A 72,089-nucleotide genomic window follows, 5' to 3' on the forward strand; every position below is an offset into this window, starting at 1 on the left:
TGTCTCTCCCTAGCATCTAAGATCCTGTCAGGCTGTAGTTCAAGGACTCCTTGACTAGGCATTACAACTTGTTGGTCATCAAGTACATGGTTAGGATTAGGTACATACTTCTTCAATAGGCTGATATGGAATACATTCTGAACCTTTAGGTCTTGGGGAGTTGTAGTTTATAAGGATTAGGTCCTAGGCACTTGAGGATCTTGTATGGTCCACAATACCTTGGACCTAGCTTTTTGCAATCTCCTAAGGATAGAGAACTCTTCTTTGGGCATACGTGAATGAAGACCATGTCTCCTTCCTCAAATGTTCTATCTTGACGCTTCAAATCCGCGTATGCCTTCTGTCTATCCTTGGCGGCTTGGATGTCACGTCTTATTGACTTTACTTGGTCATCCATCTCTTCTAACATATGCCTTGAAGCTTCAACCCTCAAGGTTGGATCTGAGAAGTTTAGGGGACTTCGGCAGTCATGACCATACAATGCTTGAAAAGGGGTCATGTGAATGCTTTGTTGGTAAGAAGCATTGTAGGCAAATTCAACCAAAGGCAAGTATTGAATCTACCTTTTTGGCTCACGACAGCAGTGTGCCCTAAGCATATCCTCGATAACTTGATTGACCCACTCCGTTTGGCCATCAATTTGGAGATGGTAAGCTGTGCTAAAACAGAGTTGAGTCCCAATGGCTTCGAAGATAGCTCTCTAGAAGTGTGATGTGACGAGAGAGTCACGATCACTAATGATTCTTCTGGGTAACCCATGTAGCTTGAATATCTTGTTGATAAACAATCTTGCAATTTCTTAGGCTTTATAGTTTGTCTTTACTGGAATAAGGTGTGCAACATTAGTAAGCATGTCAACCACAACCATGATGGAGTTGTATCCTCCCTGAACTTGGGGTAGGCCAATAACAAAGTCTATACTAATGAATTCCCATTTCATTTGGGGAATGTCAAGTGGTTGTAACTTTCCTAGAATTTTGACATGTTCGGCTTTGATAGGTTGGCAAGACAAGCACTCAGTGACATATTTGAGAACATCACCTTTAAGCCTCTCCCAATAGTAGCTCTTCCTAACTACATTGAGAGTCTTGGCATAGCCAGGATGTCCTGAGAAAGGGGAATCATGAGCTTCCTATAAAATCTTCTGCCTAAGTGACTAGCTTGCCGGTATACATAACCTCGTTCTAAAGTAGAAAAGTCCACTATTGATAGAGAATTCATGATACTTAGCCTACAGCTTTTGGTCTTGGTCCTTGATAGAGATTTCCCTTAACATCTTTTGATAAGCTGTATCATGGCATGCTTCCTCTCTAGCTAGCTTAAGTATTGGATTGTTTGGCATGGACACCTTTGTGGCTAGAGATCTATCTGTTGATGGGTTTTGCAAGATTAGAGAATCAAGGAATGCCTTGAAACTGAGTGCATCGGCAACTACATTATCCTTTCTAGGTCGGTACTTGATTTTGAAAGTCATATGAAAATGGGATTAAATCAAAGAAATGGAAAAATAATATTTATGTGCGTGAATGTTTGGCAAGGTTAAAGCATGAGGTAAAGCCTCAGTTTGGCCTTGTCCTTTGTGTTATTGTACGTGTTTATTGTTTTTTAGATACAAAAATGATACAAAACAACCATTCATACCTATGCACTGCAGTAACACCTAAACGGTGAGGGTGGGACGAAGTTTGTGTGACGATCTAATTGCTAAAAAGATACAAATTCTTATTTTCCTCTTTGTGCATAGCATTTAGGGATCGTTTCATAATTAAATATAGGCGACTAGTAGCACGGAAGTTCCGATGCTAGTCCCTAAAGCAACGAAGCACGTAACGCTTAGTTAAAATTCATGAAAGGGCTATTTTTTGCACCTCACATAGCTGGTTTTTTAATCATAAAATGGTTGTTCACAATCGTCATATACCTTGCATCAAGCATGCCGCCACGTGATATCTCCTGGAATGCATTACAATTGATTGATAAGCTTTGACCAACGTTGAGAGGATAGGAAACCTAAGTCATCGGTTAGATGGATGCTTCCATTGAGGAAAGTTTTGTGAGGCAAATAAAAATCTCATGGAACACTGAATTATGAAAGAGTGGAGTTTGTGCAAATGTTATATCTGTTAGCGATGCATCGAGGGGCCAATCCCTGAGGTGTAGGAGAGTTGTAGTGGAGCCGCGGCAATCAGCCGAGAGGTGCTTCCCTATGTGTGTATTACGAGGCATTATGCCTATATGTTATGGGATCTCCCTCTGAGGAGAAGGGAAGGTGAACTTTGGACTATATATTTGATACAAATGCAAAATCATCATAAGCATTTAGTGTAAAGTGAGTTTTAGACACTCCTGGCCCGCAAGGCCATGTGGTGGGGTTGTCTGTCATATGCATGAGGTCCGGCCAGTGCCATAGCCAATGCCGGCCCATTTTAGATCCCATCACAAAGCATTCCTCAACTCTCTTATTATGGAGAAACCGTCGATGGAAGAATCATTAGCAACCATGGTATCAATGCCCAGCAACCCTATCCTTGAATTAGCCAAGGAGGAAGCTAGTCATGACCCAGAATATCTAAAGATGATGAAGGAAAGTTTGGAAAATGACCAAAACCATAAACTGAAGTTCAAGTATCAAGAATTCTCTGTCGATGGGGGACTTATCTATTTTAGGACAAGGTTATGCATACCCTCAAGCAAGAAACTCAAATAGAGAATACTCTAGGAAGCACATGACTCCCCCTTTTCAAGCCATCCTGGATACATCAAAACCCTCAACACGGTGAGGAAGAGCTACCATTGGGAAAGACTTAAGGGAGATGTACTCAAATATGTCACGGAGTGTGCCTACAAACTCAAACTCCCTGAAACGTAAAGGTTCACAATGTATTCCGTGTTACCCTACTAAAGAAATATGTATCCAATCCAGTAGAAGGACTTTTCAAATGAAGATGCCACGTGGATTGACGAGAGTACTCTCAACCAACAATACCCCCAATTCCTTTCGAGATAAGGACATCTCGATTCCTTAAGGGGAGAAGGATGTAATATTCGGTCGTAAGGATCCCCCCCCTTTTTAAACCAAATTAAAAGGAAAATTTTTATGTCGCCCCGTATTAGCGTGGCCAGCTAGTGGAGGGAGGGGGAGGTGAACTCACAGTCGACGAGGGTGAGGGAGGAGACGTCTGAGCCCACGGAGAGCGAGAGTTGACATCAGTAATGATAAAGAATAATGACAAAAAGATAAACTAGTCATAGACCATAGTGACAATGGGGAGAGGGGCACACATGTGCCACCTTCCCCCCCCCCCCCCCCCCCCCACCATCTCTCTTTCTCCCCCAGGAGTCACAGATTGCATGGTAGGAGGGCCATTATAGCTACTTGGACGAAGGCGAATGGAGGGGCCCCTATGTCAATACCCCCATAATACCCTTCTTTCCTCCCCTCCTTTAGAAAGGATGATAATTCTCTTCTTTTTTCCCCCAACTATTACTATCTTCCCCTTATAAATCCCCCCCCTTGCTGCCAACTTATGAAGGAGAGAAAGAGAGGGAGAGGTAGTGAAGGAGAGAAAGAGAGAGAAAGAGGGAGAGGGAGAGGGAAGGGGAACTGAGAGAGAGAGAGAGAGAGAGAGAGAGAGAGAGAGAGAGAGAGAGAAAGAAGAGGCCGAAGGAAAATTCTTTACTTGGACAAAGCCTTGAGCACCCTCTCTCCCCATCGCCACTTCCTAAGATCTCTCCATCTACCGCCTCTAGTTGACAAAAGGATTGCGAAAGTCAAGGCAAGACATAGGGAACTCTAGTACACGAAGGAGTGAAGGACATATTTCAAGCTCCATAATGGCCCCAAAGTGCAAACTCTTGCAAGTAGCGGGAAAGGCCGTAACTATGGAAGGAGGATCACACAAAGATGCCACCACCAATACGAATGGGTTATCGAGCGTAAACGCTAATTTGACACTACAAAAGCAGGTATTACTACCATTTCTAGTGCTTTGGACCAAACATTTAAGCATGGACATCATTAGGAAGAACTCATACTTCGCATCACATAACTTGCATAGCTCGAAAGGTAGTTGAAAAGGCTTAATAACCATGATTTTCCATGAATAGATTAAGCATGTATGGGTTGTTACAGTATTAAGCCAAGTAATAGGTTTCAACTTTTGCAAATGCATCATAGATTGCCAATGTACATAAATATTCGATGTAGGTCAATTGCAACCTGTAGACCATTAGAGTGAATTAACTCGCATTTATGATGAACTCATGTACACTCACACTTAAATACTTAGGTCACACTTTATGATTTGCATAAATGCACTAGAAAAAAATTTCATGAATGGGAATCCCGCATCGTATCATCAACTTAAGAAAGACTTGCGTCTAGATTTGCATGGCATCATGGACACTTTCAGCTGCATTACATAATAGGGATTTATCTTAAAAGATAGATTTAAGATGCACATGTGAATTGCTAAACTAAATTGCAAGAGGCAGTTTGGTAAATGAAATCCTATATGATAAATAAGGCTAGGGTTTAATTTGACTCAGCTAGATTTAATTGTAAATAGATCAAATTGATATTATGATCATATTTTGATTTAGAGTCAAGTAAACACGCTCTTTGGTCTATATCCCAATAACTAGCCCGATGAGTCCAAAACACTCTTGGAGATATCATTTTCAAAATATGATACATCTCAAAGCTAACACAAGAAAATTCGAATATCGTATCCATAAGGGGAATGACCATTTGCCATGTTACATTCGATGCTTGCAACTATTTAAGGATTGTAAATGGGCTTAGTTTACTCTTGACTTGTGAGAGGAATGAACAAAAGTTCCTACTATCTTGAGGGAAGGAAACCCTAGGGAAAACTTAGAACCCCAGTAAAATTATTAGGTGGAAAAATAGTTACCAACAACTGACCAACAGAAATCCGAGTTTGAATCATTTAAGACATGGACCTTAAGATAAGAACCAAAAGTTAGCAACCTAGGGAAGCTACCATAAAAAAACTATTGGATATAAATCCAATAGCGTAATTTCTCACTCCTATTACATAGGAGTGAGGTGAGGAAGAGGGTATTCTCTATCCCTCGAAAGATAATGGAAATAGACATCAAGGCAAGAAAGACCCAAGAAGGGCAACGCCAAGTGTTCAATGATGGGAACTCCACCTTAGTAGATGTCCTAAGCACTCACCTTTATTGTTGTTTGTGCTTGTAAATCTAGATTCAATGTCTATGAAAGGATTGCATGATCCAAACTCACAAAAGAAATTTGAATAATGAATCATGTTGAATTCATGGAGGGCATGCCAAGCTACCCCCAACTAGCCGCCAACCCTAGACAAGGGGGCTCCAAATAACCGTGATGGGAACGTGGACTGAACCCACCATGATAGGTCTCTCCATGGGTTAGTTTGAACATAGGAGGATGCTTGGATGCCAGGGGGGGCTCTAGCTATAAATTCCCTACCTCTGAGTCCTACTCAAATGATCTACGTGACTCGAGATAAATTCTTGAGGCCCTATTACTAGTGTAAGGGCAGAAACTTGGAGAAAATAAGACACATTCTCATGGATTGCGGGAAATGTCATTTTTGGATAATATTTGTATCTCAGTTAAAATGCTAATATAAAGTTGCTTCCAAGGAACCTGTTTGAACTGTTTTCATGTCAGTGCCGTAAGTTACGTGAATGAACCCTATTTCTAAAAAGGCTTAATTAAGGAAGTTGATTTTAAATGTCACACATAAATGTGGTAGGACCTAGTTAGATAAATAAACATTTCCTATTGAGGGAAGCGGGTGGGCGGAACCCCTGACGGGTTTGTCCTACGAAAGGGTGGTCCCAAAAGAGTGGGAGGTTTCTCACAAGGTTTTATAGTCATACGAGATTTAGGTAATATTAGGTTAGAACCTGATTCATGCCATTTTAGGGGACAGGAATGTGACTATGCCCTATGGGCAAAGAGGTTAAATGACATATCTCTCTCATTTGCCATTCTCTTTGAACTAAGTGTGACATGGATCTGCTTCATCTTAGGTATCTCTGCGTAAAGTAGGATGTCCAGGATCCGACACTAGATTGCTCTTAGGAGACCTTGGCCACTAGGAACCCAGATTTCAGGTTGATCCTAGTAGGTTTGGTAGTGAACCTTCTGTTGCGAGGTGACGCGGGAAACCCTAGGCGAAAAATCCCGAAACATTCCATGGGAGTTCTAGGCACTGACGCTTAGATTCATTTCTCGATAGGCTGCTAAAAACGTGCTTGGATAGGCATTAGGATGTATGTTACAACAAGCTCTCCCTATAGAGCAAGTAATCACACCCCCTTTAGACACCATCTATACAAAACTTGACTCTTTGTTACTGAATATACGCCCTTTCTTCACAACAATAGATCTCGGAACATATGAAATCTTCCCTTGATGTGTTGCAAAATGTTGAGGATCATGTGATGCAAGGATGATCACAACCATTAATTCTTCTTGAAAAATAGGTACAATCTGTAATGCAGTCCATTAAAAGAAGAAGACCCAATTCACACTTAGCAAAGATGGAGAAAGAAGCCCTAATTAAAATTATTTGATCGAATCTAGATATTATCAACAATCCACCTTCTTTACATGGTGTCCTAAATAGACAACACTTCAGATTGGTCCACAACACTATTTGTGTTTTTAATGACATTGACATGATCTCATCTTCTCTATCTTTAAGATGACCCTCTTAATTTTCCTCTACCATATCTTCATGAAAACTCACACAATTTTCTATTATCCCTATGCAACCATCAAAGTTTGTAAAACATGTTTCTAGGTACTTGATGTACCTAGTAGTGAGTTCGCTGGAATCCTTGTAAGGCACAATCATCTCGACAAAGCTTAGATGATAAGCAATTGATCTACAACCTAGGCTACCATTATTGTAGGAAAAACTATGGATCTCTTAACCTTTCCTTAGAGTGAAACTAATCTAAAGATTTCACTTTACCATTCAACAATGTACCCTTGACACAAAAATTGGGTCCTTCTAATCAAATAATATATAGAGGTTTGACATCACTCTTGTCAACTCCCCCACAAATTTTAGTAGTAGTGTTGTTATAAAGAAGATCTATTAGTGAAGTTATCTTACGGTCTTCAAATTACTTTCAGTTATGTACAATATTAAAGGCCTTGCAAGCCTTTGGCTAGGAGCATCCTCCTCCTATACTCATCATAAATAACCATGGTCTTCATAAAACTTCTCTAGCTACCTTATATTCACCAACCCCAACCAAGTTTTCTCATCTGTGTTTCAAAATGAAATGATATTTCTAATGTATGTGCTTTGATACCATGCAATGTATCCTAGTAAAGATATTCTTTTGAAGGTGAACCCTATGCTCAATCACACATGATTTTGAAAAGAAGTGCATAGTCAAAACGTATGCTATGCATTCACAAATTGATCAATACATGAAAAGATGAATGCAATGAAGGATTCGTGCCTAGCATACCTACAAGTGCTCGTGAGTCATGCAAGATGGAAACACAATTCTTTGATTAAATTGTGGTCCTTAACCTTACATTTGGACACTTAGAAAAAAACAAAAAAAAGTTGCACTCCACTTCACCTAGTCAAAACAAACAAACACTCATGAAAAAAATGGTCCTCATGATGTTCACCAAATAAACAACCCATCTCAAGAAACAACTAAAGGTGTCCTCCATGACCTTTAAAGTCACCCAACCACCTTTCCCACTTTTCTAGAAGTTCCTTATTTAATGATGAAAATCCCAACTATTGTTCATTCAGAAAATGGGGCATGCACAATGGAAGGTGTTCTCTCAAGTACACATGCATCTAATTGCATTGGGTATCACACAGTTCTAGTGGTCAACGATAGTGCAATGAGTGCATCAACCCAACCCATGGCATGGAAAAATTTGATAAAATATGGAGATGGCACCCAAGTACAATGTATCTAATAAGTGAAACTTGAAGTTCTCATGGACCCATAATCCCTGTGATGTGCAAAGATACCAACAAAAACATATACATGTTTCAAGTTATTTGGTAGCTACCACCAAATTCCTGCTCCAATTTTTCTAGAAAAACACCAATCTCAACCAACGCTATCAAGTTTCCAAGCTCAATAAATCTAAAGTATTAATACAAAAGATTATTTCTTTAGATAAATACAAAAAATCCACAACTAAAACAAGTAGTTACACAAGCAACTAAGCTACAAAAATCATATCTACCTAATATCTTTCTAGGGTTTTTTAGTTTATGTGAAAGTGGTTGACATATTTAGTCCTCCTCATAGTTTGCAAGCGTTTATGTGTAGTAGTTTATTTCATAAAATGATGAAACATTTACAATCCAATCAAAATTTGAGTCCAATGATCTATTCCTGAGCTCCTCATCAAACTCTAAAATCGAGAAAATGAATGTCAAATCTCTCTCAAGTAACTCCACATTGTGAAAAAACAAACCATCCGTAAAATTCTCTTCAAAATTAGCAAAGTTTCGCAATCCAAAATCCTTGAAATTACCCACACTATTTGCATCATTCACAACAAGCAATATATCCCTCCCATCCTCCCTAAGAGAAACCATGGCAATTCTAAGTTATTGAACAAGATTTTGACTCTTTTTATGTTTCCAAACTCAGTTCCATCTACATGAACATCCAACCAATTAAAAAAACTCATTAGAAAATGCTAGAAAAAGGTCTCCCATCACTACAAAACACCCAATCATACTATCACCTACATCAAATTGAGTCCTTTTCTATTTGTCAATACTACAAGAACCAATTTCATCAAGATATGGTGTCTCTAAAAGACAACCATTCAAACCACTCATCTCTTCAACAAAATAAGACTCCAACTCATCTAATCCACAAACACAATGGTCAACCCTTGTCACAATATCTCCACAAACAATCTCACTAGAATCTTCACAAGAAGATTTAATACTAACCAAAAAAATTAGGGCCATTGACCTCATCCAAATACTCAACTCTAAAGTCCTCTTCAACTTGCACCTCTAGTTACTTTTGATCTCCTTTTCCCTAATTTTAGATCACTATTCCCTCATTATTTCAATTCTTTTCATAGCCTTACTCAAGTTCCTCTCATATTTTCAACATTGTCACTTTCATGATTCTCAAAACCCTAATTAGAATCATCACAATCATTATTAAAAACACTAGAAGAACTTAAAGAAACTATAAAACTATCAGATAAGGTTTTCTCTTCCTCATTGTTTCCCAAATCAACCATACAATCATCCACAAAAATGTCAAGAAGTATGAGGTTAGGTCTACTCAAAGAAACATCAACAAATTCACAAACAGAAGCCTCTCTAAGGCTACTCAAACCATCACCAACAAATTCACAAGACTTACTAGAGTCATAGACAACAACATCATAATAATAAGAATCAAAATCCAAAACCTCAATACTCTCTCAATCAGCCCCTATATCTAGAAGCTCACATCCACACTCAATTACATCAATCTCTTTTGGGAACAAATCTGAATCCTCAACTTTATAATTAAATCTTTCAATTTCTAAGCTCTTCTCCTCATAGTCTTTTAAAAAACTCAACAAATCCTCCTCAATTCTCTCTTGACCTCTCAAACAGTTAGATCTACCATCAAGAAATTCTTGATTCTCTTGTCTCTCCCTATCTCTCTCAAGATTTACTAACTCTAATATAATCGATGACACTTCTCAATCAGAATCACCTTTAGAACTTTCCTCCTCACTATCATCTTCCTCAAAACTATTACTCTCCTCCTCCTCTTCTTCTTCAGGGTCATCCTCATTCACCAATTCTTTTCTCAAAGCCATATCAAGATTTTTTTCTATTCCTCTACAATAATAAATTGTTGTGATTCATTTCTTGCAATCTTGTATTGCACCTGCCTTTCTAAGACATGGTCTACCAAGGATAAGTAGAAAATCCCATAACCTTGCTATCATAACATGAAAATCGATCTTCATAGACACACCATAGACCTTGACCTCTAAATTTCAAATTATGCCTAGGTACCTCACTTTAGCATGATTAGAAAGCATGATCAAAATTTTTATCCCTTTATAATTTGAAATCGAAACTACTGTAAACAAGCCTAAGAAATCACACTAACTTGTGCTTCTCCATCAATATATGTCTCACCTATGCTTTGATTCTTATACTAGGCATCAATCAGGTAAGTCCTCTACACTCAAAACTCTCATTGCTCCTCTCTTTCTTTCCTTGGACTCGGAATCACTAAAATTTTCACTATCCTCCCATCCTAGGGCACAACTCCATCAACTCAGAAAGAGATATATCGGTCTTCTTTTCCATCATATCTCTTTTTAGGTCATAATCACTTTCCCCTTCCCCCAATGGAATATCAAAATCATGATAATTTTTCCTAGGTGCTCTCGATTTATTTTCTTCTCTTGTCTTTCTTCTCTCCTTTCTTTATCTTTCTTCCTCTTTCCAAACCAACCTTCACTACAAGGGTACACACATATAGCGACGCTAAGTAGCGACTTTTTTTTTTGGTGTCGCTATTTACGTTGCTAATCCTTGAAATATTTTAAGTCAAAAAATGCGTTGATATTAGCGTCGCTATCTGCATTGCTAAAAACGTTGCTATTAGCATCGCTATATAGCGACGCAAATAGTGACGTAAATAGCGACGCTAATAGTGACGACTTACTCTGGTAACATTTCGTGAAAACCCAAATGTTTCTTTCAAACGTGCGCGCGAACTGCAGAAGTAAGGTGAAGGCAAAGAGAAAGAGAAAGGGAGGTGAGCAAGGAAGCAAGCCGCGAGCTGCACGTGAGGAGAGAAGTGTCGCCTGCACGAAGAGGTCGTGGAAGAAGAAGAGAGCACGACGGTATGTTTTGGTTTCTTTACAATCTTTGTTTTGCTTTGCAATGTAGGTTAGAAAGTATTCATTTCTCTTTGATCTTTGTGTTGCTTTCTATTGCTTTGCAATATAGGTTAGGAAGTGTTGAAAGAGAGAGAAATGGAAGCGAGTATTTTCAAATTTTTTCTTGTGTTGGTTTTTATTCTTTGCAATGTAGGTTAGAAAGTGTTGGTTTTTCTTCAATCTTTGTATTGCTTTAATTTGCAACGTAGGTTAGGAAGTGTTGACGACTTACTCTGGTAACATTTCGCGGAAACCCAAATGTTTCTTTCAAACGCGTGCGCAAACTGCAAAAGCAAGGTGAAGGCCAAGAGAAAGAGAAAGGGAGGTGAGCAAGAGAGGGAGGTGAGCAAGGGAGGTGAGCAAGGAAGCAAGCCGTGAGCCGCACGCCAGGAGAGGAGTGTTGCTTGCAAGAAGAGGTCGTGAAAGAAGAAGAGAGCACGATGGTATGCCCTGTTTTGGTTTCTTTACAATCTTTGTTTTGCTTTGCAATGTAGGTTAGAAAGTGTTGGTTTCTCTTCCATCTTTGTGTTGCTTTGTGTTGCTTTGCAATGTAGGTTAGGAAGTGTTGAAAGAGAGAGAAATGGAAGCGAGTGTTTTCAAATTTTTTCTTGTGTTGGTTTTTATTCTTTGCAATGTAGGTTAGAAAGTGTTGGTTTTTCTTCAATCTTTGTGTTGCTTTAATTTGAAATGTAGGTTAGGAAGTGTTGAAAGAGAGAAATGGAAGAGAGAGTTTTTATATTTTTTCTTGTGTTGGTTGTCTTCAATCTTTGCAATGTATATAGGGTAGGAAGTGCTGAAAGAAAGAGAAATGGAAAGGAGTGTGAAGGGGGATGCTTATTTTTCTTGATTATAATTTTAGAGAGAGAGTGAGAGAGATAGAGATGTAGAGAAAGAGAAATGAGATGCTTGTTTTGTTTGGATTGTATCTTTTGCAAGATCTTTCTAAACTACATATTCATCCACAATGATATTTCTAGATGTAGAAATACTTCTTTTTCTAGGATCATAAAAGTAAAATGCTTTGGTGATGTTACTATTACTCATGAGAATACATTTGAGAGATTTAGAGTCTAATTTCTTTCTATGAGCATAAGTAATGCTTCCAAAAACTTTCAAACAACTCACTACTAGTGTTTGACCAATAAAAGCTTCAAAAGGAGTTGTGCCTTTCAAGGCATAGTGGAAGATCTATTAACTGTTATAAAAATGTATGTGTGTGAGCATAGTTTAGAGCCGACCTCAAAGATAGATAAGTTTAGAGCCAAAATCAAAGAGATAGGTATGAAATTTTTTTTAAAAAAGACCTGAAATATATATAGTGGAGTGGTCCCAATATACAATATAGAATCATTATTAAATTATCATTCCATTGCATCGCAGTCAAGATGTCTAGCACTCACAACCAACATGGTGGGGATCATGAGGCTTGGCTCAATCAACGTGTCTCCTGTCCATGCACGCAATGCAAATTGGCCATTCGTCGAAAACGTCGTTTGTCCATAGAGCATGTGCAACGGTATGGAGAGTTTCGAGTTGAGATAATCGACCAAGCAATCTTGAATTACAAGATTGCGGTAAGTTCTCTCTCATTACTATATGACATGTAATTGATTTAAGTATAACAGTTTGGGGTTATCTTAGAAGTTAACTCCTTAACGTCGTTTACAGGGTCAGGGCCATGTTGATACATTGCAGCCTACAGATCTCTTGCGTCTAGTAAGACGGGTTCGTTCGTGCTCTATACAAATGCCGTCTGAGATAACTAACTATCTCATAGAGGGTGATAACTCTCAACCCCCTTCTATGGGTGAGAATGTTGGAGACATAGACGGTCCTCCTACTTTTTTGGAGCTCGAATTAGAGGATATGATCGAATCATTGCTTCTGACGGACTCGAAATCCCAAGATCCTTTAATTGCGGAGGCTGCCATTCCATTGTATGATGGGAGTCGGGTATCCCATTTGAAGACACTTCTTGCATTGTTGAGCATACAAACAAAGTATGGATGGAGCGATGCGAGTGTGACTGAGCTATTTAGGTATATTATGATGTGTATGATTCTTTATTGAAAGCCATTAAAATGTGCTATGCAGTACTCTAATAACGTGCTTCATTGCAATTTGTAGAACGTTGAAATCTTACATTTTGCCTACCCAAAACACGATGCTTGAGTCTCGTGATGATGCAAGACAAGTACTGTGAAAGCTAGGCATGGATTATAATTGCATTCATGCTTGCCCCAATGATTGTGTTCTCTTCTGAGGAGAGTTTGAATTGTTGGCCACATGTCCCAAGTGCGGTGCGGACAGGTATCGAAATGACTTGCAAGGACAGACTATTCCGTAGAAGGTTTTGAGGCACTTTCCGCTAATACCGTGTGTTTGTCACATTTTTCGGACCAAGAGTTTTGAAAAGTTGACTACATGGCATGTGGAAAATTGATCCACTGATGGTGTATAGCGTACACCAGCTGACTCAAAATCATGGCATCACATTGATGAGACTTTCCCTAACTTTGCAAAGGAGACGAGGAATCTACGATTTGGTCTTGCCATGGATGCGGTAAATCCTTTTGGTTTACGTTCCACCTCCTATAGTGTATGGCCTGTGGTCCTTGTTAACTACAATATACCGCCATGGCTTTCCACCAAGAAAGGACACCTTTTGCTCAGCTTGCTTGCGCCTGGACAATACAAAGTCAAGAATATGGATGTCTACCTCTCTCCACTGATTGATGAGCTAAAGGAGTTGTGGGAGGGAATTGTAGTGGAGGACATGAGCAAACATATTGGTAGGTGATCCGCTGTCGTGTTGCTGCGCATCCGAGTTGTATACACCTCCATTTCTTTTGTTGTGCATTTGTGTTAATTTCTGCGTGTGATTCATTGTTTGTGTGATGCATTTTGATAATCCGCATCCAGTGTACATATTCCCTTAGTGCATGTGTATGATTTTGTTTGGATGCATGATGTGTGTGTATTAGAAAAATATGAAAAACTGATGCCAAAGGATCTTTGTCCTGCTGCTATTTGTTCTAGCTCTGTGTGTAATGACAGTCTTTAAGATCACCACATGCTATACATCTCGGTATGAAGGTCAAAAACCAGGAACTTCAGGGTTGAGGAAAAAGGTTACTGTTTACAAACAACCCAATGAAGTCACTTTTGTTTCTGCAGTCAAAGTTTGCTCCAACATGACAGCCTTGGTGCAAGTGTTTTGAAGATATGCTACAAGAAGGACATTTAAAGGAGGCAGTAGAGTTGCTGCAAGATATGCCTCTTGCAAATAATCTTGTTGCTTGGATGTCAATGTTAAATTAATGCAAAAGGCATGGTGACATATTGCTAGCACAGCAATGCTTTGACAAAATTGTCTCATTGAACTCACATGATGCCTCAGCTTATATGCTCATGTCAGACCTTTACACAAGGGCCGGAATGAGGGAAAAAGCTAAGAAAAGAGGGACAGTTTTGAAATGCTATCAATGGCGGGCTTGCAGAAAAGCCAGGAAAAAGAAGGACGCTTTCGGAACGGAAAGAGAGGGGGACTGGTCGGACGCTGTTATGATGGGGGGAATTCGATGAACAAGGGGATGTAACGGTCGAAGTTCCGAAAGAACGATGATGCTGGATTTGTGAAGATGATCTTCACCAAGCCTATGACTGTGGAGAGCTTCTCGGAATACCCGATCGTCAGGTTCTTTTCAAGTACGCACGCATCACTTCGTCTTTGCTGATTATCGACTCTCTCCCCATAACGAAGCGAAGTATTGAAGACGACGACTCTGATATTGAGTATCGAAGATAACACACTCGACACGAGAATTCATCGATCACTCTTTATGCTGCAGAATTCTTTCTGACCTGTTGTCGGATTATCGCCACGTCCTGAACCTTGCTTTCCCTTGTGGATAGTGAGGATCTTGAGCTCTTTCCAGGGCTTGTCACAGCAGTACTGCAGCGAGGTGACAACAGTCTGTTAGATGAGTCTTTAAACCCTCGTTTGACAAGCATTGGAATAAGAGTTCCAGACAGTGATTTTATTCGTTAGGTTGCTCAAGATTTTGGTGGGGTTTTGGCTCTTACAAGTGCAAATTCTAGTGGTCAAGCAAGCTCAATCTCCATTCAAGAATTTGAGAAGCTGTGGGAGCATTGCACATTTATTTTCGATGCTGGTCAACTTCCTGCTAGTAGAGCAGGTTCAACAGTTGTTGAATTCACAGTTCCAGGGATGTACAAGATTTTAAGGGAAGGCAGTGCTTTGGTTCCTACAGCTGCAGTCCTTGAAAGATATGGACTTCTGGATGCTTCTCATGATCAACAGCAACACTGTTCACATTTAAGAAACTCCAGTTTTGTAAGCCGACATCTTCCAAAACTGATGGTCAGCCTCCATTTCAATACTCATCGGCAGATGCTTATTCCCAGGCACGCCAAGTAGGAGTTCTCATCCTTCGGAGACGATGCTAACTCACTTTCAAATAGTGTTGAAGAAGGTGCAAAACGGTTGTACAACAGATTACGTGGAAAAATGCAAACATCACCGCCAAAGTTATTGCTAAAGTATGGATTGTCAAAGGGGCTTTTCCCAAGAAATGCAACACATTATGAACTAGACGAGAATACAGGAAAGCTAACTGTGTTTATCCCTATTGTGTGTGAGGTTGGTTATAAAGTTTCCTCCATTTTGAGGTTCACAACACAGAAAACAGGGATCTTTTTATGAAGGGAAAGCTTTATATTCATTTCTCTGTAGATCTTCCTGACTCTCGTTCTCTTACCCCAGAACAATTCCGTGCATTGGAGGGAATCTTACCTTCTAGGCCTGAGCCTGAAATGACAGAGTTGGAACTTGATGAGTGTGAAGACATAATTTTGCAAGATGTCAATATTGAGGAGGAGATAAGGAGGAAGCATCAGGATGCCCACAGAACTTCATTGTATTGGCATTGAAAAGATTTCTGAAAATTTGTTCATAGGGATTACTGCCCAGTCCAGCAGAACTCTTCAAGTCTCCTCAAGCCTACGTACCAAAGTCATAACTGTCTTCAAAACCCTGAATGTGAACAGTTTATGAGAAACTTCAAATTATTCTGAATATGAACTTCTTGTAGCTCATTTGACAAGGAATATAGTGAACTTTGGCATCAAATATTTGAGTTTTTCTTGTTAGCCTCAATTCTTGCTGTATCTTGAACCCCGTGTTATGCAGCCCTTGCGTGAACTCTACGACATTTCTGGTGAACCCGACGTGAAAGTGCTGCGTCATCAGCAAGATGGGAGACTCGCAAGAAGAGATGACAGATGATAATGTTATGAAGAACCTGTTTCAGTCATTTACCATGTATATGCAGCAGCAAGCTCATGCAAAATGAGACAGTGATGCTATGGATGCTTTGAAAGCTGTCCAACAGGAGATGAAGCAGTTTAATGGCCAGCAAGTGTCAACTTACCTGCATTTGTATGAAGAAAAGATGAAGTTTTTTGGGGTTTCTCAAGAAGTTTGGAGCCGCTACTTCTTGCAGATCGTGGTTCGAGCTCTTGAAGGTCGAATTGCAGAAATTCAAGGAGCACATGCAGGTTGGGCTGAATTTAAAAAGGCATTAAAAGATGAATATTTCCTGGAGGATACAGGTCTTATGAATCGCAGGAAATTTTTAGCATGGGTTTCTATGCCTAATAAGGGACTTTCTGTTACCGCTCTTCTGCGAGAGTTTGAAAGCCGTTATGATCAGTTGGATGGGACTGAACAGCAAGCTTTGGAGATGCAGAAAGTGGAGTTATTTTTGCAAGCTGCAGATGCTGATTTACAGGAAAAGTTGGATGATCTTTTGGAAGATCAAGCTACTAATTCAGGTTTAAAGACTGAGTGGAGACATGTCATTGATGCTGTGAATGCTCTTGTTAAGAAGCAGCGCAGGAGAGTAAGATTGCATCGAAATATAGGATCAGTTCCTGAAAAATCCTTGGAGACTTCTTCTTCTACCCCTGCTGCAACTTCTTTGCCTAAGCCTACTCCTCCTGCTGTGAATCCACCAGTTCCTGCTGCTCCAGTGCCCTTATCTGTAGATGATGTTATTAAAGGCTTGGCGGATTTGACGATTGAAGCAGTCAAAGCTGAAGTTGGTAAGTTAAAGGAGCAACTTATGTCAGTACCTGCTATAGCACGTGCTCCAGTGACTGCTTTTCCAGCTGGTCAAAGAAAAGAGTGACGATGTATTTGGTGTGATAGTACAGAGCATCAACACTGCAGAGATTGTGATGCTTTTCAGGAAGCACGTAAGAAGAATGTAGTGTTCTGGGGACAAGATGGGAAGATATGGCTGACAGAGACTGGTGCTCCTCTTGACACGAACTTTGGTAAGGGAGGTATGAAGAAACTTGTTGATGATATGGCTGCACGATCAGCTTATGTGAGTGTTAGAGGAGATGCTTCAGCTTTTGGAGTCCATCTTGAGCAGAAATCTGATGGAGACTCTACTTTATGGTCTTCTGCCTTGGAGATAGCGAGAAGAGGGAAAGTTCAAACCTCTACTATGACTTGTGTGGGCTCTAGCATCCGAGGAGAAACAGGATGGGACTCTCTTGTTGACAGGTATTCTATTTTTGCTTATATGGCTAAAACGCAGGGTTTAGATGCCATGGTTGAGGAAAAGAGAAGAAGAGATGAGGAGGGTCCTAGCTCCTCCAAAAAGACTAGAGGGGGTGACTTTGTTTCACCACCTGTTACAGCTCCACCTATGTCAAATTCTCCAGCTCAAACAAGTTCTGATCAACCAATGGGAGACAAGCAGAAAGAAAAGAGGCAACCAAGAAAAGAGCCAGGATTCAAGCTCTTGTCAGACCTTGATATGCAAACGGATATGAGTAAGATTTTTCATGAAAGAATTTTGAATAGTGAAGTCACTTTTACTGTTGGAGAGGCTCTTGGGATTGCTAGAAGAGAAATACAGGATCAGATGCAGGATCTTTTGCAGAGGAAACGACATGCGATGGAAGGACCTGCTTTACAGGGATTGTGGCATGGAGCTCTTGGGGAAGAGCATGATGATGCAGTGATGGTTGAGAATGCTTCTGTTAATCCGCAATTGGAGAAAATAGTGCAGCCTATGCAGTATGAAGATGATGAGACCCCTATTCTCATTCCTCGCAGCCATTTTTCACGAAGTCATTGGGCTAGAGCAACCACTGAGATAGTGGTAAGGATTGGAGAGAAACAAATTCCCTTGATCGCTTTAGTTGATCATGGTTCTGAGATTAATCTTATTGCTCGAGGTGTTTATGAGAGTGGCAAGTGGCCTATGGATGCAGAGCATGGCTAGCGCATGAGAGCCGTCAATAATACTTCTGGTGATATGTATGCTGCTTGTCCGAGTATCAGAATTTCTATTGGTAATGTTGAAGAGGATTATCATTGCTTTGTTCAGGATTCATGCTCTTATCCGATTATTCTTGGACAGCCTTTCATTACAGAAGCAAGAATGGAAACAAAAGTGATGGATGATGGGTCAGCTTATGCGCGGATACGCAGTAAAGATGGTATGCGAGCTGTTCAGTTTATGACTGTTGGGGTAAATCATCCGAGAAACAGGGACTCCTTGCGTGAGGCACCACTACCTGCGAAGGAGTTGGATTTTCATTAGCTACCGCTGTCTTGCGAGACGCCAGTGGTACGGAGCGGAGAAAAGAGGAGATCTCGCCTCCTGGCATCCAGTCTTTCTCCAATAACTTTTTTGGGTTTACTTCAGATAGTTCAGTGAGTTATCAGAAAATTTCAGATTTGCCTAGAGCTGCCAGGCAGTATATTGGCCGTAAGGAGAAAGAGTTGAAGAATGCAGGTATTTTGCAAGCAGAAGAGCATGTGGATGGATTGTATGAAGGGATGTCTTATGTAGATACATTGTTTGAGATGAGAGCAATGCTGAAAACTGATGTATGCAAGGGTTCAAAGATCATACCTGTGCAAACCTTGGATATGTTTCAAGAAATTTCTGGTTTTATGCTACAAACAGAGTTAGAGGCTGAGAAAACTCAGCAAACTAAATTTATGGCTGATCTCGATCAACTAATAGAATTGCAGAGGGCTGAATCCATTCAGCCAACAGAGTTGAATGCAGAAAAATTTCTACATACAGAGTTTCAGGATGCATCTATGCAGTCCATAGAGCCGAGGGCTGAATCCATTTAGCCAACAGAGTTGAATGCAGAAAAATTTATGCATACAGAGTTTCAGACTACACCCATGCAGCCCATAGAGCTAAAGGCTGAAATTTTTCAGCCAACAGAGTTGAAAGTTGCTGAAAATTTGCAGAAATTGCAGCAAAGAAGAGAGTGCTTGAATGATGCCAAGGTTGACACAAAATATAAAACAGTTGATAAGAAGGTTAAGCCGGTTGCAGGCCCGCTTCCTTCTGATAGTGATGAACAGATTGAAAAAGCTATGAAGTAGACTATGTTGAGGGACCCTGCAAATATTGGACATAAGTTTACTGCTGAAACTCTTGTAGAATTGAAGATTGGAAATGATGATTTTTTGCTTCCAGTGGAAAAATAATGTTTTAGAGAGATGCTTGAACGTCATGGTAAGGCATTTGCTTTCTTTCCACATGAAATTGGCTGCATTAGCCCCGAATTGGTTGCACCTATGGTCATCTTCACTGTTCCTCATGTACCATGGAATATACGTCCTATACCTGTGCCTAAAGAACACTTGCCAAAGCTGATAGAGTTGCTGAATGAGAAGATTAAAATGGGGATTTTGGAACCCTCTTCTGCACCCTATTCTAACAGGTGGTTTACTGTACCAAAGAAGAATGGTACTTTGAGATTTATTCAGGATATGCAGCCCGTGAACAAAGTGACAATCAGGAATGTGGGAACAGGTCCAGTTGTGGATGAATTTGCTGAGGCTTTTGCAGGACGAGCCATCTATTCACTAGGTGACTTGTATTCAGGTTATGATCAGTTTCAGCTTGCCTTGGAAAGCAGGGATATTACTACTATGCGAACACCTATTGGTCTTGTGAGGATGTGTACCTTGCCACAAGGTGCTACAAACTCAAATGCTCATATGATGAATGCTATGCATAGAGTTCTTCGAGACTATATTCCGCAGTATACCATGCCTTTTCTAGATGATGTGCCTATTAAGGGTTGTGCAGAAGAAGAAAAGAATGAAAGTCTTGATTTGTGTGGATGTAGACAGTTTGTGGCTGACCACTTGATTGCTTGTGAGCAAATATTGACACGATTAGAGGAGGTAAATTTGACACTTTCAGGGCTGAAATCTGTCTTTGCTGTTAATGAAGTCATCATAGTTGGGCATATGGTTGGATATTATGGCAGAAAGCCTTCTCCTACAAAGGTGGATGCCATAAACAGGATTGCAGAGTATTGCTCGACTACTTCAGAGGTGCGGAGATTTGTGGGAGCTTGTGTGTTTTACATTATTTGGATTCCTCATTTTGTTCATATTGCAGATGTTCTCTATCAGCTGTTTCGAAAGGGGCAGAAATTTCATTGGGATGAGAAGCATTCAAAAGCCATGCGTAAGCTCAAGAAGCTGTTGCAATCAACTCCTACTCTACGCAAGGCGGATTATCAGTGTGGACGGCCGATCATGTTGACAGTTGATACTAGCCCTATTGGCATAGGTTGGGCAGTGGGACAGGATGATGCTGATGGAAATAGGTATGCTATCCGCTTTGGAGCTAAAGTTCTTAATGAGCGACAAAGGAAATACCTGCAGATCAAAAGAGAGTTGTGGGGAGTAGTCACTGCACTGAAGTGTGACAAAGGGTATTTTATTGGAGCTTCAGTTATTGTGGAAACAGATTGTTTGCCTTTGCTTGGCATGATTACTAGTTGCTCGACTCTAGATATAGCAATGCTTCGGTGGATTGCCTATATCAAATCATTGAATCCAGAATTTCGACACATAGCAGGGAAAGATAATCCAGTTGCTGACATGCTTTCTAGAGCGAGATATGAGGATGAGGAGTCAATGCTTGCAGAAGATGATGAGACAGAGTTTGCTGCTTCTGTCCTTGTTCATGATTGTCATGTATCTACTGTTGAAGCCTTTATTGAAGAACTTTATGTTGATGAATGGCTGCAAATTGGACAGTATCTAAGTTCATTGACTCGAAGAGCTGATTGGACAGATGATGAATTCAAGAAAATCAGAAGGAAGGCTTATGGGTATTTCTTGAAAGATGGTTTTCTTTGGAAGCATCCAAGAAAGAGAGGAGGCTTGCCCTTGAGAGTAGTTTGTGATGTAGCGATGCAGATACAGATTATGCGAGAGTTTCATGAGAGCTCATGGGCTAGACATAGAGGTGTGTGGGCTACCTATGAGAAAATCAAAGAAAGATACTGGTGGAAAGGGATGTATAAAGATGTTTCTCACTTTGTGGAGACTTGCAGGGATTGCCAGCTTTACTCTTTAGTGCGACATCGTGATGAGTTGCATCCGACTTATCCACTATGTATGCATTACAAGTGGGTGGTAGACTTGGTTACTTTGCCAGTGGGACTTTGGCAGATGAGATATCTTGTCTTGGCTAGGGAGGATCTTACAAACTATGTTGAAGGTAGACCGTTGCGGATGAAGACCACTACTACAGTATGTAAATTCTTGTTGGAAGAAATATTTTGCAGGTATGGATGTATAGGAAAGATTACAGTTGATCGTGGAGAGCTAGATGCAGATGAAGCTAGAGAATTCTTCTCACGGCTTGGGATTAAATTGGCTCTTACTACTGCCTATAATCCAGAGGGAAATGGCAAAAGTGAAAGAGGACATCCGCCAATAGTTAAAGCATTGGCAAAAGCTTGTAGAGGTCGGATTGGAGATTGGCCGAGATTACTATCTTTTGCATTGTGGGCTAATCGCTCTACACATAGTGTGACTACTGGATACATGCCTGCGGAGTTGATGTATGGGCAAAAAGCTGTCATGCCTACTGAAATTTGTGCTCTCACTTGGAGTGTTCTTCCGTGGCATGAGAATTTATCAAGGGAAGAGTTGTTAGCCCTTCGGATTCGTCAACTAGAGAGAAGGACAAAAGATGTGCAGCTAGCAGTTGATCGTTTGAAGGCAGCCCGTCTCAGAAATAAGGACAGGTTTGATTTAAGGCATCGCTTGAGGCCTAGAGCCATAAAAGAAGGAGATTGGGTTCTAGTCTATGACAGTAGTCTAGAAAATCAGCATAGTAGTATGAGAAAAATGGTTCAAAGATGGTTTGGACCATATGAAGTAAAGCAGGTTTTTAACAATGGTACCTATGAGCTGGTTGAATTAGATGGAACAGTACTGAGGGTACCTATTGCTGGAAAACGAGTCAAGATTTTCAAGAGAAGAGAAGATGAAGAATATGCACTTGAAGCATTGACAGAAGAAGAGCAGGTAGAAGAAAGACAAGCAAAAGAGATAGAAAACATAGATGATGAAGCCGATGGAGAAACAGGTCTACTAGAATCAAAAGATGGACTCGACCTGTTTGTGGAGTTGAATGATCTTGGATAGTTGGCACATCCGGAGGATGCGTAGGTTTAGAGGGGGTGGATGTCGTGTTGCTGCGCATCCGAGTCGTATACACCTCCATTTCTTTTGTTGTGCATTTGTGTTAATTTCTGCGTGTGATTCATTGTTTGTGTGATGCATTTTGATAATCCGCATCCAGTGTACATATTCCCTTAGTGCATGTGTATGATTTTGTTTGGATGCATGATGTGTGTGTATTAGAAAAATATGAAAAACTGATGCCAAAGGATCTTTGTCCTGCTGCTATTTGTTCTAGCTCTGTGTGTAATGACAGTCTTTAAGATCACCACATGCTATACATCTCGGTATGAAGGTCAAAAACCAGGAACTTCAGGGTTGAGGAAAAAGGTTACTGTTTACAAACAACCCAATGAAGTCACTTTTGTTTCTGCAGTCAAAGTTTGCTCCAACATGACAGCCTTGGTGCAAGTGTTTTGAAGATATGCTACAAGAAGGACATTTAAAGGAGGCAGTAGAGTTGCTGCAAGATATGCCTCTTGCAAATAATCTTGTTGCTTGGATGTCAATGTTAAATTAATGCAAAAGGCATGGTGACATATTGCTAGCACAGCAATGCTTTGACAAAATTGTCTCATTGAACTCACATGATGCCTCAGCTTATATGCTCATGTCAGACCTTTACACAAGGGCCGGAATGAGGGAAAAAGCTAAGAAAAGAGGGACAGTTTTGAAATGCTATCAATGGCGGGCTTGCAGAAAAGCCAGGAAAAAGAAGGACGCTTTCGGAACGGAAAGAGAGGGGGACTGGTCGGACGCTGTTATGATGGGGGGAATTCGATGAACAAGGGGATGTAACGGTCGAAGTTCCGAAAGAACGATGATGCTGGATTTGTGAAGATGATCTTCACCAAGCCTATGACTGTGGAGAGCTTCTCGGAATACCCGATCGTCAGGTTCTTTTCAAGTACGCACGCATCACTTCGTCTTTGCTGATTATCGACTCTCTCCCCATAACGAAGCGAAGTATTGAAGACGACGACTCTGATATTGAGTATCGAAGATAACACACTCGACACGAGAATTCATCGATCACTCTTTATGCTGCAGAATTCTTTCTGACCTGTTGTCGGATTATCGCCACGTCCTGAACCTTGCTTTCCCTTGTGGATAGTGAGGATCTTGAGCTCTTTCCAGGGCTTGTCACAGCAGTACTGCAGCGAGGTGACAACAGTCTGTTAGATGAGTCTTTAAACCCTCGTTTGACAAGCATTGGAATAAGAGTTCCAGACAGTGATTTTATTCGTTAGGTTGCTCAAGATTTTGGTGGGGCTTTGGCTCTTACAAGTGCAAATTCTAGTGGTCAAGCAAGCTCAATCTCCATTCAAGAATTTGAGAAGCTGTGGGAGCATTGCACATTTATTTTCGATGCTGGTCAACTTCCTGCTAGTAGAGCAGGTTCAATAGTTGTTGAACTCACAGTTCCAGGGATGTACAAGATTTTAAGGGAAGGCAGTGCTTTGGTTCCTACAGCTGCAGTCCTTGAAAGATATGGACTTCTGGATGCTTCTCATGATCAACAGCAACACTGTTCACATTTAAGAAACTCCAGTTTTGTAAGCCGACATCTTCCAAAACTGATGGTCAGCCTCCATTTCAATACTCATCGGCAGATGCTTATTCCCAGGCGCGCCAAGTAGGAGTTCTCATCCTTCGGAGACGATGCTAACTCACTTTCAAATAGTGTTGAAGAAGGTGCAAAACGGTTGTACAACAGATTACGTGGAAAAGTGCAGACACCACTGCCAGAGTTATTGCTGAAGTATGGATTGTCAAAGGGGCTTTTCCCAAGAAATGCAACACATTATGAACTAGACGAGAGTACAGGAAAGCTAACTGTGTTTATCCCTACTGTGTGCGAGGTTGGTTATAAAGTTTCCTCCATTTTGAGGTTCACAACACAGAAAATAGGGATCTTTTTATGAAGGGAAAGCTTTATATTCATTTCTCTGTAGATCTTCCTGACTTTGGTTCTCTTACCCCAGAACAATTCCGTGCATTGGAGGGAATCTTACCTTCTAGGCCTGAGCCTGAAATGACAGAGTTGGAACTTGATGAGTGTGAAGACATAATTTTGCAAGATGTCAATATTGAGGAGGAGATAAGGAGGAAGCATCAGGATGCCCACAGAACTTCATTGTATTGGCATTGAAAAGATTTCTGAAAATTTGTTCATAGGGATTACTGCCCAGTCCAGCAGAACTCTTCAAGTCTCCTCAAGCCTACGTACCAAAGTCATAACTATCTTCAAAACCCTGAATGTGAACAGTTTATGAGAAACTTCAAATTATTCTGAATATGAACTTCTTGTAGCTCATTTGACAAGGAATATAGTGAACTTTGGCATCAAATATTTGAGTTTTTCTTGTTAGCCTCAATTCTTGCTGTATCTTGAACCCCGTGTTCTGCAGCCCTTGCGTGAACTCTACGACACCGCAACTATAAGGGTGATTCTTATGTGGACCATGCATGACTTTCAAGGTTATGGAGAATGCTCTAGTAAAGTGTGTTTTCTTATTTTGCTAGTTTTCTTTGAGCGATGTTGGTGTTATGACATGCCTCATTGTACTTGTGGTTCTGTAGGGCTAGTCACGTCAGGTTACCATGCATGTCCTCTGTGTGGACCAAGGTTGGATTCTCGTATGTCAGAATCTATGAAGAAGATTATATTTGAGGGACATCGGGCTTTTCTGCTAGAGGGTCATGTCATGAGAGAAGGATTTCTTGGTTGCCCTCCTGCGAGAATGAACTCACTTACCTGGTTTGATCACAGGATGGTGGACCAAGACTCACTTCCCAGTGGAATGCGACGCTTCTCAATTTTCTATGAGCTGACTTATTGGAAAAAACTAAAAATTAACCACCTTTTAGATCCCATGCACATTTTTAAGAATGTGGGTAGCTTGCTATGGGACCACCCCACTGGGCAGCGAGACACACTAGGAGGGAGGATGGATTTGAAAGCAGTGGGAAAGATGGAACCATATTGGCCTGTAAAAAGTGGTGTCAACGGTCGAGTGCAATTGCCGCGCGCTCCTTGGGTTTTGTCTGGCAATGAAGTGCAATGAGTAAAGGAAAATATCAAGTCCTTTCACACGCCGACTGGCCTAAATGCGTTCTCTCAAGACAGCATTCACAAAGGATGACCAACTGACAGGACTCAAATCCCATGATTGGCATAAGATGTGTCAGATATGTATGGTATGAGGCTGCATATGGCATGATTCTGCATATTAGATTTCAGAATCTCCATTTGTTTATACACAATATTAATTACATGGTTTTCACAGTTCGTATTGCCGATCGCAATCGCGGGGTCTCTGGCATCGGAGGTACAGATAACCATTTACACATTGTCCGAGTTGGTTCAGTTTGTCTCCCAAAAAGAGATTCACACATCATTGATTGAATTCGCGAAATGCATGGTAGTAGAGACTACTTGTCTTTTGGAGAAGTATCTTCCCACTAGCATGCTCATGATACAAACCCATCTTCTAGTGCATATTGTAGATGAATTGCAAGTTGTAGGTCTAGTCGATAGTCGATGGATGTTTTTCCTTGAATGGTTCATGAAGACCTTAAAGGGATTTGTGCGACAATGGGCTTGTCCTGAGGGTAGCATGGCTGAAGGTTGGTTAGTGTCGGAGGCCTTGGTGCACATTTCTGAGTGGTTGTCCACTATGGACCGAGACAAAGGCTTGATATGATCACTTAAGGAGTATGATTGTCTGAATGGAGATGTCCTAGTGGGAAACGGAATAGAGAAGAAGATGGACACATCCATGGAGCCTAAGGTGAACTGATTTTGTATGCTGCATAGCGCTACGATGGAGAAGTGGCTGCAACGGTATGAGGATGCTCAAGCTGAGCGAGAGTCTACAAGATCTGACTTTTGACGGAGTACGCGACAACGGCCCATTCAATATCCAAAGGGCTTAGAGGAGATGCCTCTACTCATGTCCACTAGATGGCTACATGAGGCCCTAACCAAAGCATCTTAGGATGGAGAAAAAGTTACTGAAGAAGAGTGGGACTTCTCACGTGGATGCAATCCCAAGGTATGCAATCCCAATAAATTACAATCTATATTGCAAATTGCAACTAATATACTTGTTCTTCTCCCAGTATAAGGTCCATAGTGCAGCATGGTCACGAGGACGACATTTCAGAGTAGAGTACATCGACAAGTTACGCTCGATAATGGACTGTGGAGTGATGGCAATGTTTGAGCAGGAAAGTCGTCGACATGCCACAAATCCAAACCGTGTAGTTGAAGAGATGGAGTATTTCGGATGTTTACAGGGTATCCTTGTAGTGGACTATCGAAGTTTCTCCGTGACCATATTTGATGTGCAATGGTTCAAGGTTACTCTCAAAGGAGCAGGTACAACTGTTTGGCGAGGGCCAAGTGGCTTTGTTGAGATTGACTCAACGAAGAAGTGGACCGATTTGAGTGATACATTTGTTTTGCCAAATCACTGTGAGCAGGTAAGAGTCCCTAATACTTGACACGCCTTAGCAATCTCAAAGTTGAATTTTATAGTAATCGTAATATGGATCAGGTCATCTTTTTCCCTAATCCGCAACAACCTCAATGGTGGTATGTCATTCCCATGACATCTAGGAGTAACCCCGTGTTTGCCAAAACCCCCGTACCAATCGTAGAAGAGACACCTTTAATAGCGGCAATGACAGAAGGCATAGAAGAAACTAGGATGAACCACCTGGAGGACCAAGACATCTCACTTATGGAGATAGAGGAGATAGAGGATGGGTTTTTTGAAAATGAAGCAGAGTCCTTATTTTGTGGAGAATTTTGTATAGATCTCCCGGTGTATACTAAGCTATGTCAAGATGAGATTGTGGAACCCTAAACAAAAGTGACTGAATCAAAATGCTCCTCCCACTACAGCAATGCCACTTTTTGCAAATTGGTTAGGACAGTTTGTATGGTTTTGGAGAATGGTGTTTTGTATTATCTAATTTTTATTATTATTTTAAAATGAAGTCTTGCAAATTAAGTCTTAGTTTTATTATGTCTTGCAATTCATTATCTGATATTATTAATTTTCCTTGTATGTGCAGGTTTAGGATTTGGGCACGGACGACAAGATGAATCGCGATTTTACAGATGATGACATTGACGCAATGCTAGCACGTTTCTCACCGGAGCAACTAGCGTGGGTCAGAGATAGAGCCGATGCACAACTTTCCCATTCCACCTCAGCACGATCCGCAGACTCTGGATGGTCCGATGCTTCGGTCTCCAGTAGATACAGTCCCAGGTCTCGCTTTGCTTCAGAGTCACGTAGTCGAGGAGGAGGCAACTCCTGTTGTGGGGATACAGATGCACTCTCTCCCACTCACATTGCCACCAGGGAGTGGACACCATCTTTCGCTGGCGGTGGCGGGCAAATGTCTATTGCTCCCACTCCTTCACGCACCCCACCGATCACTCTTAGGGCCGACAAGAAGTACACCAAACCCACTCCTCCAGGTATGTATTTTCACATCCTTATTCACAATAGCAATTATCAATTCAAGTTGTGTTTGAGACCTTTGTATTAATATCATGAAAGTACTCATTTGCAAAATCTTGTAAGTTACTCGTATCTCATAGATAAGGCCACTGGCCATTTATACATGAATGATGAGGGAAAAGCTGTCATCTCTAGAATGCATGAGTTGTGCCAACAAGTATTTTGGCACAACATTACAGACAAGTGGAAGCAGATCCCAGATGCTAGCAAGGAGTACATAATCGATACATTATATCGAGAGTTCCCTCAGCCCTCTTGCAATGATAGATTTTCGAGAGGGTGGATGATGATGTGTGTGCATGATTATCAGTCGCATAGGCGGTCTAATGCACGCGAAGCAGTCAAGTAGGGAAAATCAAAGCCGGAGTGGCTGGATACAGAGGACTGGAGTAATCTCCAAGATGAGGAGACATCCACTCCAGACAAGTGGAAGTAGCAGAAGGACACAGCAAAGGCGCGCTTGGACGCAGGATCGGTGCATCACCTTGGTAGCGATAGCTACACAACATTCTTGGCAGATTTCGTAAGTATTAATAGGGTAGAGTACTCTAATTTAATGACATCCATGTTGATGTATGTATTTCGAACATGAATCTCAAGTACGTTGTTTTTCAATGTTTGTGTGCCACAGTAAGGTTTTACGAGAATCATGACCCGATTGCACTAGAGGTGACATACAGGGAGAAGCATGGCTTGAGTGCCCTGATCGAGAAGCTCTATGCTCACGGAGGACCGGTAAGTAGTAATAAATATCATTCCTAATTTGAGAAATCTGTCATTATATGTCAGTTTGTATTTGGTACTCACAATCATATATGTATTTGCTATTGCAGGCTCCCTTCGATATGCCACTACAGTGAGAGGAGTTGTCTGATGTGGATGAGTCGTAGAGAGCAGATTAGGCTACATAGGATTACTCCCCATCTTGTATTATGTAAGGCCTTATGGCCTGTATCCTCCATATTTAATAGCTAAGTGTATATGATTCGGACTTCTATGTTGTAGCATGACTCCATATACACATCTCCATGTTATTCACCACATATTGATGTACAGGTGTATACATATTTGCTTTGTTGCAGTAGCACTTCTCAATTTAAGTTCTGTTATTTTCTTTATCAATGCAGTGCACATTTGTGTTAATTAATGTCATGAAAGTGCTTGCTTGCAAAGTCTTGTCATTATTTGGGATCGATTGTCTAACTTCTTTGATAGCAGAAATTGTCTCTTAGCCCTGTGTGGCTCTAACTATGGCAGGGCTGCATCTGCAGCTCTACCACAAATTTTTTTTCCTGCAACCATCAGTATTAGCGTCAAAAAATAACTCTACAATCGTTGGTATTAGCATTAGAAATTCCTCTGTAACCGTCGCTAATTTCGTTGGTATTAGTGTCACTAAATAGCGACGCTAATATCGACGAAAATAGCAACGAAAATACCGAGGCAAATAGCGACAGTTTTGTAGCGATGCTAATAGCAATGACGGGGATATTTTTCATATATAAAGAAAACATCATTATAAACGTCATTATAGCATATATATGTTGTAGTGCTTACGAGTCTTAGGTTCATCTCTCACTCCATCTCTCCTCCTTTTGATAGCAAGCTCTCCACAAAACCTAGCTCATTGTATCATTGAATATGTGCCCCTTTCTTCATGGAAATAGATCCTCGAACATATGGATCTTTCCCCGATGTGTTGCAAAACATTGAGGAACTTGTGGTGCAAGGATTATTGTAGCCATTAATTCTTCTTGAAAAACATGTGCAATCTATATTGCAATCCATTTAAAGAAGAAAACCCAAATCATACTTACTTAGCAATGGCAGAGAAAGAATCCCTAATAGAAAACATCTAATAGAATCCATATAATATCAACGATCCACCTTCTTTACCTAGTACCCTAAATAGATGGCATGCCCAATAACTATGCATGGGCTTCCTAGTTAATTAATTGCAATTCTATGGTTTACATAAGACACAAAAAGATTAATTTCTATTATAGAAGCTAGGGTATCTTAGGTCCTTGAGTTTGGGATGAATATCAATGTACGATGAGGAACCTCCACAACACTATTTTTATTTTTATTGACACTAATATGATCTCTTCTCTACCTTTAAGATGACCTTCTTAATTTTCCTCCACTGGCCCTTCATGCAAACTTACACAATTTTCCATTGTCCCTATGCAACCAATAAAGCTTGTAAAATAGGTTTCTAGGTACTTGATGTACCTAGTCATGGGTTCATTGGAATTCTTGTATGGCGCAACCATCTCAACAAAGCTTAGGTGATAAGCAATTGATTTGCAACCCACACTACCATTATTGTAGGCAACACTATGGATCCATTAACCTTTCCTCAAAGTGAAATTGATCTAAGAATTCAACTTTACCTTTAAACAATGTATCCTTGACACAAAAAGTGAGTTCTTCTAGTCAAATAATATACAGATGTTTGATATCACTCTTGTCAACTCCCCCACAAGTTTCAATAGTAGTGTTGTTCCAAAGAAGATCCATTGATGAATTCATCTTATGATCTTCAAATTACTGTGAGTTTTGTACAATATCAAAGGCTGTGCAAGCCTTTGGCTAGGAGCATCCTCCTCCTATATTCATCATAAATAACCATGGTCTTCCTTGGCTACCTCATATTTACCAACCCCAAGTAAGATTTCTCATATGTCAATAAAAAAGAAATGATATTTCGCATGTATCTACTTTGATACCATGCAATGTATCCTAGTAAAGATATGCTTTTAAAGATAAACTCTGTGCTCAATCACACAAGATTTGAACACAAGTGCATAATTGGAACTCATGTCATGCATTCACAATCGATGAAATACATGAAAAGATGAAGGCACTGAAGGATTAGTGCCTAGCCTATCTACAAGTTCCCCTACATCATGCAAGATGAAAACATGATTCCTTGATTAAATTACAATCCATAACCTCACCTCTCAACATTTAGCAATAATAATAATTGTTGCACTCCGCTCCACCCACCAAAACTTGCAAAGACTCATAAAAAAACAATCATCATGATGTTTACCAAATAAATAATCCATATCACAATTGAAGGCATCCTGCATGAACCTCAAACTCACCCAACCACCTCTCCCACTCATCGAGTGGTTCCTAATTTGATTGTGAAAATCCCAACTCTCATGCATGAAAAAAATGGTGCATGCAGAATGAAAGGTATTCTCTCAAGTACGCATGCATCTAAATTTTACTACATATAGATACAGTGGGCATGCTCTGTTAGTGCTCAATGATGGTGCAATGAGTGCATCAATCCAACCCATGTCATGAAAGTAATTCATAAAATCAGGGAATGACCGTGGAGTATAGTATATCCAACAAGTGCAACATGAAGTGCTTGCGAACCCATAATCCCCATGATATGCAAAGATATCAGCAAAAAAAGTATACCTATTTTAAGATGTCTAGTAGCTATCATCAAAGTCTTGCTTTGATTTATTAAAAGAAACTCAATGTCAACCAATTTTATCAAGTTTCCAAGCTCAAAAAATAAAAAATAATTACATAAACAATTCCTACTCTAGACAAACACAAGAAATTTAGCAACAAAGCAAACAACTACAAGCTACAAATCCTACCAACCTAGTGTTTTTCTAGGGGTTTTTAGTTTGCGCAAAAGCACTTGACAATTCATTTGAAGGTGGCAAAAGTAGGCAATGTATCATTTTCAATTTATTAGGGAGAAAGAAATACTAGAGGAGGCAACTAGTGGAGGTACTGGAAGCGAGCCTCTTGAGGCAGAGACAGCCCTAATCAAAAGATAGAGGTAGATGAAATGATAGATGACCTTCATGACAATAATGACCCTTATGTATATCTTGAAAATAGAGAAAAATATGCCACTATAAAAGGGATAAAAAATATTCAAGCTAAAAGCATATTTCTCATTGCTAAACTTACAAAGTCTTTATGGATGCAGAGATGCAAGTGTGACAACCTTGTTTAGGTACTCAAGTTAAAGTTTATATCATACCTCCTCAAATTGTAAGGATCATGGCCATAAAGTTTTAAATTGACTTTATTTTAGGTCATTAAAAATCTACTAGTAACAAATATAATGCCTTTAAACACTCATGACGAGACAAAAAATATCTTACAATCATTGAGTGTTGACTAGAATAGCACATCCATACTTGCACTAATGATTGCACTCTCCTTAGAAATGAATATATAGAGTTGATTGCATGCCCGAAATGTGGTATAGAATAGTATTGCACCAACTCATAGGGTGACATAGTATCTTTTTCATTTTTCTTTTTGGCTATAAATCCAACACATACTTGGGTTGAAGAATCTGGTGATCCTTATAACTTTGCACTTAAGAATTTGACCCACCATGTGTGTTGTGTTTCCTTGTGGATTGCAAACTTAGAAGCATGTCAAGGAGGAACAACATGACTTTTAGAAGGAGCCATAGCAATGAGACCAAGCCTTGTGATGGATGGAGTCAATTCTATTGGTGAATAGATGACCACGTACAATATTGGCATGTGGTTTTGGTCAATTTTAATATCCCTCCATGGCTTGTAGCCAAGAAGGGCCATCTCTTTCTTAGTTTGTTAGTTCCCAACCATTGATACTAGGTAAAGAGTATGGACATCTATCTTGAACCTACAGTTGAGGAGATTTAACTACTACAAATAGGTGTCTTAGAAGTATTATTAGCAAGCATGTTGATTGAAGAGAAATATATTAATTTGAGGGATCTTAATTTGAACCATGTATGATTTTCATGGATATAGAGAATACCTAGGTATATACCACATGCCTTATGGATGCTTGATCAATATTTCATGTTAGTTATTCATAGTATTGTAATCATTTGTAAAATGACATGCTAAGCTTTTGAACTATGTAATTCTTGCAGCAAGTGGTTTTCATGCCCTATGTGTGGACCAATGTGAAATGCACAAAGGTCATGTCATGCTTTAAAGAATATTAATTATGAAACACATCTAGTGTTTCTTATAGAGAAGCATGAGATTTGCTTTGCATTTCTTAGAAGACCACCAAAACACATGTTAGCTATGGATTGGAAGACCCTATGGATGTAAGTAGTGAAACATTGCCAAATGGAATGAGAAGGTTTTCTATTTTCTACATGTTACCATACTAGGATCCATTATTAATCAATCACCTTATTGATCCAATGCACATATTCAAGAACATTGGAGGCCTCTTATGGGAGTATCTCATAGGGTCCAAGGACTTGGTGTGTGACTACTCATGATGATCTATGAGAGGCAAATACCATGAAGGCATATTAGCTATCGCTCGCTCGTTCATGGTAATGGACAAATTTGTCTCTCGAAGGTCCCATGGATAATGTTAACACAACATGAACATTATGATAACTATGAGATCTATATGTTTCTACATACAACTCTCAAAATCTAAGAGTGGGTTCTTCTCCGAAATACACGAAAATCCTTTTAATTCTTTTTGGTGAGCCCCATGTTAAAAATCTAAGGTGAGATCATTGCATCACTGGAAACAATTCATATGTAGATTGATGGGCATATCTAAAGTAATTTATATAGATGTATGGAATGTGTAAATATGAGAAAGCAATGACAAATGCAATCCAGTTAATTGTAAATGAGGTTAAGTGATTTCAAGGGCAAGATGTGTCTGGATACTTGAGAATTTATACAAGAAATTTGGAATTGATTGGAGTGCTTATAGATTAGGGGCTTTATGGTTTGTATATATTGTAGTTTGAAAGATCAAGTCACTAAGCAATATTTTGGCAAATCATGACTCGACCTAATATGCTTTTCAAAAAGAAATCAAGGATCCATATTTCACAAAATATGTAAAAGTAGTAACAAAAAGAACCCTATTAAAATAAGGGGTTATCAATTGAACTCTAGTGGAAAAAAAATGATTGGAATTTGATCATAGACATGTGGAGTTAAAAAGAATAGAGAAATTGATAATGCTCTTGCATGGCACCCCAAGGCACATCATAATGTGCATCCTCGCTCTCGACCATTATATCTTTGGATGGCTACCTCACTGGTCTCTTATGACATCCAATGAATGTTCTTTCTATCTCTTTTGGCTCATGCACGTGAGTGCTCATGGGCCAAGTAGTTTGCGTTTTCAAAGGTCATCCCCATTGACGTGGTGCCTTCCTCACGTGGATTTTATGGAACTTCTTTAGTTGCTAGGGTTTGGCCCTTAGTTACATTAATCAATAGGGAAAAATCTCTCGACCCCAAATTTGGGATTTCTAGCAAAGATTGTGGACTCTCTCATGACACTCATAGTGGCAAGTCCAAGGGTAGTACTGGCTATATATCAAACCATATCATACATGTAAGTAATCATATTCTCTTTTTCCATCTCTCATTTTCTCAAGCTCCACCCTAAAATTAAATGGCATCATGTCTCCCAACTAAGCTATGGCCAATCATCAAGTACACTTTGAAGATTTTTTCCCTGCAAGAAATGGAGAAAAATGTGTGTACAAGTCATAATTTATTCTCTGCACCAGTTTTTCCTACCACAATTATTGCATGCATTAGACTTGGCTTGGGGAGTTTGTTGCACTCATACATTTGTAATTGCACCATTTTTCTCTACCTCAATTTCTATCATGCATGCATTATATAAGACATGCGGTATGAAACACCTAAACTCTATTGGGGTTTTCAATCAATTTACTCTCTTCAAGGCTTATAACTGCAACAAGTTATAGCATGAATCTAAATACATTTGGAGTTATAAATTGGATGATTCCAAGAATTGGACCATGCAAAAACATTATATGAGCATGCAAGTTCGATATAGTCCAAATTTTTTTCTACATGCAATTGAATTGGGTGTAGGGATCTGAAATGCTTGTATGCATAATTTGGATTGTGGATTCTTGGAATAAATGAAATGCGGCATGATTTTTATTTGTTCATGGGTTCTTGGTTTTGGTAATGAATTGCATGATTTTGAATTGCATAGTCTTTGATTTGGAATGCTACATTCAATTCACATACATGCTCTCCAAATATAAGTTGAAATTTTCAGTTATGCTCTTTTCTTTATGTGTTGTCCATTCATTGTCATTGGTCTAATCTACTTGCTAAAATGGATGTGTGTTTTCCTTTTCTCATATGCAAATTGTGTCTCAATCTTTCGGTGTTTCGATTTTCTTATTCACTCTATTTGCATATGCTTGTCACTTGAGATCATGTATGGTATATCTATTTACTACATGGCTTCTATAACTAGTATGATGATATTCATGGATTTATTTGTTGCTTGCTATGGTCCTTCAATGATTTCATCATGATGTTGAACACTTCATTAATCCCATGAGTGAAACTAATTGCATGCATTCTACATAGTATTTTGTGAATTGAAATTATAAGATGAAATTGAATTGATTGTGTGAATTGTGATCATATGATGAAATTGATTGCTTTGTTTCTTGCAAGAATTTTTCATGATTTCAAACATTTGCATTGGTTTCTAATTTTGATTGCAATCATGGATTCATTAGTCACATGCATTTTTTCATGCTATTGATTTGGTACCATCCATTAGGGTTTGCTATGGTCCTTTGGGGAATTTTCGCTTCATCAAAATGCTTGCATTTGTTTTTGTTCTTGATTGGAAACATAATTGCATCAATGACTTGCACTTTATTATACTTTTTGTTTGTGTGGGCATAACATGTTTAGCCATGAAGTTAGCATGCTTTGATTTCTAATAATAATATCTTGCACTTTGTTGCACTGTATGCCAATGTCTTTTGTTGTTTTCCATGATCTCATTTACCAAGTGCTTTGAGTGGAAGTCTTTATATCCTTTGATATGGTGTGAATTGTGATGATATGATGAAACAGATTGTTATGGTCCTTTGAGAAATTTAACATGATGTCATATGCATCCATTGGTTTCTAATTTTGATTTATATCATGGATTCATTGATCGCATGCATTGTGTCATACTATTGATTTAGTATTACACATCAGAGATTTCTACGGTCCTTTGGAGAATTGATGCCTCCTCAAACAATTACATTTTATCATACCCTAAACATGCTTGTATTCTTGATTGGAAACATAATTATATCACTCACTAATGCTTTATCATACTCTTTTTTTTTCTTTGGCATTTCATGTTTAGGCATCAAGCTAGAATGCTTTGCTTTGGAATAGTAGTTGCATTAATCACTTGCACTTTGTTGCATTCCATGCTAATGTTCTTTGATGTTTTTCATTCTTGCATTTTTCAAGTGCTTTTAATGTAAGTACTTATGTCCTTTGATGTTTTTCAAGAAAGACCTTTCAGTTTTATGATAAGTATGCTTTGTTAAATATATAAAGAGCTATTGGTATCACTACTACATAGTGCATCACTACTCACTACATGGGAGATGTATAAGAGTTTACTTAACTACACACTTTTCCTTAGTTATAATTGAGTAAACCTTGCCAAAATGAGTGTTATGGATCACATCAAGCCTCCACCATCTTGGAAAAATGATTATAAATATACCAAGGATGATGTAATCAAGTTTGTGCCGCAACTTGCATGTTCTATCTCCCAACATGTCTTTCACCTCCATGTTGCATGGTTTGTGGGGTGTCCCATCCACATATCACTCACCACATATTGCACACCATATTCACAAAAGACCATCGCCATTGCCTTCACCACCAACATGTATGCCTCCATCCACAATCCCTCCCCTCGTAACAATTTCATCCACACCACCACTTGAGCCAATAACATGGCCATCACCACATGCTTCACAATCTCTCTAGAAAAGTCTGTCAGCACTATAGTATACGGAGAAGATACTAGGTCCACAAGTGATTGAGAAGCGGGACAAGTATCAACCTCACTCCCTTGCACCATCCCAAAATTCTTATATACATTCTTCATTGACTTATGATGATAAATATGTCACCAAGAAAAATAGCCAGCTATAGGGGCATATGTAGATAGTCATACTATTGAAACGCTACAAGGAGCATTGGACGCACGTATACAAAGGGAACTTTCAACCTAAGGATTGGAATGTGGTCAAAAAGATAGTGAATGAGTAATTAGGGGCTACTTTAATGATTGACTAGGTGAGAAATAGAATAGATACCCTTGGGAAGAAGTACAACACAAAAACCTAATACCTATGTCTTGTCTCTACTTTTGAGCTCCTTGCTCTCGATTGTAGGCGACCATGCCTTGCAATGCTTTCCTTCACAAAATATGCCTTTTACACTATCTATACTACCTACATTATATTATAATGTGTAAAATTTATTATAATTGATTGATTTCACAAACCTAAAGCCAATACTATATGGTATGCATACATATATACTATTCTATACTCTATTATATTTGACAAATTTCACAAACCTAGAACCAATCCTATATGGCATTCAATAAATGCTCTCCAAAACTTCTCTTTTTTATTTTAAAAATCGTAATTTATTAACATAAAATTTTATATATTTATAAGAAATGTGTTAAATCCTTTCACTCTAGACTTATATTAAAGCGAGAATTGTATGGTGCAATTGTAGGCTCTCTCTCTCTCTCTCTCTCTCTCTCTCTCTCTCTCTCTCTCTCTCTCTCTCTCTCTCTCTCTCTCTCTCTCTCTCTCTCTCTCTCTCTTGTCACGACATGAATGACCCACCCACGCTAGGGTGGTTGATGAGTATGACTCCGTGCATTGCAAATTAAGTGTTGTAGCACTTTACTTAAAATTTTGATTAAACCAAAATAATATTGATAAAATAGAACTCATCAAGCCTTGAAATGGTTTAACCTCAAGCATGCAAGGATTTTAATCCTACACAATAGTGTGTACATGCTACTATCTACCAAGAAGCTCCCCTCTCTCTCCCCGTCTCACCCTAGTTTCCACATCATTGAATATACCAATGCATCACATGAATAGAATGAGTATGCTCTCCCCTTCCTCCCCCTTTTCCACTCTACCCTCCTCCTCCCAAAACCCAAGAATACCACCTTTGCCAATGCAAAGTGTTGACCATACAACTATTTATAGATGCACAATGTAAGAAAAAGCAATGCCAAGCACACAATACAACTACTAATAAACCAAAAACAATTCAAAATAGTGTCATATCTAATTCTCATTGCAATGCATTAATCATTTTGAAACCCAAAAGATAAAAGAAAGAAAAAAACTTGCATCAATCTCCATGTGCATTACAAATTTTGCAAAATCAAAATACATTTTGTATTACATGCTATGCAAATCTACATGCCAAGAGCAAAGTTCGCTTAATGAATTTTTGAATAAAGTCCTCGTACAATGCCATTGTCATCCACAATCTCATGGCCCTCTACTTGCTTATAGTTCTCATCGAAGTGTCATGTCTCCATTAGTGTGTGGATCCTTTTTCTTCGTGGACTATACCTCCCATCTAATTTGTATGTAATTATTTAAAATGCAACACACGATAATTTTTTTGGAAAAAATGGTAATGATACATTCAAGTAAAAATTTCCATTTTTTTCAAAAAAATCTTAAAAGCATTTTCTACCTTTACTCGGCCTCTAGCAATTTTCTTGTCAAACATGTTTTTCTCTCTAAGGTCATATCCTCCTTTTGACTTGAACACCTTTACTAAGAAACTTGTGGGATTATATATTGAGTCTTCTACAAGATATGGCTTGAGATGTCCAGCTCTACATCGGTTGGCATCCACTATGTGCCTTGGTGATATAGCAAGATATTATTCACTAGTGTGTCAGGTAACCGACATGAGGATATGTCACTTACTTTATAGCTAGACTACATCCACTTAGTCCATCCTTGGTTATGGCACACTCATTGTGCCACCTCTTCTTTTCTTAGCAAGTTCACACTTAGTGATGACATGTATATACATTATGATACTTTCATATTAGTATTTTATCATATTGTAGACTTAGTTATTTTGTGTGGAAGAAGAAGAAGGTTTCAACCTTATCTCTCTATGTTCTCAAGTATCCATTGCTTTTGTGTGTGTCTACTCTTGAGTGTTTCATCTCTCTCCTCTCTTGTCTATTTTCATGGTATCAAAGCTATCCCACAACTGTGAACAGCTCAATTGAAGGCTAAGGTGAAGGCATTGGAGCATGAAAGTAAGCAAGCAAGCAAAGGGTAAGAAGCTCTTCCACCTTACTTGATTTGCCTTAGGTTATAGCTACAGGAGGCTCTTGAGACTAGCAAAGCTAGAGTCTTTGATTGCAATGAAACTTGTTGAGAAGAAAGAATATTGTATATAATACAAACAAGCCATTAAGGCCCCCTATGATTTTTGGCATCTAAGGCCATTTCAACCTCCATTTTTAACCTACAAGTAGTATCAACAACAATTTTTGGATTTATGAAAGCTTCAAATACGCCTGCCATTAATAGGTACACAAGTTATAGATTTTGAATCTATAAGATTTGTGGTGTTTAGTGGATTATAAACACAAAATTTATCTATAAACAAATTGCAAATTATAATTATTATTGTATAGTTAGAGAAAAAGGTTGCATGTTTAATTGTGGTGCACATAGTATCAATTTGCTTACAAATTGTATGTTTTTGCAAGGTTTTCTCTTTTGTCAAAATTTTGAGAACTTCAACCAAATTGTCAATGAGAAGCTTGATTAAAAAAATTATCTTCCATGAAATTTCAAGATGACAAATTTTTAAAAAAGTAAATGTGTTTGGAATTACATTGAAGGAGACATATCACCTAAAGTTCCTGCATGATATGCTACTATAAAATAGGTAAAGGCTAAGAAAGATTAGGGGCAAACATAGAGTAACGTCATATGCTGGGTATGATGGGCTAGTTTCCATGAATTTTAAACCCCCACTATTGCATGGAAGAATTTGATAATGTTGTTTGTATAGTAAATACAAAGGCTAGAAAGCTATAACTTAAGTGAGAGCTAAACCAAGTGAAAAAAAGAAGGTTTTCATTAATGATTATTCATTGAGGATCAAGAGTATTATGGAAGCTCTTGGATCTATTAGTATGATAATTGTTTCCATGTTGAGGGAGAGAATGAGAAATTGTGGCCTCTACACAAATGGAATTAGTCTTTGTATATTAATAAATGCAAAAGTGGCACTATCTAACCAAATTGGAACTCGAGTAGGACACTTTTTGTAATGTGTCCACTAAAATCATCTAGGACACGTCTTAGCAGTCCATCGGAAAGGATGTCTAGAAAGCTGCATCCGACACTCCCATGGAATGTTACGGGATTTGCGATCTAGGTCTTCCCGCATCTGCCATGTAGCGGAAGTATCCTGGCCGTTCCCACTTAGGATTGACCGGAATTAGGGTTTTCCTGATTGGTCATTACCTAACAGCAACTAGCGTCGGACCCAAGTGAACTACTTTACGCAGAAATGCCATATGCGAAGAGGATTCACGCTGCACTTGGTTCAAGGAGAATGGGAAACGAGAGGGATACAAAGCTCAACCTCTTTGCCATAAGGCATAGTCCCATTCTGTTCCCCTAAAATAGTGTAAATTGGGTAAGACATAACTCTAGGTCATCGCTTTCGTTGTTCGTGTCCTTTAACGATCATCCCGCTGTTCTTCGAGATTTGAGAAAAGTTCACGGCTAACCGGGACCACCCAATCGTAGGACGGTGTCGTACTGCTGCGCATCCGAGGTGTGGAATCCACCAAAATGTTGTGTGTGTGACATTTGTTACTTTGTACATACTTAGTCGTTGTGTTTATATTTATTTTCTGCATGCGAGTATAGTGGAGAGATGTTTGGAAGCATAGTAATGGATATGTTTAGGAAGTTTGGATCTGTTTCAGAAGCACTAGAAGATCAATTACTATCTACCTTGGATTTTGCAATGGAGGTTTCTGCAGTTGAAAAGTTAAGGGTCTGGCAGCAGTGCAGTTTTTAGGACTCCTATTTTAAGACACATATGGACTTGGTTGGGACTAGTGTCTGCTTCAAGAAAGGTTCTTTGCGATTTATTAAAAGATGGTTGTAGTTGTGTTCTGATTCCTGGAGGTGTTAGAGAGATGCTCTTTATGGAACATGACCGTGAGGTAGCTTATCTGAAGCAGAGAGTTGGTTTCATACGTGTAGCAATTGAGACAGGAGCTCCTTTAGTGCCTTGTTTTATATTTGGGCATACCCATGTTTACAAGTGGTGGAAACCCAAGGGCAGGGTATACAATCAGATCTGTCGACTGCTTCGCTTTGTGCCACTTATGTTTTGGGGAATGTTTGGGTCCCCTATACCTTTTTGTCGTCCGATGCACATTATTGTTGGGAAGGCTATTTTGAAAGGGATGGCTATTTTCAAATGAGGGCTTTTTAGGGGGAAAGAAGAAAGCGGCTACAGAATAGGGGAGTTCAAGACGAAGAAAAGAGGAGAGTTGGAGAAAAGGTGCAGTCGAAAGGTGGTGAATAGATGAAGAGCAGAGCAGAAAGCATATGAATTGCAAGCAGAAAGCATATGAATCACAAGAGGAAAGCATACGAATCAAAAATGATTTTTTTTTATAAGGAGATCCTTCATATTTCAGATGTGGAGCTAGAGGAGACAAATTTTCTCAGTCAAATGGAGAGCTTACGACCTGTGCTTTTGGTCTACATGAAGGGGAACGTGCTTTATTTCCTGTTGAAGGAAGACGATCTCAGGGACCGGGGAGAGAAGGGGCAATTGCTGCATACTGAGGATGATCTACTACCACGGCATCTGGATATTCATCCCCTTCCTATCGGCACCATCATCCTTTGCTACTTGCTGTTCTAGCGCAGGTGCACCGTAGCATACTATGGCAACCCCACTATAAATTGCAATCGGAGAGAAAAGCATCCGAGGGATATTTTGTCACAGAACAGAGAACAGGGAAAACACAGACAGACTCTTGACGTAAGACAACATCATGCATTCTCTCTCTGTGTCTGTGTCTGTGTAGCGAACATGGCATTTGGGTGATTGCCAAAAGACTTAGGAGAAAGAGAACCCAAAAGGAAATTATACCTCTAGGCTTTTAGTGTGGACCCCTTGATGCAACTCCATCAAGCTTTACATCTCACATGGACAAGATCAGCACTTGCTGAAGCCCTCCACTCCATGCAGTTCTTCTTCCACCATCTTCTGCACAAGGTGGCCTTGCATGCATGTAGCTTTGGCTTTGGGGTGGCATCTTGATGCAGGTCTTTGGAATGGCCTAACTCGCAGTATGATAGAAGTGTTAAGCCTGCTTAATGTATGGCTGGAAACTGCACGGAGGTGCTTGCGACAGATTGCTAATTGCTTCCGGAGACAGGCTTCTGGCCCTGCTAACGAGACAATCAAAGCATCATGGACATCCCTGAAGTAGATTGCTATTTGCAATTCATGTTATCTATGCTAGAGGGCTCAGGAGGTTTAAGATCTGTTTGCAACTGCACTAAGATGGGACTGCATTCTAATGGACTTTGAAAGTTGTCTCAGGCTGTCATGACTCTGACAATGCCTGCCCTTGCCACTCAAACTCACCCCCTATCGCCACTACAAATAGTATCAACCAGGCTCATATCAATTGTTACCTGGCTGCTTCTATTCTAATTAAAATCTCATATATGCTGTTCTAGATGACCAATTCAATTTTCAACACTTGTTGATACATCCAACCACCAGCAGTAACAGAATCTATCCATTCAAAGTCTTGTTCAAGGCACTGATAATCAAACAATTCCTACGAAACTTGATGCAAAACATTTGGGAAGTCCGAAGACTGTACTCAACTTTGGAGACACACAACTGGAGATATTCAATTATGTCTAAGGGTTGTTGCTGTTACATCTAATTGCCACTGCCAAGCTTATACCTTCCCTTATTGTATGGGGTCAAAGGCTGGGGATGGACAGGACTTTACCATGGCTCCTTGATGCATCTCTTTAAACTAGATTTGAAGAGCTATTCTCAGTTTTCATACTGCTCATGAGAGGGTGGCATAGATTTGTCAACTATTGCAATCGCATATAGATGATGCAAAGCAGGCAGAAACTGTTGTCAATTGTGTGCATTTTAAACCTTGCTTTTCATAAGCTTGGACTCTAATAAGAGCTTGTATACATGGCATGGATTAATTACATAGATCACATGTGGTTTTGTTATGATGTTTCTCTATGCTCACAATGATAACTTGGCAGTAATACAATTGTTACTTGGCATCATATTTGTCTTGATTATTTTCTTTGCTTGATCTTCTGTCTTGGAATTTCTTAAGAACCTCTGTGGTTGTGACTTTGCTTTCAAAAATCCTTCGACAACGGACCCATGGCCCATCCTCCGCACTTTCCTCGGTTTGTTTTAGTTATGTAATTATCTAACACATTAATTTGACATGTAACAATCAGCTTCTTTAATTAAACCATTAAGCACTGGTTCCTTCACGTAATCTTATCACGTGACATAGAAAAACAATATCAAAAAAATTCTTTATTAACATATCATCATATTTATCTTTGAAATACAAGGAGTTCCACTCGTAGGCTTGTCCATAATCTGCCTGAAAGGCTATCCAGTAATCCACATGGATCACTATTCCAAGCTTCCATCCTAAACTAGTATGCGGGCCTCGAGATTCAATCCCGAGTCACGCTAGCCTCTTGTGCAGGACCCAAAAAGCTCAACGGAGAGACCTCTCGCGGGGGGTTCGGTCCACGTTCCTGGTGCGGTCAACAACCCCCTTGCTTAGGGTCAGGCAGGCAGTCAGCGGTAACTGAAGCTGCCTCTCCCTTCAGGCCTTCAACTTGAAGTATAGATATTCATTTAATTTGTAATTCATAAATTAAACAGTGCTCTAAATTCTCTAGCAAGCACAAACACTTTCATTAACCGATCTTGTTGTTGGCAAATTGTTAAGGAATGATTCTTTCCTTTCGAATGCATCAGCACTCGTTCTAGGGTCTTGCATCTTGGCAAGATCTCTTATATTCTGGGTTAGGGCATACCCTATTAATCCAACTTGGTCAATCCCTAAAGTTTATTAGATACTTTAGTTTCTAGTTTTTAACCTTCCTTCTTGTGAATCAATTACAAGATCGTATGACTTCGTACTTGCTGCACAAGTCCTGCATCGTAATATACGATGAAACAATCTGTTTTAGTCTCTTTAAGCTGACGCTTGTCAAACCTAGGATCTCTTTTTAAGAACCTCAGGAACAAACCCTAGTTCTTTTACATTTACGAATTTATTGACTCCACAATCAGGAAAGGTAGTCAAGTGTTTAAGGTATAAACGTTTCTTGGTCTTTAAATCATTCCCAAGGGATATTTCGCACCATAGGTATTTCTAAGTTTACATTAATTCGATTATCTTTTAGAAGGTAATATTGAGATCACCTCGGCATGATTTGTTATCCTTATGACAATTGATTTTCAATTCTAAACTTTTCCAATTAACTTCCTTTTTCCTTGCAAACGAAACTCATGCCAAATAACAATCTTTTCCTTGCTAAGATATGCAGTTAGCAATGATAACTTCCTAGAGTTCAAGCAACGTTAGAAACCTTTCATGAATTTCATCTTCTATGATGATTCATTGCAAAAAGGAATAGGGGCTAATGGTGCAAGATGCAGTTTTTATACCTTCAAGATTTAACCGAAATATACTACTATAGTAGGTAGATAACCTTGCTCGTAATTCGTTTCAATGCATGATGCTATTCGAAGGAACTATGTTTTATACATTATCATTTTTGCATGTTCAATTAAACTAAACTCCTGCATCGTAAATAACTGGGAAAAAATATATATCTTGTCCCTAACAATTCATCTTTGCGTGATTGACTTAGAACCGATATAAAACCAAGAAGGAAAAACTTGGTTTTGGGGTGAGATATCCACATGGATACCGGGAGATGACCCTCCCGCAGCTACTCCTTGGACTTTCTTAGGCAGCATCGCAGTTCGAAAGTGAAGGCAGCTTTTACTCTTTCTTTCGGATTTCCACTGTCTTTCTTTCGAGGCAAGGAGCCATTTAAATGATTGACCATGAGAAGGAATAATAAGACCTTTAGGTTCTTAGCTTCTTCGGAGAGGGAAAGGTTTATAAATCCTAAGAAGGCCCTATAGGGTATATACACGGCAAAAAGGTTATGGGTGAGTGTGGCTTTGCAACCACATGAACCTTTGGAGAACTTTGGGCTTGGGGTAAAAGGTATAGAAAGGGAATTTTTAGAGTAGTAAAGGTTTTTGGGATTTTAACCCAGAGTGAGAGGGAAAGGTGAAGGGTGAAGGCTTATAGTGGGGGAAGAGAGAAAATGGTGTGTAAGGAAAAGGGAACACGGGGTTAGAAAGGTCTTAGGGGAGGTGTGTTAAAAGGAATATGAGGGGGATGCAACACGGTTTAAAGGAAACACAAGAAGGGACTTTACAAATTTAGGCACAGGGAAGGGATTTATGGGTTAATGAGGCCAAGGGTTGTGGGGGTTTAACGGTCCTCGGGAAGGGGTTAAGGCCTTACGACTGGGGCAGCGTAAAAGGATTCCAAATGGGGTAAAAGTGGGAGGGGGTGAAAGGGTTTTAAGAAAACCGGGGAGGGGGTGAAAAGGGTAAAGTATAGAGAGGGCTTGAGGGTTTTAAAAACCCGGGGGTGAAATGAAAGAGTAGAAGGGATATGGGTATAGGAAGGGGGGCTTAGAGGAGCCCCCCTTAGAAGCTTCAAGAAGCTTCTTGAAGCTTCTGTGGGGGGGTTAGGAGCCACGTGGGGGGGAAATTTTGACGCGACAACTGGGGGTAATTTGCACGTGGCGATGATGGCGCATGGCGACAGGCAGCAGGCGGCAGCTCCGCAGCAATCAGGCGGCGACCTCCTTCCACAGATTGTTTTTTGCAGGGCGACAGCAACACAAATGATGACTTCGTTCCCCCACCTCCTCTCTCGTCCAACTCCCTAGTACCTGCGGCCCTCCCTCTTTATATGGGCGAGGGGGGAATCCTCCCCCCTTGACGTGTCCGCCTACATGGCAATGGGGCTGAGCAAGTGATGAGTTCCTACACTTGTTGGCATTTTCCCCCCTACATGTGGACATGGACCAAGAGACTAGCTCTTTGACAGCCTTAGTCAGTAGTTCAAGCTTGAAACTTTACATTTTTTGTAGGGTTTTTTACATCCACTATGGGAAGTAGATCCATTAAGGGAATACGAGATCCACTATGGGAAAGATCCACTTTGGGAAAACATGATCCACTAAGGGAATATTCTTTGTTGTCATCAGCACTGGAGATTTCTTTATCTTCTTCATGCTTCTTTGGCATCCTTTGCTTTTCTCGATCTATTGGGTGTCTTTGATCTTCTTGGACTCCTTCTTGATCCTCATGCTTTTCATCTTGACTTGTTCTTCATTATCTTGTGCTCTAGTATTCTTTATGAGGCCCTTTTGGTCTTCTTTCTCAATGATTTTTGAGATGGGTATATTGCTATGACTTAACATGACTTGTTGAGCTATTTCATAAGTCTTGGGATACATAGCTTTTGGGATTTCATATGGCTTTGACTCATGGCTTCACATTACATTGGATTTTCTTTAGAGATCATATAGCATCTTGTCCTTCATTTTTCTTGCTTTGTCACTCTTTACTTTGTTTGTAGCTTCTTTAACTTTGACTTTGCTCTTCTTTCCTCCTCAAGAAAAGGTATCATCATTTTTTAGACAGCAGAAATGTCTTCAAGGTCTCCAAATAAAATCATTGATTGCTCTTTAGAACAAGTAAATATATCCATGCTTGCAAGTGAAACAACTAGTTCTTCCATGTAGTATAGATGAGCAAAATGAGTCATGTTACTCCTCATGAGAAACATATGTTTAAAATTCTTCACGCTTGACATTCTGTGATAGGAAATCAACTTTAAATTATCAACAACCTAGATGATCTTGGCTGTGCTAAAAAAGCACAAGTGCCGAGAAGCACTAAATTAGTATCAAGAGATACTAGTTTGATGTTAGGCTTGATGATGAGCTTGAATCCTCCAAATATTCATAGATCTTCCCCTCCTTTACTGGTTTGATGTGCAAATCTTACTGGAAGCTTACTAAATCAAGTGATTATAGTAGAAAGAACTTGGTTCAAGTGGTAGGAGTGAGAAAATGTAGTGTTTTATGAGCTTCAACCCAAATGGCTATGGCTTCCTATTTAGGGTTTCAAGACAAGGGCCTGATTTTTCACTTATTGTACCTCACAGAGATGACCATTTTGAAAACCCTTTGAGTGGGAGAGAGCTTAGTTATGGAGCTTCACTTGCTCTATGAACTTAGCAAGAATCCCACTATTTGTAGGGAGAGCAGGCCGTACGAATAGGCACAAGTGCAAAACAGGTAGCAATGATGAATTTCTGCAATGCTGGAGTAGGGAGCAGCCAATGTAAGGCTTTGATGCGCCAGCTAGTTGCCTAGAGTCAGGGATCAAATCTGTAGAAGGAAGCTCATGAAGATATGCCTTGTACAGAGAGATCTAAGAGCTCAAAGGAGGCAGGCTGTAGGCTGGCTATGGCAGACACAAGGTGGAAGATGAAGATGAAGTTGAAGATGGAGTCATGAATTGGATGTAAGATTGAAAGAGATGACCAGAGGTGAAAAAAAAACTAGAGAAGCAGTGAAAGGAGTTATGCAGATCTAGAGCATGGCAGGAACTATGGAGGATGGAAGATGAATGTACAACTCATGATGACATAGACCGAAATAGACTAACTGTTACACAAGTGAATTAGGTTCCAAGATAGATTAGCTTGGACTCATAAACACAATCTTGGGTAAGATGGACAATGATATTGATAGTAACTCAAATTGATAGTCTCATTACCTTGTTATGAGTGTCAACCAAGTACTTGCCTTTATAGATTTTTGGACAATACCACTCCCCTCACTGTGCATATGGGATTCTGAACATCTCTTCCTAGAGCATACATCATTTTTCTATTTTCTAGCCTCTTCAAGACATAGATTCCACTTCTATGGGCATACATCTGGCCTCTATGGCCAAGTATCATTTGTTATTCTCAATATTGCCTTGGTCTGTATCTGCTATGTTTCGTCTGCATGGTGACATGTCGTATAAGAGCACCCCCCTCCTAGACGGGTGCTAGTTCCATGACACTTGCAGTTTGGAGCTGATGAAGATTTGTTGATTTAAAAGGGAAGTTGTGTGAGTTGATGATGATGGGTTCTCGGGGCTATTGGTCTTGGGAAGAAGATGATAAATCGGTTAAGGTGGTGGAGGCCGGGAGCACATTGCATGGATGACGGGGCATTCGACATTTGGTGGTTGGAGCCTTGTTTGTACTTGAAAATAAAAAAGGTGCACTACCTGGGGGTGTGTCTACTTTATCATGTGGTGCATTGTACTTATCCTAGTGGAACTAGGAGGTGGGTCAAATCACAGGTAAGCCTAGGTGTTGTCCCCCACCTCCCGGTGCATGTAGCTTGGGGTGACAAGTCTAACTATAGGTGAGTGTCACCTCCCTAAGTATGTCCTGCAGTTGATGTGCCCTAAGCATGAAGTGGGAAATTAAAATGAGGCCAGGGGGTTAGGGACAGAGCTGGCCAACAGAAGCCACCACCGGATGTACCCAACTTGAGAACCCCTAGGTGCAGTGACTGTGGCCTATGTGGTGCAAATTTCTATTCATTGTGATTTCTTCGCTTCTCATCTTTGCTTTCTTTTTCTTTCTTTTTTTCTTTCTCTTTCTGCATTCTTTTTTTTTTGGATAACATAGCTAGGACGAGAGCTAAACTTCATCACTCGAGTGGGGTGGAGAAGGGGACCTCAGAGACTTATTTAGGAATTGCTGACTCGCCAAGTACCCTTTGAGGTTCAGATGGACTTGTAGAGTGGTGGTAGAGAGAAATGGATGATTGCAACACATAAAGCAACTATCATTCATATCCTCTAGAAGGGATAAACAAAAGGAAGGGAGAAGAGTTGTGCACATCATCAGTCGAGCCATGGCGTAGCTGTTTATGGTGTTGGGATCAAAGTAGAGGGGTGAAAGGTTGCATTCTTGTGGAGTGGGATTTTGCCTAAGTAGTATTCTAAAAGAAATGCAGTGAACATGGATAGATAACTCAAAAGTGTTTGACAAACACCGTGAAACATTAGAACTCAAGATAAAGAAAACTCAAAGCAATGAACAAATGAATCAATCAAATAGTATGCTTCCATGATACAATGGTCTCAAACCTTCATGTCTTTAGTGATTAGGGGATGAGGTGAGATGGAAGAGCAATTGGAGACATTGATGACAACTTTGAGAGTGAAGCACAATTTAGCTCGATCTCTTGAAACACAATAGGAAATATTGGATGATGTATGAGTGAAGAGGGTAGCTTTGTGTCAACCTAGATTGTTGAAAATGCAAGTTTGGTTGAGACGAAGGTGACATCAATAGACTAGAGTAGTAGATGATGGATGTAGCAAGGCAGCTTGTCAAACTTGAAAACATAGAAGAAAGTATGCCACATGAGTGGGAGTTGCTTGCTGACTATAGGCAATTATACAAAGGATGTCTGATAATGAAGATGTGAACCAAGCTCCCAAAGTTAGAGCTTCTAGCTTTTGGATAAGTGTATGCGTAGTTGAGATGGCACTCCACAAAGCACCATGAACTCAAGTATCTACATGTAGAAGGCAATAAGCATGAAGAGGGCTGATGATTAGCTGGCTAAAATAATGGAATGAGGGATAAGATGCACTCATATAGGCTCCTATTTATAGAGGAATTCGGGTGCACTTGCCTACATTAAAAAATAATCCATTTAATTGTAATAATTATGCACTAATGTGTCTTTGGGGCTAGTTCAAAGAGAGTCAATGTTGAGTTAGTGAAAACCTAATTAGTTCTCCTTGGATGAATTTCAATCAAAAGATCTTCTTCATTGCATGGTCTTTCATCTAAATAGGCATCATTGGAACTCTTTGCGGTTTTTAATGTCTCAACTTTCCCTATTATAGGGTAGCATGCATTTGTAATGCAATACACTAACATGCAATAGCAGAGGCTAAAAAGTCATATGCATAGAACTAAGTAGGATATGTCATGAAAATGGGAAGTGTTGCAATCTTTCTTGAAGATTCTAGTGTGGAGGATAAAATTGGTCATTATCTAAAGCACCTAACATAGTCACATCTACCATTACACCTTGGCTTGGTGTTGTGCATTTCCATCATTGTTTGATCATTTTTGCATGTAAACACTAACCCAAACTAGCAATTCCAAGGAGTGGAAACACAATGGTGATGTGTAGATAAATAATGCATCTTGTCTTCTCAAGTAGCACATTGCACACAATATCATCACATTGAGTGCACATCGATTCCCCAAATTTTGAACACCTTTGACCAAAAGAAGGAGATTCCCACCCACCACACAAACACGTTGCAATTAACTTGCATTGTGGTTAGATATTTAGACTTAGGCCAGTTAACAAAGTAGTGAAGTGCTATACTGTAGAGTGGACCAATATGTATGATAAAATTTGTATGAATCTTTATTATTTTGATATCCTTTGACTCAAAAAATTTAAGAAACCTAAGAATTGATTTGCGTTAACCTCTTATTAAGAACTAAACTAGCCCATTTACTCAATTGAAATATTTTCTTTGATACAAAAAATGAATCAATTTTTGGTAAGTAATAGATAATTTGCAACTAACCATATTCAAAATTTGACTATCCCCTCCTATTAATAGTCAAATTATCATTTTTGCTAGTTTCTATATAGTCAAATTTGATTGTACCCTTCTATTAATAGTCAAACTATCATTTTTTTCTGGTTTCTATATATATTGAGCTAGGTCAAATGGTGGTTAACATTTAGGCTTTAATCAATTGTATGTTATCTTCATAGGGATTGGGGCACCATTGAAATAAGAGAAGAAATTTGCAAAAGATTAGAGGAAGAAGATTAAATATTGCTTCAAATAGGCATGAAATGAATAAAGCACGCCCATGTTATTAGCATGGGATCAAGTGACTACTTAGTTTTAGACCTCCCATTTGTACAATATCATAGAGCCATTCTCCAAATCTAGTGCTAGCAAAGACAAGTCCATAACTATCTCAAGATATGGCCCTTTCAATAAGAATGGAGGGGGCATATGCATGCATGTGCATATGTGTGTGTTGGGGGTGGCTAGGTTCTTAGAAAATTTGAGTTTACCTCCATATGGTTTATTCCAACTTTACCAAATATGAGATTATGTTCACAACTTAGATCTTAAATAGATAGTTCAAAGCTTGAATTTCTTAATCTCGTATATGGAGAATTTTGAGAAAATGTAGGCAATAATCTCTATGTACTTACAAATCTATAGGAATTCTATATAGTGACCTTTAATTCCCTACTATTAGAAGTAGGAAATTGCATTCTTCTATTCTCTTGTATTGAGAATTTCAAAAGAATGTAGGAAATTCTCTAGAGTGCCTTATAAACACTTACTATTAGATGTGGGGAATGTGATTCCCTAGTTATATACAAAACATATTCTATACATATGTACATAGGACATATTAGAGAATTTCCTAAATTTCAAAAATTTTCCTATGAAGGGTTTGATTAAAAGTTTGTTCTATATGTAGAAAAAAGAGAGGATCAATTTTCTTCCATCTTCAAGTAAAGAAGGGTTGCATGCATTGACAACAAAGAGGAGAAGGTTATGCTTCATATCCAAAACCATGTATGTATTTTTCCCTTATATTATTGTTGTTGTTCTTCTTGTCCTTCTTCATCTTATTATTTCTCTACTTCTTATTTCAAAACTTCCTTCAACAAGTGGATGTTTTCTCTTCTTTCTCCTCTTTCTCTTCATAGATATATTAAGCCATAGGAAATAGTACAAGAAAATGTGAAAATAATAGCTCACTTGAACATGTTGATTATGGTATAAGTAATGGCACAAATAAACATGTAAGTAATGGTATAGGTAAACATCTGGCTAATGGTATAGTGAAACGTGTGGGTAAACATGTAAAAAATATGCATGTGAATATGCAAGTAATGGTACATGTAAATGTGCAAATAATGGTGTAGGTGAATGAACAAGTCATAACATAGATAAACACCCAAGTAATTAAAAAATTAAATGTCAAATAATAGTGCAAGTAATTGCATGGATAATGCTACACATAATACTGTAGATAAGTACTAAAATAAGATACTCTTTTTCTATTTTACTTTGTTACAACCTACATGGGCATGAAAATTGTCATTTATAATAATGTGTAATCATTAAAAAAATAAGAGAGGAGGCATTTTCTTCTATCTAAAAGTAAATGAAGGTTGCATGCATCACAAGAGAGTGGAGTAGCTTCTTCAATTGAGCATGCAAAAAGAGGCAAAAAAAATGAGAGAGCTATTGCAAAATTGTCACTGCACAATTCTGCATATATATGTTTGTGTATGCAAAAAAGTATAGTCATAGCATGTATAAATTCACTTTTAAAGTATCATAAGAATTGTAGTTGAATTGTAGATGAAATGTATAAAATTATATTTGTCCTTTGTGAAATACATGCAACATTGGATTTGAGTCTCATGATAGGTTCTTAAGCATAACATCACATGTGCTTGAAATATTTTCTTTAATTTAGAAAATGTGTCAATATGGCTACCTATGGACCTAATCCCTTGTTATGTTCAATCTTCGACTACTAAGATTGTGAGGCTCTCTCCTTCAACATTTGATCTTCTTTCTACACTAAAACCTCTCTCTCTCTCTCTCTCTCTCTCTCTCTCTCTCTCTCTCTCTCTCTCTCTCTCTCTCTCATAATCAAATGCAATATCTAGTGGTGGCCAAGATTGTGAGGACCTCTCCTTCAACGTCTACTCTTTCGATACTTTAAGGGCCTCTCTTTCAATGCTTCTAGCTCCTCCTTGACTCATCTACTTCTCTATCTCTCTCTCCCTCTCTCTCTTTGTGGATCTATTAAGTGATCATATGCTCAAAAAGGTAGTATTGTCATTGTTTCTCATTGCCCCTTCCTTTCTTCTAGATTTTACACATCTGTGTGTGTGTGTGTCTCCCCCCCCCCCCCCCCCCAAAATATTATTGCCTCAGCATATCTTATGTGTACAAGCATATGGGACGTGTGTAGAATGTGAGAGGTTTTCACATATTCTATACCCAATCTACTCCTATCCATTGCAATCGCTTCTCTCCTATTGGCATTGCTATGATGGTGATGCCTTCTAAATTGAAGAGTCTCGTTGAATAACTATAGCATGATGAGTGGGAAAATGATAGTTCATATATTGCTCCACTTCATCGATACCGTTGGCACTATCAATGTACAACTAATTGGTGTGGTGCAATCATGTAGTTTTGACAGTTGACATGATGCACGAAGTACTTTGGTCATAGTTCTATCTAGGACCCTTTTAGAACTTATTCCTTCAGAGATTCAAAGCACCAAAAGAAGGTCACCCATATGATTGCATGCTAATGTGAGTTTTACCCATTTCTTTGTCACCAATAGTAAAGATCCCATATTTCCCACATAGTTGGTTAACCATACAAAGACCTTGCCCATAGAATACATGACTAGTCACAAAAGTGTCTTCCTCCTTTCATAGATTTACTTACACATGCAAATGTAATGTTCAACTTGGAGATTTCTAACCACATAAAACATTAAGTTATGATTGGAAGACAGAATTATCACATCACCGAGAGAGAGATGAGCTCAACTCATGAGGAAGGAAGGAAAAGGGTAGGAAGACTTAAGGTTTGTGGACGTTTGGTCAATAAGAAACGGAAGAATAGAAGGAAATACAAGGAATGCGTGTTCTTTCGTAACACGTGCACCGGATGGTTAATGCCACTCCAACACTGACGGCTCGATTTTATGTATCGAGGCTTGATAATTCTCAATGCAAGATTCATCATTCTCGCATCCGGCCACTTTTGTAAGATAATCCTGGAGGTTGGAATTCGAGGTTTGATCAACAAGAAACCTCAAGGAAGAATACAAGGAATGACTATTTGACGCCACTGACAAGCTCCGAAACAAGCCTGGTCTAAATTCTACATGACCTTATTGACTCCACAGGCCACGATGAGCCGTACAATTGACAATAGATGACAACGCTCAGATTAGTGATGATTGGTGGTGGGTGGGTGGTCAGGAGTGTTCGGGAAAAAAAAATTGTGAACATAAGGCAGTTCCATCAAATTTGAACCATTCAAAATCTTTACATTCTCAATTGAATCGGGCTAATTCCCTTGTCCTACGAATTGAATTGGCCAAATTCTTTTTTAAATCTTTAATGAAAGGATAATCTTCTTTGTTTCTATTATTTGAAAGGGTCTATATTTCAAAGTTTTCCTTGGAATTTATTCAATTACTTCTCTTGTACTTTAGAAATGAAAATTTTTATTATCGTTAATAACTTGATCTACATTACTTATCTAAATTTTAAATAGATAAAAACAAATATATACAAGTGGTTTCTATCTCTTAGTGGGTCTATGGCCTCAGAGAAGTATATACATCATAAGCGCAAAGATAAAAACAACATATAAAATAGAAACCCAAAAGAAAACAAGTTAAAAGCATAGAATAAACAAAAGGAAAAAAAACAAAACTAGCATAAAAGATAACATAATGAACTGTAAACAAAACAAAAACAAAAACGAAAAAGTTTAGAAAAAGTCAAACACGTTTTATTAAAAGCAACCATGATATAAAAAGAAAAAACAAAACTAACATGAAAGAGAACATAATGAAATACAACCAAAATTATTTTTAAAAAATTTAAAACAATTCAAGTACTTTTTATTAAAACCAAGCATGATCTAAAAACAAATGTGAAAGATTTTTATTCAAAAGATAGAATCAACCAAGGGAAAAATAAGTCTAACATAGGAAAATTGTTAAGAATCAAAGAATCAAGACAACAAAAGTGCAAGTAATGCATAGTGACTTCAAGATCATCATAGGCCATAAAAAATCAATTGCTCTTATGATTATGAAAATTTACTGCAAAATCAATGAGCAAATTCCTTGTGTTGTGTATAAACGTCGATGTGTTTTTTCAGCCCATAAGTCCATATTCTCAATGAAGTCCATATCAACGAACTTACTCTTTTCAATAAATATTTTCATTAATGCATCTAAACTCTTAATCTCCAAACGATTATGAAGCTTACTCTTTATCATAGTTCGAGCACTAAAACCTCTCTACAAATAGCAATACTCGAACATTGGACAAGAGCTACTTGACAAAGAGTAAGAATATTTGAATAAGCATCCCTCCACATACTATTACAAGCAAGTGTTGAAGCTATCTCTAGCAATGTGAATCGTATCCAATCTCTAGAAGCTTGATGCTTAAAACTTCCAAATTCTTTCTTAAACTCATCAACTTCTATCATTGTAGGGAATTCTTCTATATTTAGCTTTTTAGGGGAACCATAATATGAAGTTAATTGATGTATCTCTTGGGTTTCATAGTTCTTAATTAAGGCATTCTCATGTATTGGATGTTGTGTAGGCACAAGTATTTTTAAATAGTTAAGTATGGAATTATCTTGAAATCGAGAATTCAAGTTACTTACCATTAAATTAGCAAAAGCAACTTGAAATTCAAAGGCCCTGTTTAAGTTTTCTCCATTAATTTTATGTTTTAAATCATGCTCATAAAATTTCGTCCCATGCAAAGCACCTCTTAATGTATATAAATATCCTTTTTTAGGACCATAGTTTAGAAGGATATCATATCCATATACTCTAGCAGTTAATGTATTCACATCAAGAGGAGGATGTAATATGGTGTTATGGACCCAGGTATTTCACTATATGTATACCCTCTATATCACATGAGTTCAAGACCTATCTATAAATATCCTTACTTATGAAATTTTCCCTAATAAAACATAATCCTTTTCTATTCAATCTGTAACTAAAACCTTTATATGGAACCCACATATAAAAATGGTATTTTAAAGGTCTCTTATGTTGAATCCATGTGATACATACATATATTTATGACTGACCTCCCCGGGGTTATGGATACAATTTCATTCTTCACAAGACTATTTATAGTTGTGACATCTACAAAGTCCTTTTGAAACATTTGTCTTAGTGTTGTTAAACCTCTAAAAATGTCAGCTAAGAACTCTAAGCAATAAATGCACTCAAACTCAATAAATTCTTCATAAACATACAATGCCTCTCTTTCTGTGATCTCAAGTATTGTATCTAAAGACTTGCACACTCTACTAATAGCTCTATATCTACTTAACCATCTCACATCAAAAGTATACTCAAGTCAAAGAATGAGACATGCCAAATCTTGTTGCATAGCTTGCAACCCTTCTAATCTCTTCGTGCTAACATTAAAATGGGAAGCTATAGCATTCATAAGTTTTTCTACATTTTTGCAATAAGGCTTCTCTTTTGTTACACTAGATATTGCAAGGGCACTACAATGGGTAACACAATGAATTGATGTTAAAAATGGATTAATGTGTTTTGTTAATAAGCCATGGATACCATTCTACTTTCCCACCATTGTGGAACATCCCTCATACCCAAATGCAAGGAATCTAGATAAATCTAGCTTACCTTTCTTTAGGTTGCTAATAATAGCCTCAAACAAAGATCTTGCAATGCCATCATGCACACATATGATACCATAAAAGCTTATTTTAGGAACACAATCAGCCTCAAGATATATATGATAAATAAATAACCATATGTCCATGTGTGGAGATATTGTTTGACTCATCGATTAAAACACTAAAACCATGGACTAGCTGAAACCTTTTCTATTGTACTTTTCATAACAGACGATGCCATTCAAAAAAACATTTCAGCACATGCATTGCCATCATTATAAGGACTAGTAGTATATGGTGCATGGCAATCTTGTAATAAGCTTATCACTCTTTTCAATGGAGTCCTTTCCTTCAAGTAAAATAGCTTGCATAGCAAACTTATGACATGATGTGAGAACATGGGATTTTAAGTTGCTAATTTTAAACTTTATAGATCCCCCTTTTGAATATGTACTTTGTGAATAAGGATATTTCAAACAAAATTTACAATACATTTTTACTTATCTATATCATAAACAAGCCATTTAAATTGGTCTAGCCAATCCTCCTGAAAAAGTAAGCGTCTTTCTTTTTTCCTTTCAAATTCAGCCCTTTTTTCAAGTGATATGTTATCGAATGATTCTGTTGAAGATAACATATTAACTAAAGTTGAGCCCACAACATTATCTGTATTTTCTTTTACCTTTTTAGAAGGATGCTTAGCTATGTTTTTAATCCTAACCCATGTAATAAGGTTTCCTAATCTCGTATCTTTCAATTTAGGTGCCATTTCTCAAAGTTAAAAAGAGTGGTTGTGATCTTAGCATGTTTTTTATAATTGTTGAAATTTTCTACCTTTTGTTATGCATTTGTTACCTTTGAAAATCCAAGCTTCTCCAATAGCCAGTCTCTATCTTCAAACTACTACAATGTCTTACAAACCTTTAACCTATTGATAACCACATAGCAGAAAAAAAACGAATATTTTGCCTTTAAGCTTTTACTAATACACACACACACACACACTCTCTCTCTCTCTCTCTCTCTCTCTCTCTCTCTCTCTCATGGCCCTGTGAGGAGCTAGGGCATCTATCGTCTCGACATTCGATGTTCGCCTATGATTGCTACAGAGTTGTAGACACCAAGGGAGGGGTGATATCATGGCGGCATTCAAAACTTGAGGACGATGGTATTTTAAGAAAGCGGACATTTTAAAATGTTAAGTTTAATAGCTTTTAAGCTATTAAAGCCTTAAAGCTTTTAACTTTGGCTTTAACGTTAAAGCTTTCAGCTTTTAAGGCATAAAAGCTTTATTCCTTGGAAAGCAAAACTCGAGGTATGAGTATTTTGAAAACTATATAAGGAGAGATGAGTGGAGTCTTAAGGCTATCCTATTCCTTGTAAAAAGCTTTTTGAATCTTGATAAGAAGCTTCTTGTGAAAGTGGAGGTACGTCTTGTGTGATCCTACTCTTTGTAGAGGCTTCTTGTATCTTCAGAGAGGCTTCTTGATGCGAGGAGGCATATTTCACAGTGGATTCCGTGCCACGGTGGATTCCGTGAGGTTTTACGGTGGATTCCGTAAACTTTGATGACCGGGGCTCATACACAAAGTGGATTGTTTGTGCGAGAAGTTGATGGGAACTCCTGTCCTTTTCGGGCATTTCATTAATTTAGTGTGTACATGGGTAATTCCATAGCGGGTGATTCCGCAAAATGCATATTAAATTAATAAAAATTTATGAGTTTAGAGTGCGCACTCGTAATAAATTAAGGTTAGGATTTATTTCTAACCAGTTGATTTATTTATGTAGCTAAAGACTGCTAGGTATTCAGCTTTGTCGGTTTAATTGTATTATTTTACTAACGATTGTGAATGCTTTAGTTTATGTGTAGAGATAGCAGCAGTGGCGGAGGAAAGCATTGGAGGATAGCGAGTATTCGATTTATGGATTATATCTTGATAGGCGCCACACCTATATTTTGTCACGCCTATTTATTGAGGCATCGGAATTTTATTATTATTTTGTATACGCATGGGCGCACGATTATGTTATTTCTATTTGGACATTGTATTGGGCATGCCAGACTCTTTGGGCACCGTCCATTAGCTTTATTCCTATTTTGTGTTAAAGCAAACTCAAAAGCTAAAAGCTTGCTATTTTGTAATTTGGGCTATTATTTGAGCTTGAAGATGAATAATACATAAAATACATGCTTTGTGGAGCGCACACACAAGGCATGGGGGGAGATTGCACCCAATTGGTGTCTTGCTCTTGTCGTTCATGCTTTTTACCTTGTAATTTGTGCAAAAAGTAGAGTTCTATTGTTCTTGGGGACCTTTCGGCATTCACTACGCGAGCGTACAACATTCGATCTGTGCACTAGTGGTATCAGAGCAAAGTTGAGGTCAAGAGCTTCCAATTGCTATCCATCTCGTGCGAAGGTGGAGCTCCTGGAACGATCGGGCTCTACGGTCAATCTCGTCGCGAACCGTCGATACAGGCAGATTTCAGGCGATCAAGAACCGCTGTTTCCATCATCGGATCGCGAAGGACCGGTTTACAGAGGCGGAGGACCACTCATACATCTTCTTCATCAAGTCGTCAAAAAACAGTGAGATAAGCTCCATAGCTCACAAGCTTAAAAGCTTTTATTTTTAGTAAGCTTAGTATTAAAGCTTGCTAAGCTTTAAGAAGCTTAAAGCTTCGAAAAATTCAACGCAAGCTCTTAGAGTGTGTCCGAATTTTTCGCCGCATTCAGAAAAACACCCCTCCCCCCCCCAATGATTTCACGATTTTAATCAACTAAGCTTAAAAGCTTAGTTACTAAAGCCACAAGTCATTTAAGCTTCTCAGATTCAGCAAGTACTACAAGTCTGCAAAGTTCAGATTCAGCAAGTCTATCAAGTCAAAGTTCTCCAAGTTCGATAAGTCGACTAAGTTTTGCAAGTCAACAAACTCTGCAAGTCACATTAGTCTGGTATTCTGCAAGTCAGACAAGTTCACAGGAGTCAAAATTGACTTCTGTCTAAAACTCATAGAATGGCTCTTCCTGTGCAGAAACTCCAAACTGCAAAGTTGTTCATTGGAAGGTACTCTACCCATACGCAGGTTTGCTGAAGTATTTTTAGCATATGAAGAAGGATAAAACACAGATTTTCCAAAGATTGTGAAAGCTACACCCAAAAATACATAAGCCTTATATTCCCGAACTTGAGCTATGCTCATCCCGCTAACTCGCTATTTAGTGAGAAAGGTTTTTTGAGTTTTGCAGGATAACGGAACCACATATGGATGATCTTATGGCTGAAGGCGACCTACCTGAGCCTACGATGGATCAAAAGCTGGATCTAATTATGATGCAATTGGAAGAAGAACGAAGGGCTAGGCAAGCATTGCAAGTTCAACTGGCAAATTTACAGAGATCGTCTACTGACAAAGAAGAATCTCAATCCGAAGATCTTATCCGATGTACCATTGACGCAACTCTCGAAGCTCAAACCACCCGCAAGGAATCAAAGATAAGTAAAAGAAGTTTCAAATTCCGTACTTTCAATGGCATACGAGAAGGAAAAACTGTTCTAGCATTCATTAGTCAGTTTGACGACTATTTCCATGAGGAAACCTATGCAGAAAAAGATAAAATCAAGTGTGTCACTAATCATTTAGTGGATAGAGCATCTCTTTGGTGGACTGCTGTACGCAAGAGTATAGATTGTCCCGCTACTTGGGAGAATTTCAAGAAGAAGTTCATGCAAATTTTCCTTCCTCCACAATTTCATGAGAAAGCTATAAAGAAATGGGATCTTCTTCAGCAACGGGATCGTGAGCCTATTCCTCAGTACACATAGCATTTTTGGAATGCATTACTCCAGCTACGTATGCTTGAAGATGTACCTGAAGCGACACACAAGCGCAAGCATATGTCTGGACTCCTTGGGCATTACTACGTTGAAGTTAACATGTTCAAGCCTGCTACTCTTGAAGACGCAATTTCACTAGCTCACGACACTGAAGAGAAGTTGCAAGGTAGAGATAGACGTCCACAGCAATTCCAAGCCAATGGTAACTATGGATCTAAACAATTCAATTCTAACTTTAGAAGATTTAATCCAGGTCGTTTCTCTTCATCCTCTTTCCGTAAAAATTGGGCAAAACCACCTGCATTACCATCCAATGTTAATCAAAACCCTAAGCCTATTCCACAGCCAAACCCTAATGTCCCTAGACTTCCTACCATTGCAAACAATGTAACCAAAGCCAAGCCAATAGTATGCTATAAATGCCACCAACCTGGACATTTAGCAGCAAATTGCCATTCAAAGAAGCCACCTACCCATATCAACTACCTTGGAGCAATGGACGAAGACGAACATGAAGATATGCCTGATTTCACAGAAGATGAGGATGACACTACTACACCTTCGGATACTTTACCAAGTATGCCAACTCCACATTCTTTATTGACTATGAAATGTTTGGTGCATGGAAAGGAAAAGATTATTTTGCATGATGACAGTAGCACTCATGATTTTATTTCAGCAAAGCTAGTAAAAGAATTGAAGTTACAGACTGTACGTATGCATTATCATATTAAAGCAACATTCTTAGGCACTAGGTATAATGGCACACAGGAAGTGCATGACTTAGAGATTCAAATTGGACAATACACTGAAAGAAGAAAATTTCTAGTTGTTCCATTACAGTCGAGTAACATTATTTTAGGTATGCCTTGGCGTCACCAGCATAACCCAGATATAGACTATTCCACACATTCAATGAATATTACTTTTCAAGGAAAACCTATTACATTGTATGGTATGCATGCATCTAATGTTTTTCCACTGCTTTCGCATACTCAAGCTAAACATGCATTACGCAAGACTAGTAAATCTTATCTCATTTGGATGAATGAATTGCAAGTAAAAGAAAATCATATGCATCCTAGGCATAAATAATTTCTTACACATTTTAAAGACTGTTTTACCGAAGACCTACCACCTGGTTTACCTACTTCATGTCCAGAAGACCATAAGATAGATTTGATTCCTGGCACACAATCACCTTGCAAAGCACCATATAGGCATAACCACATAGAGCAAAAAGAAATTCAGAGTCAAGTTGAGGAATTACTAAATAGAGGATTGATTAGACCTAGTAGTTCTCCATTCGATGCACCTGTTCTGTTAGTCAAGAAAAAGAATAATACCTATCGTATGTGCATTGACTATCGAGCTTTAAATAAGATCACTGTAAAGAATAGGTATCCCATTCCTAGAGTTGATGACCTTATGGACAAACTGCAAGGATCTGCTATATTTAGTAAAATAGACCTTAAGTCTGGTTATCATCAGGTGAGACTAGATAAGTCTGACATATTCAAGACTGCATTTAGGACACAATTTGGTCATTATGAATTTTTAGTGATGCCATTTGGATTGACTAATGCACCTTCTACATTTAGTAGAATGATGAACCGTATATTTCTGAAATATCAGTATTGTGTAATTGTCTTCTTTGATGATATTTTGGTGTTTAGTCAAAATAAGAAAGAACATTATGAGCATTTGTCATTGGTTTTTCAGTTACTAAAAGATAATCAACTGTATGCAAATCCTGAAAAGAGTGAATTCTTTAAAACGGAAATTGAGTATTTAGGTCATATTGTATCATCTGATGGAATTAAAGTTGATCCTAAGAAAATAGATGCAATATTGAATTGGCCTGTACCTAAAAACGTGCATGAGTTACGCTCATTCCTTGGTCTTGCTAGTTTCTATAGGAAGTTTGTGCGTAATTTTTCCTTACTTGCTTTACCACTGACTAAACTTCTGAAGAAAGGTATTATATATCACTGGTCTGAAAATCAACAGAAATCCTTTGACTTATTGAAACATGCATTAACCCATGCCCTTGTTTTACAGTTGCCTGATTTTAATAGACCATTCTTTCTAGTAGTGACCGATGCTAGTGGATCAGGAATAGGAGCCGTACTTATGCAAGACAATCATCCCATAGCCTATTCTAGTTGTAAGTTGAAACCCTCTGAACTGAAATATTCCACATATGACAAAGAACTATTAGCAGTTGTACGAGCATTAAGACAGTGGAAACACTACTTAATGGGTTCAGAATTTATGATTAAGACCGATCAACTAAGTATTAGACATTTACTTAGCCAACCCCAAATCTCTTACCGACATATCAAATGGGCATCCTTTATTCAAAGTTTTCATCCTATCATTCAATACCAACCCAGAAAAGAAAATGTAGTGGCTGATGCATTAAGTAGTAGACCTGCCATTCATAATATTTATGTTATATCTTTTGATTCTTTGATTGTTATGAAAGATACTTATCATCAGGATATTACTTTTCATGCTGATTGGAATAAATTAGTTCAAAATAACTTGATTCCTATTGATTCATTGTCATATAATGATGGATTTATGTTTTATGAAAAGAGATTGTGTGTTACAATTTCATTCCGATCTTTTGTTTTGAATGAGATTCATTGTCCCCCATATCAAGGTCATAGAGGTATCATATCTACTTTACGAACATTAACTGAAGATTTTTATTGGCCGCATATGGACTTTGATGTATCTAACTTTGTTTCTGAATGTTTGATTTGTCAAAGAGTTAAGAGACATCATGGTAAACAGTATGGATTACTTATGCCTTTGTCTATTCCATCTAGACCTTGGGAACAAATTTCTATGGATTTTATTACTGGTTTACCTAATACTAAATCTAACCATGATATGATTTGGACAGTAGTAGATAGATTTATTAAACAAGCATATTTCATTCCATGTAAGAAAACTTTAACATTATCACAAGCAACACAATTGTTTTTGAAAACTGTTTTCACTAACCATGGATTGCCAAAAGTTATTATTTCAGATCGTGATTCTAGATTTTGTAACAACTTTTGGATTACTCTGTTTGCTAACCTAGGCACAAAGATTGATTTCTCATCTGCATTTCATCCAGAAACTAATGGACAAATAGAAGCCACTAATAGCACTATTTTAGATCTCTTACGTGCATATACTATTTCCAAACCACAGACATGGGGCACACATTTGCATTTATTACAGCTTGCATATAACAATACACCACACACATCTACAAAGAAAGCACCATTTGAAGTGATTTATGTATATAGATTATCTACACCTGTTGCATCTTTGTCAAATAGAATTCAAAGTGCTGATGATATTGCTAGTATGCATAATACTATTTTTGATGAGGTTAAAGATATGATTGCCAAAGCCCAGCAATCATATACTAAACAAGCCAATAAGAAAAGACAAGCAATGAATTTCAAAGTTGATGACTATGTTTGGTTAAGAATAGAAAAACGTAGACTACAAAGTGTAGATAGACACCCAGTTGTGAAATTAGCCCCTAGATTCTAAGGACCATTTAGGATCATTCATAAAATTAATGACAAAAAGAACCATCCTGTAGAAGAAGCACAATGGATGCACGCTAGAGACTTAAATGCTTTTCCCACTCTGTTAGCTCCACATTGAGCTAATAGCAATTGAGGTCAATTGCTATCCCACCCCGGGGGTATGATGCCAGGAGGCATATTTCACGGTGGATTCTGTGCCACGGTGGATTCCCTGAGGTTTTACGATGGATTCTGTAAACTTTAATGACCGGGGCTCATACACAAAGTGGATTCTTTGTGTGAGAAGTTGATGGGGACGCGTGTCCTTTTCGGGCGTTTCATTAATTTAGTGTGTACGTGGGTGATTCCATAGCGGGTGATTCCGTAAAATGCATATTAAATTAATAAACGTTTATGAGTTTAGAGTGCACACTCGTAATAAATTAAGGTTAGGATTTATTTCTAACCAGTTGATTTATTTATGTAGCTGAAGAGTGCTAGGTATTCACTTTTGTCGGTTTAATTGTATTATTTTACTAACGATTGTGAATGCTTCAGTTGATGTGTAGAGATAGCAGCAGTGGCGAAGGAAAGCATTGAAGGATAGCGAGTATTCGATTTATGGATTATATTTTGATAGGAGCTACGCCTATATTTTGTCACGCCTATTTATTGAGGCATCGGATATTTATTATTATTTTGTATGCACATGGGCGCACAATTATGTTATTTCTATTTGGACATTGTATTGGGCATGCCAGACTCTTTGGGCTCCATCCATTAGCTTTATTCCTATTTTGTGTTAAAGCAAACTCAAAAGCTAAAAGCTTGCTATTTTGTAATTTGGACTATTATTTGAGCTTGAAGATGAATATTACATAAAATACATGCTTTGTGGAGCGCACACACAAGGCATGGGGGGAGATTGCACCCAATTGGTCTCTTGCTCTTGTCGTTCATGCTTTTTACCTTGTAATTTGTGCAAAAAATAGAGTTCTATTGTTCTTGGGGACCTTCCGACATTCACTACGCGAGTGTATAGCATCCGATCTACGCACCAGTTCTTGATTCTCTTAAGATACTTCTTGAATCTTAATATGAGTTCCTTATTTAAATCTTCTTAAACTTGTTAAATTTCTTGTATTTTGAAAGGAGAGTGGAGGGCTTTTTTCATAGCGTCCTTACAATAAGTGATTTTTGTGAGAGAGGTCTTCCATCTTGCAAAATGTCCTTACGACGAGTGACTTTCACGAACTCCTCCATGTATTCCGTGCGACATCTTGGGGCTTCTTGCATAGCATGCTTATGACAATAGATTTTTGTGAAGGAGGGCTTCCATCTCGCAAAGCGTCCCTGTAACAAGCAACTTTCATGAACTCCTGTGTGTATTACATGGTACATCATCTAGTGAACCCAACGTGAAAGCATTGCTTCTCATCATCGAGAGATGGGAGATCCACCCTCAACATCGACTGCTTGTTCATTTTCGACCAATGAGATGAAGAATTTATTATAAACTTTTTCTTCAGCCATTATAATGCAAAACCAGTAAATGCAATTATCTATGCAGCTAAAGTAGCACTTACATCAGCAGTAGTTGGATCAACAACAACTATTTCATCAAGAAAAGGAGCATGTGCATTGTGCAACCAAGGCAATCGAGACTGCGATTAGTGAGCAAAAATTATTTGATGGCCGAAATGTTTTATCCTACATTAAAGCCTTTGAAAGCCAGATTACGACCTGTTATGCCTACTTTGCGGGTTAGAGTGATAGATCTATTTGTATAGGACTCTAATTAGGATGTTCTTAAGAAAGCACTTAAAGATGAATATTTTCTAGAGGATTATGGTATTGCTATTCTAAAGACATTCAAAGAGTGGGTTTATCAGTCCAACAAAGACTTGTTGCTTCTGAATTGTTTTTTGCAGGAGTTTGAAGAGCAATACAACCAGTTAGATACACTCAAGCAAAGAGCCCTGAACTCAAAGAAAGTGGAATTATTCTTACAGGCAACTAATGCTACACTTCAGGATGAGTTGGGAGAGCTACTAGAGGACTGTACACAGCCTATGGGATTGAAGACGGATCGACAGGATGCTATCGATGCAGTTTCTACACTAACAAAGAGGCGGAGATGGAAGGCTCGCTTGCAGAACGAGATGCAATCACCACTTGTGATGTCTTCTCCTACCATGACTTCTCCTACTTCTCATGTTGCACCATCCACTACTTCTCCTATTTCTCAGCATGTGTCTATGCCTATGCCTATTCCTACTGGGGTTGTCAGACCAACTGCAAAAGTGATTGTCGAAGATATGATGGAGGAGATATTAAAGAACTTAAAAGACTTACAAATAAAGATGCTTAGAAGGGAGCAGGGGCCACTTAGTCTAGATCCAATTACAGCCCCAATTTCTTCTACTCCTGCAAATTCTTCTAGGATGGAAAAATCTCAGGGAGTGGAAGCACTTGTTGAGGAGAAGCAGAAAAGAGATGATGATCAGCCTAAAGGTTTGAAGAGGGCAACTAGGAGGATTGATCAAGTTTCTTAGCCTTCTTCTTCAGGACTAGTATGGCTAATGTTCAGAAGTCGAAAGTATAGGAAAATCATAAAGCCCCAAAGAGAAAGGATCCCAAGGCCAAAAAAGCAACATGGATTCAAGCTACTTTCCGACATTGAGATGACTACGAACTTGAAGAAGATTGATTCTGATAAAGAGGTTAGTGATGGTCTCTATGATGGGCTATCATGCTCAGATACTATGGAGGATCTTTCAGTATTGCTGAAAACTAAAAATCAAGAGTTGTCATATGTCTTACAGGTCCATTCTCTAGCGATGAATTGCAAAATTGTTGATTTCATGTTGCAAGGAAATTTGGGTGCTAAGAATTCTCAGCAAAAAGTATTTTTTGCTGAGATATTTTAGCAAAAATATTTACAAGGTGCTATTTATACATAGCAAAATTTATGTTTACTGGAATATTTATAATAAAGGCTGAAATTTGCAGGTTGTAGCAAAGAAACTAGAGTACAAAAAAATTTTAAAATTGTTGACAAGAAGGTCAGATTACCTTTGGAAAGTGATGAGGATTTGCCAATGTCTATGCCATTTATGAAGGATAGTTGAGCTCATCTTTCAGTCTCTTTTGATCGAAGCCATAACCTAGGGATAACTGTCTTTTGCTAGTTCATCTTATCATGTATGATGCACAAGTTTTTCCTTGGATTTAATGTTGAGACCCAGTGCCAACTGTAGTATATGTTCTAAAAACTTTGTTGTTGTAGCATGTGATATTGACACTTTTTTAGAAGAACATTTTGCTCTTGAAAACACTTTGTTGCCTACAAGTTACTCTTTGATCTTTGAGCAAATACCTGGGGTAAGTTACTCATGAATATATGTGTGTATCACGTGGGTTCAAAATAAGGTATTTTTAAAATACCATTTTCATACACTTTTCACATACAGAAGGGTGTAATATATAGTTATGTTTTATTTAGGAAAAGTTCACAAATAAGGATATTTATAAATAGGCCTTGAATACACGTGACGTAGAGGATATACATATAGTAACTTTCCCGAGGCAAATACTACATTTGGAGAACTCACTTGTCTTTGCTAAGGTTACATGCTTGAACTCTGTGTTCAAAATATGACTAAAGGTGGACAATGACATTTTCTTACATATGGATATAAACGTCAATATGGTCAAGGCATAAACAAGAATTGTTCCATTGAAGGAGGAAAGAGAGTTTGGAGACATGGGATTGCAACCAGCCAAAGAAGAGCAGGATGCTATGGAGAATAATTTTCCAGGAGAGAAGACCAAACTATTGGATGCTATGATGATCTACGAAAACTTACCTACTTTGAATCGTCCATATGATCTTGGAGGATGTTGTTACAATCTATGTCAATTTACCTACTTGTTACATTACCGAGATGATAACCTATATGATCTTGGTGGGAACAATGCTGCAAGTGGTAAACAATTTGGAACATGGCGGCAGAGAATATGCAGGTTTGGAGGTGGCAGATATCGTGACGGTGCACATCCACCACTACGAAGTCACTTTGGAGTGTTCTGATGACTTTTATCAAGTCCTTGCATGTAAATGATTCAAGCACACAAAATCTCTCTCTGAACATGTCAAAGTTGGATCTCTTGGGCATGATAAGGCCGTTTAGGAGCTTGGAGGAGGTTATCTTCAATAGCATGTTTCTACTAGGTTACATTGCATAGTAGGAGGATAAATGGATATTATTATCAAGAGAGCATTGCTTGGTGCTATAAAGGAGAAAAGTTGAAGGAAGTATCAATGACAAGGTAATGGAGGTGATCCCAGTATGTACATTGTTGGTTTTAACTATACTCATGTCAAGAGGAGCAAAAGATGTGCCCATATCACAAAAGGCACTTGTTGGAATTAGTATTACCAATCAAGAGGGAAGGCAAGTACTTATGCATTCAGATCTAGATTTTGGAGAAAGCTCTTGTTAGTGCATGGATAATAGAATTGTTGATGAAGGTGAACTACTCATAGGCAATTAATTTTTGGGGAAGAAAGGCACAGTTGGGAAAGATAAATCACTTGTGTGCTCCCATGAAGATTGGAGGTATGCTTGGAGAGGCTAACCTGAATAGGAAGGGATCGTGTATTGGAAGGGTGGTGAGGTGTGAGTGCCCCATCATGATTGGTGATTCTGTGTTTTGTGGGGAAGCAACTACTACTAATATGAAGAAGAAGCAGAGGAAAAGTTGAAGGTTATTGGAGATTACTTTCCTTTCAACATGTACAATATGTGCCTAAAATTTTGCTGCTTTGGGTGATGAAGGCACAGGAACAACCATGTATATATGTAATCTTGACCACTGGGGTTTAGATTATAGCTTGCAGAGGGATTCCAAAGTGAAAAGAGAAGGCGGACATAAGTCTAGGTCTGACATCACAATGCGCTTTTGTTGTGTGCACTCACAGCTACCACAATTGGCGAGAGAGGTTTCTTTAGATTACTTGCTCCATACTTATTTAGAAGTTATGTTTTTAGAGTAAAAAACGAGGATCTATGTCCAGGGTACATTGGTCGAAACATGGCGGGCAACAACAATGTGATCATCTGATTGTGCCGATATGAGGATAAGCAATCATTATTGTAGCAAATTATAATTTCTATTACATACGATGTCATACTCGGACGAATGTTACAGTTGCCCAATTTTTGGTTCAGGCATACATGATTTCAGGAGTTATTCAAGACGTCTAGCTTGGCTATCAAATTGATGATAATGGCGAGAGCTGATATGATATATTTTTTGGCTTGTGGATTGATTTCCGGGGTGGCAACGTTAAACGGGGGGGAGATTGAGACTGCGAGAAGGCAACATTGGACGTCGTTGGGGGAGAACAAAGGATTGAAGCTATTGAAGCTGCAGGGAAAAGTTGAGGAACAAATCGAATTGTCAATTTCATTGTTTCTTCACTGAAGAAGCTTTAAGTACACGTACTTCAAACATCTAATGCTTGAGTTAATTTGAGGGGTGGCATATATCAAATTACAGAGATGCTAGTGGATCTTGAGAGGTGTACTAAAGCTGGTCGAGGGCATTGTCTTTGACTTTTCTGTGAACGAGAATGATCGATATTAGATGCAAATAGAATGGAAGGCCAGGGGGTGCTAGATGCAAACAATGAGTTAAGGAAGAGCTGTAGGATGAACGATATAGTCCATGCCTTTGCCCTTTATTACTTCCGTCGAGATACTGAGTGCACTCTTATTGCATCTAGCAGCAATCATATGTTTTCTAAGGTGGCACCTGCTATTCGAGTGCAAGGTTTCAGAAAACACTTCCCCGTGAACAAGATGGATTAGTTTGATGAAGCAAACGTAGGGTGATATCCTGGTGGCATTCAAAACACGAGGAAAATGGTATTTTAAGAAAGCGGGCATTTTACAATGTTAAGTTTAATAGCTTTTGAGCTATTAAAGCCTTAAAGCTTTTAACTTTGGCCTTAACGTTAAAGCTTTTAGCTTTTAAGGAAAGTTAAAGGCATAAGAGATTTATGCCTTGGAAAGCAAAACTCAACGTATGAGTATTTAGAAAACTATATAAGGAGAGATGGGTGGAGTCTTAAGGCTATCCTATTTCTTGTAAAAAGCTCCTCAAATCTTGATGAGAAGCTTCTTTCGAAAGTGGAGGTCTTGTGTGATCCTATTTTTTGTAGAGGCTTATTGTATCTTTGAAGAGGTTTCTTGATTCTCTTAAGACGCTTCTTGAATCTCAATATGAGTTCCTTATCTTAGTACTCTTGTTCTCGTTAAATTCCTTATATTTTGAAAGGAGAGTGGAGGGCTTCTTGCATAGCGTTCTTATGACAAGCGATTTTCGTGAAGGAGGGCTTCCATCTTGCAAAGCATCCCTGTGATAAGCGACTTTCACGAACTCTTGCACGTATTCCATGCGATAGCGTTATGAAGAAGCTACATGATCTGAAAGCCGAAAAGTGTGTGACAGTAACAAACTTTATTGATCTTTGATGTCACAAAGCCAGCTGCTCTAGACAAATCTCAAATTGGAGCTTGTTTGCCCCTTTGAAAGCGAAACCACCACTTTGGTCAAAGTGTGAACACAAAAATACTGAATTGGTTTTTTAAAAGAAAATTTTAAAGCTTGCTTACGCTTCATGATATGAGGCATCACAATTTTTGACAACGTGGGGGGGAGGGGGTGTTTTTTTCAATGCCCTCCTTTGATGATTAAAATTAAATTTTCCTGCTATTAATCATGTGAGAAATCATCTTGGCTGTAACCTTCATCAATTCGTCGCCTACTACCATCGCTCTGAAAATCGTAAAAAATGATGCATTATACAAAACGATCTAATTTTAGTCTTTCTCTCCTCTCTCTTCTTGTGAATTGTTCTCATGGATCAATATAAAAGAGAGGGGGATGGGTCGAGATGGACGTTTTTGGCCAAACGATGATGCGGAAGTGGAAAGAGACGTGAATCAGAGTTTGACAGATCGATAGCGGCCATGGAAGGGTGTTAGTGGGCCTTAAACATTGAAAAACACTTGTCATAATGAGCGATTTTATGAGAAAAATGTAGATTTTATCGTTTTATGATCAATTTGTTTGAAATGGTTAGTAATAATTGTATTTGATTGCCAATCATCTATTTTATCAGTCATGTTGAAGGAATCATGAAAAAAACTAGTCATATAATAATTCTATGTAAAACAACACGCAAAACCCGAGACTAGGCGGTTTAAGAGGAAATATGCAGTTTTTCGGTTTTTAGTGTGTATTTGTCGTTCCCATAGAATGAAATATACTAAGAAAATCATTTTCTATAAGATTAATCGATCTAAATAAAAAAAATCAGCAATTATCTACAAGTTTCTATAAATGAATATAAAAAAATTAAAAATTAAAAACATTATGTTTTTTGCATCATTAAAATGATAAAAAATAAGATTAATATTTGTGGACATATCATAGAGCTGAATCATGAGGTTTAGCCTTAGTTTAGCCATATTTCTTTGTTAGAGAAATTTTTTAATCACTTTCAATAGTGAAAAATATATTGAAAACCATGCCTTACACCTATCAACACATGCAAAATCTTAAAAGGTAGGGAGTAGGAGGTTATTGAGTGATGAAGTATATAAAATTATCATGTTCCATGTTTCATATCATATAGATTTCATGGTTTTTTAATATTAAAAAGGGAGGTAGCGACTTTTGAGATTAATAGGCCATGGGAGTTAGAGAAAACATTAGGAAGCAAAAGTAAGTCTGAGATGGCACATTCATCCACTAATGACAACAAATTTTTAGATGAAAAGATTGTGATAACAATGGTTAATATGCATGACTTTGATCCAAGAATACATCCAATGCTAGTTTTTGACAAAGTTGGGTACCGTAATGCAATCGCTAAGATCCATAAAGCATTCGATGATGTTTATTTGTGTGGGAAACCATTGTTAGCAAGGAAGTTTCTATTTGGACCCACTGTCCTAGGTTCTAGAAAAGTGGTAGTAGATGAGAATAGCCT

At 38.6% G+C, this 72,089-nt stretch overlaps 1 pseudogene; it reads left to right on the plus strand.

Moving 5' to 3' along the window:
• The first annotated feature begins 2,500 nt into the window (after positions 1–2,500).
• Positions 2,501–42,421, plus strand: LOC148032227 (uncharacterized; annotated as a pseudogene).
• Positions 42,422–72,089: the final 29,668 nt, after the last annotated feature.

This window comes from Lygodium microphyllum, chromosome 8 (genome assembly GCF_053477565.2).
Source record: "Lygodium microphyllum isolate KBCC chromosome 8, Lygodium_microphyllum_v1.1.10, whole genome shotgun sequence".
NCBI lineage: Eukaryota > Viridiplantae > Streptophyta > Polypodiopsida > Schizaeales > Lygodiaceae > Lygodium > Lygodium microphyllum.